The sequence below is a fragment of the Sorex fumeus genome, unplaced genomic scaffold (assembly GCF_029834395.1).
Source record: "Sorex fumeus unplaced genomic scaffold, SorFum_2.1 ptg000075l, whole genome shotgun sequence".
Lineage (NCBI taxonomy): Eukaryota > Metazoa > Chordata > Mammalia > Eulipotyphla > Soricidae > Sorex > Sorex fumeus.
Window position 1 is genome coordinate 6,724,128 of NW_026606132.1, and position 60,948 is coordinate 6,785,075.

Here is a 60,948-nt window from a genome sequence, read left to right on the forward strand (position 1 = left end):
TTTTCCTTTCACCCATCTGAAAGTAGAATTTTATTCCTTTTTGGTGTTGTTTGGGGGCACACCTGACTGTGCTCAGGGTTCATTCCTGACTTGTTACTCAGGAAACACTCCTAGTGAGGCTTGGGGGACCCTATATAGTGCTGCGGATCAAATCCAGACTGGTTATGTGCAAAGCCAGCATCCTATCCACAGTACTATTTCTCCAGCCCTGAAAGTAGACTCTTCCCATTTGGTGATTTGGTAGGTTATTTTGGGAAATCTAGAGTCATTATTACCATTATTTTTATGGGAAAGATAATTGAGCATTCCCATACCCTTTGTCCAACATCTCTCTTTATACCCTTTGTCCAACATCTCCCTTTTCCAGTAATTTCCAAATACAGATTGCAAGTCAACCTTTGCACTCCCATTTCCCTCTTGCCTTCAAAGCTGACTTCTGACCTTGGGGCAGCATCCAAACAGAGACTGCTTCAGCCCATTCCATGTAACAGAAGTGGGAGTCTTTATTACATGTTAGCACTTAAAACTAGCTTATACAAACATTAAGTCACCTGTTCTATTTCTCTGGTTAAGATTTTTTTTCTGAGAGGCCAGAGCGATAGCGGGTAGGGTGTTTGCCTTGCACGCAGCCGACCCGGGTTCGATTCCTCTGCCCCTCTCAGAGAGCCCAGCAAGCTACCGAGAATATCCTGCCTGCACAGCAAAGCCTGGCAAGCTCCCCATGACGTATTCGATATGCCAAACACAGTAACAAGTCTCACAATGGAGACGTTACTGGTGCCCACTCGAGCAAATCGATGAACAAGTGGAAGAACAATGCTACAATCTCACAGATATTCATTAAAAAAAAGTAATGTGAAGTTCATGCCCAATTCAATCAGCTTAATCAATGGCTGAATAAATAGCAGTGTTCCTATATTAAAAAAAAATTTGCTGAGTAGGCCCAATGGAACCAAGTCTTATACATTCTCTTAATTTGTTCCCAGTTTTCTGGAATATGCCTTTAATCTGATTCCATTGAAAGACTTTAGTGATCTTGCTTCAGTGGTAAACTTGGCACTCTAAGACCACAGCAACAAGTGGCAAAAGAGCTCCTCGTATTTTTGTATTTAGATACCTGTCATCAAATGGAATTACTGAAGAAGTCTCTTGAGTTGGAGAGATTGTACAGGGGTCAGGTGTTTGCCTTGCACACAGCTGACCCTGGTTTGATTCCTAGCACCACAGGAATGGCCATTGAGCACAGGGCCAAGAGTAGCTGCTGAGCCCCACAAGCTATACCCCCTCCTCACAACAAAAGAAAAGAAATAAATGTACTGAAGCCAAGGATGTGGTTCAAACAGTAAAGGCCCTGGGTTCAGTCCCTGAGTATTGCATGGGGCCCCGAACGCTGCCTGGCTTAGATCCGATGGTTCCTCACCTACCACTTGAGGTGATCCTGGTGGCCCTGGTCGCCCCAAGTGCCACCTAGTCTGGCCTCCACAACTAAAAAAAAGGGAAAAGGACTGGAGAGATAGTACAGAAGATAGGATGCATGCCTGGCATGTGGCTGACCTGGGTTCAATCCCAAGCACAGCACACAATCTATGAGCATCGTCAGAGTGATCTGTGAGTACAGGATAAGCAAAAAAAATCAAGAAAGAAAGAATGTATATGATCCAAGTTTTATATTATAGTAAAAAAGATGCTATTGGAAGGGGATGTGGAAGTAAATGATTTTTGCTTATACTCACTCTGAGGCTTGAAGCGTGATAACACTCTTTTCTCTTATTTACTACTATTTCAATATTGTTCTGTTGCTGACTCATTCTGTTTACACACATTCTTTTATCATATGATTCATACAAGAATCCAATCTCTTCAATGCCCTTCAGACATGTTTACACCATTTAACATCAACAACAAGTTCTTGTCATTAATTTTAATTAACTATTGACATTTCTTGTCAATAATGTTTTCAACTCAAGAGGTTGATATTTTATCACGGTGCCTACTTAATAAACTGATAGATACCTCCAGAAAAACAATGTGGCCTCTGTCTCACTCCTGCAGTCAGCCTGTATTTTTCTAGAGCTTAATTGAATGCAGAGATACTTTCTGTAATGAAGGTGACTGTAACTGGGACTGGACTCTTCCATATTTTAATTTGTGGATGACAAATAGGGGTGCTTTGGGGGATATTCCTGAAGTGACCCAGGGGTGCTTGGAGACTATGAATGCTGTGCCATGGGATCAAACCTTGATATTCTGCATGCACAGCCTTTTAAGCTGCCTCTCCTACCCTTGACTCTTCACTATTTGTCACTTGGCTTCCAAAGTTCTAAAAACATGGATTCCAGTATTTAGAAAAATGTTGAAAAAAACTTATGTGATATATAGGGCTAGAGAGACAGTATAGCGGGTAAGGTGCCAGGTTTGATCCCTGACTCACATATGGTCCCCAGAGCACCACCAGGATCGATTATTCCTGAGCAGAGATCCAGGAATAATCCCTGAGTATAGCCGGGTGTGATCTCAAAACCTAAAAATCCAAAACTTTCTGTGACTTTTCATGCTGAAGACTGCTATAGACCACAAGAAAATCAGTAGGTCATCTATCCAGACTGTCCAAATTGAGTCACTCAAATAATAATACACAATACATGTTTCTAAAAACATTAAATGTCAGTGAGTCGTCTACTATGGCAGCTACTTCCTCCACCAAGAAAAAGAGAAATGGAAGCTATCCAGGACCATGTACTCTGTATAAGCCATTATGGATGACAGGGAAAGCCAGCATTGATAAAATAAATGTGTCAATTATTTATGTATTTATTTATAGCACAGTGGTAGGGTGTTCGCCTTACAAGCCTCCAACATGGCCGCCCCGAGTTCGATTCCTCCGCCCCTCTCGGAGAGCCCGGCAAGCTACCGAGAGTATTCGATATGCCAGACACAGTAACAACAAAGTCTCCAATGGAGACGTTACTGGGCCCGCTCGAGCAAAATCGACGATCAACGGGAGGGCCTTTACTTTACTTACTTTACTTTATTTATTTATTTGTGTTTAGTGATGAGCGATAGCACAGCGGTAGGGCGTTTGCCTTGCACGCAGCCAACATGGCCGACCCGAGTTTGATTCCTCCACCCCTCTCGGAGAGCCCGGCAAGCTACCGAGAGTATCTCGCCCTCACGGCAGAGCCTGGCAAGCTCCCCGTGACATATTCGATATGCCAAACACAGTAACAACAAAGTCTCCAATGGAGACGTTACTGGGCCCGCTCGAGCAAATCGATGATCAACGGGAGGGCCTTTTTACTTTTAGTGATGCTCTGGGGTTACTCCTGATTCTGTGACTCAGAAATGACTCCTGGTGGTTCTCGGGGAAACCATATAGGATTCCGAGGATTGAACATGGGTCAGCACCATGCAAGGCAAGTGCCCTCCCTACTGTACTATGTCCCCAGCCCCATATTTATTTTTGGCATGTTTTCAGTCAGGGTACACTGTTGAATAACAAAGTTTAGGAACTGGTTTCTGCTTTGATACAAAAAATTTTGTAAAAGATACCCTAATTTTTTTTTGCTTTTTGGGTCACACCCAGCATTGCACAGGGGTTCCTCCTGGCTCTGCGCTCAGGAATTACACCTGGCGGTGCTCAGGGGACCATATGGGATGCTGGGAATCGAACCCGGGTTGGCCGTATGAAAGGCAAACGCCCTACCCGCTGTGCTATCGCTCCAGCCCCAGCCCAAAAACTTTAAAAAGAAAAAAAATAGAATGTCCTTAGGGCTGGAGCGATAGCACAGCGGGTAGGGCGTTTGCCTTGCACGCAGCCAACATGGCCAACCCGAGTTCGATTCCTCCGCCCCTCTCAGAGAGCCTGGCAAGCTATCGAGAGTATTCGATATGCCAAACACAGTAACAACAAAGTCTCCAATGGAGACGTTACTGGGCCCGCTCGAGCAAATCGATGATCAACGGGAGGGGCCCTTTACCCTAATATAGTGACTATGTCCTTCCTATTATATCTGATCACAATATAAAAGTCTTGCTTTCACTGGGGAGGTTGTATTTTACAATTCAACCCCTTGTATCACTTGTTATCCCGTTGATCATCGATTTGCTCAAGCGGCGCCAGTAATGTCTCCATCCGTCCCTGTCGCATGCTAGTGTAGTCCAATGGTCTGCTCACTCCAGGAACACAAAGAGCCTCAAACCATTTGTTCAGAGTTTTGACGAAGAAGTCTGACCATCTCGTAGGTGGGTGACCACGCGTTCTTTTGACATCCTGTGGAATCCAGTTGGTAATAGCTCTAGTCCAGCGGTTGTCTGTAAATCGCATTATGTGTCTGGCCCATCTGATTTTCGACACCTTGGCAAACAAGACAGTGTCCCTAATTCTTGACCGTCGACGGATGTCGGAGTTCTGGATTCCTTTTCTCACTTGAGTGAAACGTGATAGTAATCCAAACTCTATCTGCCAAATAATTGTTAATAGATAAGAATAAGCAAAAACAATATTTTTTGCATCTTTTGGGTCAGAGAGATAGTGCTGGAGGTAAGATGCTTGCAGTGCATCCAGCTGGCCATGGTTGGATCCCCAACACTGCATATGGTCCAATGAGTACTGCCAACAGTAATCCCTGAGCACAGAGCCAGAAGTAATCCCTGATCAGCTCCAGCTGTGGCCCCCAAACCAAAATTAATTAACTACATCTTTTCTATTGTTGTTTTTGGTCATCACATCCAAGAGTGCTTGGGTGTACTTCTAGTGCATTGCTCAGGAGCTGGTCTTGGTGATGTTTGGGAGACTATGTGATGTCAGACTATGGGGTCTTCGTCGTGTACTCCAAGCCTTTGACCTGGCTTCCCAATCCCTAATTTGCACCTATTTGTAATTTTATCCGAAACTTTGTGCTTGTTTACTTTCAAAACTTAAATACAATAAAATTTAAAATTGTCATAGCAGAGGCTGGAGCAATAGCACAGCGGGTAGGGCATTTGCCTTGCATGCAGCTGACCTGGGTTCGATTCCCAGCATCCTATATGGTCCCCTGAGCACCGCCAGGAGTAATTCCTGAGTGAATGAGCCAGGAGTAGCCCCTGTGCATTGCCGGTGTGACCCAAAAACCAAAAAAAAAATTGTCATAGCAGTATAAATAGTATTACAATGAAATTGTCAGAGTATTAATGGAACCAGCAATTTAATTTTCTTTTTCTTTTGGAGGTGTGTCACACCTGGCAATGCTCAGGGGTTACTCCTGATTCTGCACTCAGGAATCACTCCTAGAAGTGCTAGGGGAGCATATCGGATTCCAACGTCAAATCCAGGTCGGCCACGTGCAAGGTAAACGCCCTCCCCACTGTGCTCTTGATCCAGTCCTGCCATTTCATTTCAACAGTTATTTGGAAAATATCGTTTCACTACTTTTATAACCCAGAGAACATGTTTGCTAAACACTCTGCCAGAAGAAACTTCTTGTCAGTATTGCAGATTCCACACTAACAGTGTTAATATCTGCCTGTGTTTTGGAACCATTCTTAAAACATACTCCTCTGTTCTGTCATTTGGGGGAAAATGATAAAACTTGAGATGATTATGCTAAATGAAATTTTCATGGTATCACGGTCATCCTGTTGTTCATCAATTTCCTCAAGCAGGCACCAGTAACGTCTCCTTCGTCCTAGCCCTGAGATTTTAGAAAATGTCATATTCGAGGCTCTTTCAGGGTCAGGAGAATGAGACCCATCATTGTTACTGGTTTTTGGCATATTGAGTACGACACGGGGAGTTTGCCAGACTTTTGGTTGCCTGCCGGGTTCTTCAGAGTAAGAACTAGATAATAAGATGTTGATGGGATTACATGGCGCCGGGGCAGTTGGTGGGTGTGACGCCTACCTACTGGAAGATGGGGGATCTGGGTGGAGGAGGCCCGGTCCCGATCCGAGCAGGCTTGGAGATTTCAGCCCCGGGACCCGCATGCCTGGTTTTTTCTGCTGGTTCCTTCATGCATGAGGCTTGTCCAAATGTGGATAGTGGTCTCAGCATGGCTGTGGCTGGTTCCAGAGGTCTTCGGCTGCCGGGGCTCTGCTCGGGGTGAGGAGGGAAACTCAACCCACCCCCCTTCAAGGGGCCCTGGTGAGGACAGCCGCGCGTGGGGGCAGGAGACTCTGCGCTGTTTTTAAAATGAAATTTTAAAAAGTGAAAAACAACTACTGGTTTCACTCATATATGGAATATGAATAAGTAAAGCTAAACAAACTGCCCCCCTCCAATGAACTCAGTGAAAGTTGGTAATTACCCCAGGGAAGGTGGGATTGAGAGGGAAGAATCGATAGAGGGATTTTGGGGGTGGTAGAATGACAATGGACTTTGGTGTGTGGGTGCAGTGAATCCTATAGAAACTTGGAGGTGCTAAGATATGCTCCTGAAATTCTATAATATTGTAAACTAGTAAGTCATAAAAAACACAGCAATGTGAATGAACTATGCATTGAACTGTGGTGCTGTGCTCCCCTGGGAGGGAAAGGGTGTCTTGCTGAGGCGAGTTGCCTCCCCCCCCCATGAGCAGCTCTCTGGCATGGCCATGGCCCCAGAGGCACATGGACCTAATTCGGAGCCCAGCAGCTTTCAGAAGAAATGTGAATGGACTATGCATTGAACTATGGTGCTGTGCTCCCCTGGGAGGGAAAGGGTTTCTGTCTCTTCCGCCTCCCCCCCCCAACCCCGCCGGTAGCATGATGGCCACCACCTCAGAGCTTATTAGACAGCCAGGTATGAGCCAGCGGTGACGGGGCAACTGTGGCCTCATGGGATGGAGGGGCGGAACCAGCACGTCCTTTCCGCCTCACCGAGGGCAAGAGTTGCCCCCCACAAGCGGCTCTCCGGCACGGCCATGGCCCCAGAGGCACACAAACCAATCTCGTAACTATATGGCTTTTGGCAGAAATCTCTCCAGACTTAATGAGTAAAATATCAGAAATCCAAAATCATACGGTCTTCATAACCAGCAATAGAAAACAAATTATTTCACAATGACTTTTCAGCAGGTCTGATTGTTGGGGGGAAATTCCAAATAATAATAGTGCGTCTTTTGTCGAAATAATGAATGTAATCAAAGTAGAGAGAGAGTTAAGTGGAAATCATCTGCCTCACAGGCATCGGGAAAGGTGGGATGGGGTGTATTTGGGGGTTCTTGGTGGTGGAAAATATGCACTGGTGAAAGGATAGTGAAAGGATCATTGTATGACCGAGACTTAAACCTGAAAGCTTTGTAACTTTTCTCACTGTGATTCAATAAATAAATTAATTTAAAAAAAAACAGGGGCACAAACACATACTTTATTAATGGGAGATGGCTTTGCATGTAGGAGCCCCATGTTCGATCCCTGTCACCTTATGGTTCTGAGCACCACCAGGAATGACCCCCTGATCAAAACAACAACAAAGTCATACTTCTGCTTGAAGTAAATTTGATTGATTAAAAATGTAAACATTGTTTCACCTCAATGTTAAAATACCAATTTTGAACATTTTTCTTTTCCATTTTTGGCTTTAGGGCCAAGTCCAGCAGATGTGGGGCCCTCAAGGGATACACCTAGTTCTTATGCTTAGAGGCCTCTCCTGGAAGTGTTCAGGGGAACAAATGCAGTGCCAGGATTCAAGCCAGGGGACTTCAGCTTCATGTAGGCAAGCACCTTAACCTTTGTATTGTCTCTCCAGCCCATATTTTTTCTTTTAATACTATAAAAATTATATATGACAGCAGTAATATATTAATGTTTGACTAACCAGAATACTGGACTATTAGTGGCAGCACACTTTGTTGTTCTTTCTTCTTGGAGGAGAGATGGACTGAGGCACAAATAAATATTTTTGCTCAAGTCCAGTTAATTAGCTGAGTGGTCATGGTCTTCTAGGATAAATGAAAATTTTAACAAGCAGTTCTGTGAAGAGGTATGTACATATCTGCCCAAATGGACATCTTATGTAGGGGAGCAGACTTTAACATACTGAATTTGATGCTGCAATTTGTGTTAAATAAGACACATCCAAGTGTGAGCCAGAAGTGGTACACATCATTATCAATGTGTTAAATAATCCTCTTGAGTGGGATTGTTTGTACCATATCCAGATGTGTGCAGGGGATGTCCCAGGCTCTGTGTTAGGAGTGACCCTCCCCTGGCAATGCTTGAAGAACTATATGAAGAGCACATTTGAAAAAATATCTCATGTACCATCATGGTATTTCAAACAGAGTCACTCACTTCTAAAGAGCTGTGCAACTATGCTTATGGAATTCACTCATCTTATTGCTTCCCCCTCATTCTGAAGTGAAATGACTTTGAAAACTCACTTAGGCTTCCAAATAGGTATCACTAACTTGAGGGCCACAGCCTCTAGGAGATAAAATGTTTTATCAAAGCATTTATATGCATAGATAATTGGTGCTAATTGGTCCCATAATAGTATACCTAATGAATCACACCTAGAAAAAAAATTGCTTCTCATCGTCACAGTTTTATGTACTTCTGGACTAGAGTTCCAAAGAAAAGGTTTTTCACTAGAGATACAACAGTGACACAATTGAATAGGAACTTGAAACTTGCAGTTGGCCACTTTAGTTTCCCCATCATTGTCAATCAGTGGGCAAAGAAAGAGAATACTATAAAGGCAGGAAAGATAGTACAGTGGGTAAGGTTCTTGCCTTGCATGCAGCAAACCCAGGTTAGATCCCTGACACCACATATGCTCCCCTGAGCCTGCCAGGAATAATCCCTGGGTGCAGAGCCAGCAGTAAACCCTGAGCAATGCTGGTTATGCCCCCCCACCACAAAAAAAGAGTGTGCTGTACTGGCTGGGGTAAGTGAACCTGACCATCAATGGAAAAATGAGTTCCTACTGCAAAAGGGATCATGGAGGAATGTTTCTGCTATATCTATAGTACTCTATGTCTTGTGATTTAGGTCAATCTTGTCCATATATTCAATTATCACACCATAAACTTTAAGCATTTTACAATTTGTCAATTATGTATCAATAAAGCTGAAGTACAATTAATGACTAATTGTGATAATAATCTTAAGGTAGACTATCTAAAGCCAAAGCACAAAATAATTAAGATTTGAAAACCAGAGAGATAGGACTGGGGTAAAGCCACTTTCCTGTCATGCGATTAGCCCCATTTCATCACTGCAAATGGTACCCCAAGCATCACTAGGAGTGATTCCTGAGCACAGAGCTAGGAGTAGGCCTTAAATAAAGCTATGTATATCCCAAACGGAAAAAGGAAAGACATATTGAGTCCTTCCTCCAAGCAAAGAAGCATGAACAGCTGAGGTGCTAGCTGGAGACAAAAGGAGTGGAAAAAAAGAAAGTTATGACTGTAAGATCACGATCATGACCATCCTGTTGTTTGTTGATTGCCTCGAGCAGGCCCCAGTAACGTCTCTTTTGTCCTAGCCCTGAGATTTTTTAAAAAGTGCCATATTCAAGGCTCTTTCAAGGTTAGGAGAATGAGACCCATTATTGTTACTGGTATTTGGCATATTGGGTACGCCACGAGGAGTTTGCCAGACTCTGCCGTGTGGGCAGGTTACATTCGGTAGCCTGCCAGTTTGTCCAAAGTAGGAATGAGATAATAAGATGTCATGCGGCCGCGAATGCAGCAGCGCGCTTCCAGGAGCTGGGTTTTATAGTCTCTGAGTCTTGGCCGTTGATGGAATTACACGGAGCCAGGGATCCAGTTGGTGGGTGTGACCCCTGCCTACTGGAACTTGGAGGATCTGGGTGGAGGATGCTCAGCCCCGATCCAGGCAGGCTTGGAGATCTCAGCCCCGGGACCCACATGCCTTTGTTCCTCTGCCGGTACCTTCATGCGTGTGGAGAGTGGTCTCAGCATGGTGGTGGCTGGATCTGGAGGTCTTCAGCTGCCGGAGCCCAGGTCGGGTCGGGGAGGGAAACTCAAGCCGCTCCCCTCCAAGGGGCCCCGGCGAGGACAGCCAGGCGTGGGGGCAGGAGACTTTGCACTGTTCTCTTCCGGGATCTGGGTTTTATAGTCTCTGAGTCTTGTCCGTTGATGGGATTATACGGCGCCAGGGAGCCAGTTGGTGGGTGTGACCCCTGCTACTGGAATTTGGAGGATCTGGGTGGAGGATGCTCAGCCCCGATCCAGGCAGGCTTGGAGATCTCAGCCCCGGGACCCGCATGCCTTTGTTCCTCTGCCGGTACATTCATGCGTGTGGAGAGTGGTCTCAGCATGGTGGTGGCTGGATCTGGAGGTGTTCTGGGCTCCAGCAGCTGAAGATCTCCAGATGACTGTAAGAGTAACTGAAAATCAAGAAACAAAGAAAATCTCCAACACAAGGGGAGAACAACGAAAACAATCTAGACCATTCTGTCAATACAGCTCACCTAAGGGACCTCTCTGACATAGAATTCAGGTACGAAGTCATCAAGATGTTCAATCAACTCAATGAAACAGTCAGACAGACAGCCAGTAACACCACAGAAAAAATCGACAAATTACGAGAAGAAATGAGGGCAGAAATGTCACGATTAAAAGATTCCATAGATGAAATGAGAAATTCAGTTTCTTCTCTTAAAAATAGAATGACCGCAGCTGAAGAGAGAATCAGTGACCTGGAAGATCAGCTGCAACAAGCCAACACGCAACAACAAACACTGGCAAGGGACCTCAAAATGGCTCTACAGAGAATCAGAGTCCTAGCAGATGACTCCAAGAGGAACAATATTAGAATCATGGGACTACCTGAACCTCAGGGAAACAATCCCAATGAAAAAAACACCGTCAAACAAATCATTGCTGAAAACTTCCCAGAGCTGCACAATGCAGACATTCAGGTTCAAGGAGCCCGAAGGGTGCCAGCTAAAAGAGACCCCAACAAAAACACTCCAAGACATATCATACTTAGAATGATTGATACTGCCGATAGAGACACAATACTGCAAGCAGCAAGAGCAAAGAAGGAAATCACATACAAAGGAGCATCCCTTAGATTCACAGCAGACCTATCAGAGGAAACCCTACAAGCCCGAAGGCAGTGGCGAGATATAGTCAAAAAACTCATGGAAATGAATGCTTCCCCAAGAATACTCTACCCGGCTAAACTCTCCCTCAAAATCGAAGGAACAGTACATTATTTTATAGATAAACAGCAGCTCAGGAACTTCATAGACTCAAAACCAAACCTAAAGCAAGGCCTAAAGGGGCTACTATAAGAAAAGACAAACCCTACAACCACAACACACCTGCACAGAAACATGACACAAAACCCCATAACCATTCTCTCTCTCAATGTCAACGGTCTAAATTCACCAGTTAAGAGACACAAAGTGGCAAAATGGATACAGAGACAGAACCCAACATTCTGCTGCCTACAAGAAACTCACCTCAACAGCCAGAGCAAACACAGACTCAAAGTCAAAGGATGGAATACAATCCTGCAAGCAAACAACTCCCTCAAAAAAGCTGGGGTGGCCATACTAGTATCTGACAACATTAATTTCACCTTGAAAAAGATTAGAAGGGACAGTGAAGGCTATTTTCTCTTCATCAAGGGATACGTACAACAGGAAGAAATCACACTCTTAAATGTATACGCACCTAATGAGGGAACAGCTAAATATTTAAAACAACTGCTAACAGATTTTAAGGAGGACATCACTACCAACACAATAGTACTTGGAGACTTCAACATCGCCTTATCACCTCTGGATAGATCAGCACGAACAAAACCCAGCAAGGAATTATTGGCTTTGAAAGAAGTAATAGAAGAGAAAGGGCTTATGGACTTATACAGGGCTTTACACCCCAAAAAGAAAGAATACACATTCTTCTCCAGTGCGCACGGAACATTTTCCAAAATAGACCATGTGCTAGGACACAAAACATACCTCAACAGAATCAAGAAGATAGAAATAGTATCAGCCATCTTTTCAGACCATGATGCACTGAGGATAGAAGTGAATCACACACAGACACGGAGAACCAAATCAAACACCTGGAAATTAAACAACTCGATGCTGAACAATGAGTGGGTCAGGAACGAAGTCAAGGATGAAATCAAAAGATACCTGGAAACAAATGAGAATGAAGACACAAACTACCAGAACTTATGGGATGCAGCGAAAGCTGTATTAAGGGGAAAATTTATAGCTCTGCAAGCCTATCTTAAGTCGATAGAAACGATGCACATAAACAATTTGACCTCACAGCTCAAGACCTTAGAAAAGGATCAACAGAAAGAGCCTAAATCAGGCAGAAGGAAAGAGATCATAAAACTTAGAGCAGAAATCAACGACATGGAAAACAAAGAAACAATCCGAAAGATCAATGAAACCAAGAGCTGGTTCTTCGAGAAAATAAATAAGATAGATAAACCACTAGCAACACTCACAAAGAAACAGAGAGAGAGAACCCTAATAAATCGAATCAGAAATAAGAATGGGGATATCACAACAGAAACTAAAGAAATTCAAGAGATCATCAGAGACTACTTTGAAAGTCTCTATGCCACGAAACACGAGAACCTAGAAGAAATGGATAAATTCCTGGATCTCTACTATCTCCCAAAGCTGAATCAAGAAGATATAGAGTACCTGAATAGACCCATTCACATCAAGGAAATTGAAACTGTAATCAAAAGTCTTCCCAAAAACAAAAGCCCAGGCCCAGACGGATTTACTAGCGAATTTTTCCAAACATTTAAAGAGGACCTATTGCCAATTCTTCTCAAGCTTTTCCAGGAAATTGAAAAAACAGAAACTCTCCCAAACAGCTTCTATGAAGCCCATATCTCTCTAATACCAAAAGGAAACAAAGACACCACAAGAAAAGAAAACTACAGGCCAATATCCCTGATGAACACGGATGCGAAGATTCTCAACAAAATACTAGCCAATAGAATACAACAACTCATCAAAAAGATCATACATCATGACCAAGTAGGATTCATCCCAGGGATGCAAGGATGGTTCAACATTCGGAAATCAATCAACATAATCCATCATATCAACAAAAGAAAAGATAAAAATCATATGATCATATCAATAGACGCAGAGAAAGCTTTTGACAAGATCCAGCACCCATTCATGATGAAAACCCTTGCCAAAATGGGGATAGAGGGGACTTTCCTCAATATAGTTAAAGCCATCTACCACAAACCTACAGCAAACATCATCCTCAATGGGGAAAAACTGAGACCCTTCCCCCTAAGGTCAGGGACGAGACAAGGATGCCCACTCTCTCCACTACTGTTCAATATAGTACTGGAAGTACTTGCAATAGCGATTAGGCAAGAAAAAGATATTAAGGGCATCCAGATAGGGAAAGAAGAAATTAAGCTCTCACTATTCGCAGATGACATGATACTATACTTAGAGAACCCTAAAACCTCTACCAAGAAACTCCTAGAAACAATAGGCTTGTATAGTAAAGTGGCAGGCTATAAAATCAATACCCAAAAATCCATGGCATTCCTATACGCAAATAGTGAAAGAGAAGCAAGTGACATCAAGAAAACAATCCCATTCACAATTGTGCCCCAGAAAATCAAGTATCTAGGAATCAGCTTAACTAAGGAAGTAAAGGACCTGTACAAGGAAAACTACAAAACGCTACTTCAGGAAATAAAAGAGGACACGAGGAAATGGAAAAATATCCCCTGTTCATGGATGGGGAGAATCAACATCATCAAAATGGCAATACTTCCCAAAGCACTATACAAATTCAATGCAATCCCTATAAGGATACCCATGACATTCTTCAAAGAAATGGAGCAAACACTCCTGAAATTTATATGGAACAATAAGCCCCCACGAATAGCTAAAGCAATTCTTGGGAAAAAGAAAATGGGAGGAATCAACCTCCCTAACTTCAAACTCTACTACAAGGCAGTAATAATTAAAACAGCATGGTACTGGAACAAAAGCAGAGCTGCAGACCAATGGAACAGAGTTGAATATACTGACATTTCCTCCCAAACATATAATCATCTAATTTTTGATAAGGGGGCAAGAAAAGTGAAATGGAGCAGGGAAAGCCTCTTCAACAAACTGTGCTGGCAAAATTGGACGGCTACATGCAAAAAAGTGGGCTCAGATCTCTGCCTAACACCATGCACAAAAGTAAGATCAAAATGGATTTATGACCTCAACATCAGACCAGAATCCATAATGTTTATTGAAGACAAAGTCGGCAAAACTCTCCATGATATTGAAGCTAATGGTATCTTCAAAGATGTCACGCCACTGGCCGAGCAAGTGAAAACAGAGATAGACAAATGGGACTATCTTAAACTAAGAAGCTTCTGCACCTCCAAAGAAACAGTGACCAAAATACAAAGACAGCCTACAGAATGGGAAAGGATATTCACCAAGTACACATCCGACAAGGGGTTGATATCAAGGATATACAAGGTACTGGTTAAACTCCACAAGAAGAAATCTCCCAACCCCATCAAAAAATGGGGTGAGGAAATGAACAGAAACTTTCGCAAAGAAGAAATTCGAATGGCAAAAAGGCACATGAGAAAATGCTCTACATCACTAATCATCAGAGAGATGCAGATCAAAACAACAATGAGATATAATTTCACACCACAGAGACTGGCCCACATCCACAAGAACAAAAGCAACCGGTGCTGGCGCGGATGTGGCGAGAAAGGGACCCTCCTTCACTGCTGGTGGGAATGCCGGCTGGTCCAACCCTTTTGGAAAACAGTATGGACGACTCTCAAAAAATTAGAATTTGATCTCCCATTTGACCCAGCTATAGCACTCCTGGGAATATATCCCAGAGAGGCAAAAAGGTATAGTCGAAGTGACATCTGCAATTGTTTGTTCATTGCAGCACTCTTTACAATAGCCAGAATCTGGAAAAAACCTGAGTGCCCAAGAACAGATGACTGGTTAAAGAAACTTTGGTACATTTACACAATGGAGTACTATGTAGCTGTTAGAAAAGATGAAGTTATGAAATTTACATACAAGTGGTACTACATGGAAAGTATCATGTTAAGCGAAATGAGTCAGAAAGAGCGGGATAGACACAGAAAGATTGCATTCATCTGGGGAACATAAAGCAACAAAAAGGGAGAGTGACACACAGGAATGGCTGAGATTAGTACCAGGAATTTTGCTCCATGAATGGAAGGCCAGCCACAGGCTCTAGGTGAAAAGGAATCTCAGATAGAGAAGAGAGTACCAAATGAAGGGTGTTGTGAGGGCCCTCCCAGGGTGGGAGAAGCATGCTAAAAGTAGTCGATAGACCAAACATGATTGCCACTCAAAGCCTCTCTTGCAAAACACAGTACCCAAAAGAAGAGAGAGAGAACAAGGGGGAATACCCTGCCACAGAGGCAGGATGGGACGGGGGGGGGGGATGAGGGTGGGGGGGATGCTGGGACCCATTGGGATGGATGACGGGCACTGGTGGAGGTATGGGGACTTGATCATTGTATAACTGAAACCCAAGCACAAAATTTGTAAGCCTATAACTGTACCTCATGGTTTTTCACTAATAAAAAAAAGAAAAAAAAAAGAAGGAAAAAAAAAAAAAACCAAAAAAATAAATAAATAAATAAAATTGAAAAAAAAAAAGAGTAACTGAAAATCTTAGTAAGCTGTTATTCCTATTTTTTTGTTTTTATATGCCGACCCAGTGGTATTCAGTGCATACAACTGTCTCTGCACTCAAGGATCACTCCTAGAGAGACTTGAGGGACCATATGTGATGCCAATAACTGAACCTGGGTCAGACACGTGCAAGGTAAGCGTTTTACCCACTTTGAACGCTTTAAGCTGTTATTCTTAATGAATACTTGCTTTATTTATACCTGGTGAATGTCAAGATAAGTCAATGTTTGAAAGATTTTACTTTTATAATTCACTATTTTAATAGGCAAAATAAAATGCATATTTTTGTTTTTGACAAAAGTCCAGATTCATTCCAGAGCTTGAAAAATTAATGACATGTGGTAGACACAAAGTTACTATATTAAAGTTGATTACTTTCCTAAAATATCAGTAACAAATGGAATTTGAAATATAAAGAACGAAACCATTTATAATAGTACCAAAATGATGAAGGACACGTAAATTTTAAAAAATATTTAGGCACTGGAGAGAGCTCAATGAGCTGAGTACAGGCAGGAGGCCCCACACCTCATATGGTTCTCAAATATCACTGGGTGAGAACTCTTCCAAGAGCAGAGCCAGGAACATTTCCTGAGTTTTTCTGGGTGTGGCATCAAAACCAAAAACCTAAAGTAAAAATATTTGTAGAATACTTATGTATAAGAATGAAGAAATCCATTACAAGTTCACAGATTGGAGTGTTCAACATTATTAAAATGTCAATTCATCCCAGTGTAATCCATAGAATCAGACTCGAATCAATCCCAACCAAAACCCCCAACACCCTCTCCTCCAAATAATACACCATGCGAAAAAGTGTCTCAGAGATAGCTCAGTGGTTTTCCAAGCGATCACCCAGCTCTGAGCCAGAAGCATTCCCTGAGTACTGTTGACTGCATGCCCCTTCCACCAAAACGTAACCCAAAGTCCTATAAAGTTATTCTATAGAGGTCAGCAAACTGAAGCCATTTTTGTAAGGGAAGGGAAGTCATCACTTGAACCCAAGCATCACACTTGTGAAACATATGCATTACCACTGAGCTACATTGGAGGAAGGTGAAAGACTGAATATGATGCCTTAGTCATGGTGCCTCAAATAACATTTTTTTTTGCTTTTTGGGTCACACCCGGCCATTCTCAGGGGTTACTCCTGGCTTTGCACTCAGAAATTACTCCTGGTGGTGCTCGGGGGGCCATATGGGATGCTGGGAATCGAACCCGGGTCAGTCATGTGCAAGGCAAAAGCCCTACCCGCTGTGCTATCAGTCCAGCCCCCTCAAATAACATTTTAAGACTTAAAAAAGAAATTCAAAGTGGAACACAGATATACATGCAAAATTCAAAACAATAAAACTTCTATACGAAAACACAGGAGAGGGGCCAGGTAGACAGCTCATAGCATTGGAGCTCGTGCTTTGTGTTTGCTTGTGTGTGTTTCTCTTTTTTTTTATATCAGAGCACCATGATTTACAGTACAGCTAATGATAGGATTTCATGTTTACAATGTTCAAACATCACACCTTCCACCACAGTGTCCACTTCTTCTCCACCTGTATTTCAGGGTCCCCTCTCAACTTCTTCCTCCTTCCCACACCCCACCTTTGGTAAGCCCAGTTCTATAAACCAGTTCCCAGTTTCTCTTATCTATGGCCACTTTTTTTTGCTTTTTGAGTCACACCCAGCGATGCTCTGGGGTCACTCCTGGCTCTTCACTCAGGAATCACTCCTGGCGGTGCTTGGGAGACCATATGGGATGCTGGGGATCGAACCTAGGTCGGCCATGTGCAAGGCAAATGCCCTACCCATTTTGCTATCACTCTGGCCCCTGGCCACTTTTTATTCCCATGCTATGCTTTTTTATATCCCATGAGATAAATGGTTCTGTATTTATCCTTCTGTCTGACTTCACTCAACATGATACACTCCAGTTTCATCTATGTAAACTCAGGCTTTGTACGTGGGAACCCCAGGCTCAACTTCTAGTGCCACAGGGGCCCCTAAGTACTGTGCTAGGAGTGCTAGGAGCATCCCCTCAGCACCACTGAGAATTGCTCAAAAAATGGGAAAACAGAAAGAGCAGATAGGAGAAAATTTTGATGATTTCATATTAGTATATGAGCCCTTGAATTCAATAGTTAGCATGATCCATAAAAAAGAAAAAGGACTTTACCTAAACTCTAAATCTTTTCTGTTATATAAACATTGTTATAAGAACAAGAAAAAAACCTCAGATTAGGAGAAAGTGTATACATACCACGCATCTGTGAAGACCTTGTATTTAAAATGCACAAAGAACTCTTTTTGCAGTGAGACTAGCTTTCATATTCATGTTGTTGAGTCACAAAAAAATCATTCTGCACTCCTAGGTTCTTTAGAGGTTGGATAAATAAACAAGCATCAGACAGATGAATAAGTGAGAAGAAAAGGAGAAATTTATTAATAATATACCTCCTATATACATGGGAGAGACCCACAAAAGACCCTGGAAGCCATCATTTGGTAAGTTGATTGGAAGAAAAGATACTGGGAAGAAGACAAAGGTCAGTGAGAAAGATTGATCAAAGAATGCAAAGAAAAACAAGAGAATAAAGATTTAAACCCCAGTGAGGAATTTCAGTCTCCAGGGACAATCTCTTAAAACCCAATAATAAGGAATGGAGAGAGAATGCAGTGGACTAAGCCTACATTTTGTTTACAAACTCAGGTTTGAAACTAGCGTATGTTCCTCCTGCACCTCTAAAAGCAACTTCCAAGCAGAGAGTGGGGTGTAGTGCTGAGCACAAGCAGGTGTGGACCAAAGAACAAAAACAAGGCTGAGAAAATTGAACAGGAGGTTCAGTTTGCACTTGACCTTTGCAGGTTCACCTTGCATGTGACTGATCTTGTTTTGAATCCTTTTAACTATATATCTCCCACCCCCAGTACCACCATGAGTGATCCCTCTGTAGAGAGCCAGAAGTAAACCCTGAGAATAACTGAGTGTGGACGTCAAAACAAACAAGAGCCAAAAAGCAAAGAAAAAAGAAAAGAAAAGAAACAATCCAATTTGCAAATGGGCAAAACAGATCTGAACGGATACTTCACCAAAAGTTAAAACCAGATGGTAGGGATTGAGATGTGCCTAAGTGATAAAGTATCTATTTGACATTTACGAGATCCCAGGCTTGACACTGGTATTTTTTAATATCAATTTTAAAAAGAAAAGCAATGGAAAAGAAAATACAGGTGACAGATAAACCCGTGTTGGGTTGCTTAAATATCATTTGTCACTAGGAAACTGCAAATTATGGACCTGGGGATGTGGCTCAAGGATTAGAGTGGGAACATTGAATGATTAGAGTGGGAACATTGAATGATTAGTGTGGGAACATTGAATGTCTTAAACTCTGTTATCAGCAGCTTTGTATATCATGGTGTGAAAAAATTTTTTAAAAAGATCAGAGCACATGCCTTGTATGTTCGAGGCCCTAGGTTTGATTCCTGGCACCACCTCAACCACCAGAGTACCACCAGGTGAGACCTCTGACAACAGCAAAATTTTTAAAAGCTAAATTAAAGATACGATTTTTATGATCACAATAGTCATATATTTAAAGACATTACATCTTTATATTACAAATATTTTATTAAATATTGAAATCAAAATTTTCCAGTAGGTAGGCATTACACCCACCAACTGCCCCCGGCGCCGTGTTATCCCATCAATGGCCAAGACCCAGAGATTATAAAACCCAGCTCCTGGAAGCGCGTGGCCGCGACATCTTATTACCTAGTTCTTACTCTTGGAGAACCCAGCAGGCTACTGAGAGTATCCTGCCCGCACAGCAGAGTCTGGCAAACTCCCTGTGGCATATTCGATATGCCAAAACCCAGTAACAAAGATGGGTCCACATCCACAAAAATAAAAGCAACTGGTGCTGGCATGGATGTGGCGAGAAAGGAACCCTCCTTCACTGCTGGTGGGAATGCCAACTGGTTCAGCCCTTTTGGAAAACAGTATGGACGATTCTCAAAAAATTAGAAATTGAACTCCCATTTGACCCAGCAATACCACTCCTGGGAATATATCCCAGAGAGTCAAAAAAGTATAGTAGAAGTGACATCTGCACTTGTTTGTTCATTGCAGCACTCTTTACAATAGCCAGAATTTGGAAAAAAAAACCTGAGTGCCCAAGAACAGATGACTGGTTAAAGAAACTTTGGTACATCTACACAATGTAGCTGTTAGAAGGATGAAGTCATGAAATTCACATACAAGTGGTACTACATGGAATGTATCATGCTAAGGGAAATGAGTCAGAAAGAGAGGGACAGACATAAAAAGATTGCATTCATCTGGGGGACATAAAGTAACAAAATAGGAGATTAATATCCAAGAATAGCTGAGATAAGTACCAGGAGGATTACTCCATGGCTTAGAGGCCAGCCGGGCATGCTAGGGGGAAAGGCAGCTCAGATAGAGAAGGGAGCACCAAATAGAGGGTGTTGGGAGGATCCTCCCAGGATGGGAGATGCGTGTTGAAAGTAGACTATAGACCGAACATGATTGCCACTCATGCCTCTTTTGCAGACCACAACACCCAAAAGGAGAGAGAGAACAAAAGGTAATGTCCTGCCACAGAGGCAGGGTGGGATGGGGGGATGGGGATGGGAGGGATACTGGGATCCGTGGTGATGGAAAATGGGCATTGGTGGAGAGATGGGTATTTGATCATTGTATAATCGAAACTCAAGCACAAAAATTTGTAAGTCTACAACTGTACCTCATGGTGTTTCACAAATAAAATTTTTTTTAAAAAAGTAGACTATAGACCAATCATGATGTCCATTCAATACTTAGATTGCAGTCCACAACACCCTAAAGGAGAAAGAAAGTAAAAGATAATTCACCTGCCACAGAAGCAGCAGGGATTAAGGGAATGGGGGATGGGAGGGATACTGAGAACATTGGTGGTGGAGAATGGCCACTGGCAGAGGGATGGGTACTCGATCATTGTATGACTGAAACGTAAGCACGAAAGTTCATAAGTCTGTAACTGTACCTCACGGTGATTCATTAAAAAATAAAAAAAAAACCTAAAAAATAAATAAACAGGCTAGGAGCCAGACATTAGGGTAAAAATGAAGGCAATCCAAATAGTATAACTGCAGTTGCGCCTGTGTCTATATGGTTTCACTGAGTGTGTCGAATGTCTTATCAGTCATGTTTATGTACCAATAATATGGGAAACTGAGGAGGATATGTAGGAACTCTGTAATAACATTCCAGTCTTACTAGAGAACCAAATATTTCTGTAGCAGAGACTACTCAATGGGCTGAGTGCATGCAAAGCATTTGAACACAGGGGCCCCAGATTTGATTCCCAGCACTGCAAGGTCCCAGAGCATCAACCAAGAACCCCCTTATGCAGAGGTGGGAATAGCCTCAGCATCACAGGGTATGACCTCCAAATAAAAAAGAAACATAATTCTTTAAAAAAAAAAAAAGGGCTGGAGCAGTAGCACAGTGGGCAGGGCATTTGCCTTGCACACGGCCGACCTGGGTTCGATTCCCAGCATCCCATATGGTCCCCTGAGCACCGCCAGGGGTAATTCCTGAGTGCAGAGACAGGAGTAACCCCTGTGTATCACTGGGTGTGACCAGCGATAGCACAGCAGGTAGGGCATTTGCCTTGCATGCTGCCGACCCGGGTTCAATTACCAGCATCCCATGAGCACTACCAGCGATAATTCCTGAGTGAAGAGCCAGGAATAACCCCTGAGCATCGCCGGGTGTGACTCAAAAAAAGCAAAAAAAAAAAAAAGAATATAAATAAATAAATAAATTTCAAAGCTTAGGACATATTTGTTATTTGTGTGGGGAGCTTGACTCTGCATTCAGAGATCACTCCTGGTGGGCTCAAGGGACTGCATAGGGTACCTGTAATCAAACCTGGGTCAGCCACTTGCAAGGAAAAGACCCCACATACTGGCTATGCTGTACTATAGGTCTGGCCCAAGGACAATTTTTAAAAATTTTCAATTGAAGAACCATGATTTACAAAGCCAAGTTTTAGGCATATTATATTTCAATACCAATCCCATCACTAATGTCAAATTCCTTCTGTGAGGGTTCCCATACTCCATGAACCCTGCCAAGCCCACACCTGCCACGATGACAGGAACATTACAAAGTTCAGTGTTTGTAGCTTACATCTCATGTTTTCAGTCCAAGAACATTTTTTTACTTTTTGGGTCACACCCTGCGATGCACAGAGGTTACTCCTGGCTCTGCACTCAGAAATCACCCCTGGTGGTGCTCAGGGGACCATATGGGATGCTGGGAATTGAACCCGCGTTGGCTGCATGCAAGGCAAACACCCTACCCGCTGTCCTATTGCTCTAGCCAAGAACATCTTTTTAAAGAGGTACAGAAGTGCAGCCTTGAAGCCTAGCATGGTCTCTAACCCATGAAGCATGGTGTGCAGTGGCTGAAAATAGCAAACAGACTCCAGGTAGTATCCGAAGCCCATTACTTGAGACATGCCATTTTTACTAGAGAGGCATGTTGACATATTTAAGGATGCCACAAAGTGTGCACAAGCTATTCAGGAGTGGGGAAATCACTTTTGGGGAGAACAAAAGCCAATGTGGCAACCTATTAGAAACCGTGAACCAGGATGCAGATTGTACGGGTGTAGGCTGGAGAGATAGTACAGGAGTTAAGGCACTTGCTTTGTATGCAGCTGACCCAGGTTCAAGCCACAACAAACATGTTCCCTGAGTGCTGACAATGATCATTCCTAAGCAGAGTCAGGAATAGTCCCTGATTGCTGCCAGGTGTGATCCCCCCAAATAAAAAATGAATAAATAAATAAGAGAATACTGGTGTTACCAAGCCAATATCACCCGGGCACCCCAGATTAAGCAGGTGCAGTCTCCCCACCTACTCCAGATGGAATCCCAGTGAACCAAGAGCTTCCACAAGCAAGGCCCTTGGTATGCAGGATCTAGGACTAAATCTCCAGGCCGCATGGCGGCTGAGGACCCAGGCTGTCCCTTCCCGGGTTTCTTTCCGCCCAGAAGACTAGCTGTCATATCCACAATTTGCCCCCGGACACCATCTTAGCGCACCAACAACCCTGGCCCAGAGGGAATTGAATTGAATTGAATCCCAAAATGGATTAGTGCCATACAGAGATGTCTCTGGAACCCAACCATTTACAATCTAGAAATTTACATTTACAATGGCGGCCTCGCGAGGTCTCATGATATTCAAAATGAGCTATGGAAAATGTATTATCTAGCGTCTGCCCCTGGCAGGTAGGCTTGAATGGTGGTGGGAAAATTCGAGCAAAACATAATGCCCAAAATGAGAGAGTATTGAGGAAACTGTCTGCCATAGAGGCAGGGTGAGGATTGGGATGGTGCGGGGGGGGGACACTTGGGACATTGGTGGTGGAAAATGTGCACTAGTAGAGGGATGAGTGTTCATCATTGTATGGCTGATTATCAAATATTAAAGCTTTGTAACTTTCACAGTGATACAATAAAATAAAAAAAAGTAATGTGGAGTTCATGCCCAATTAAATCAGCTTAATCAATGGTTGAACAAATAGCATTACTCCTACATTATTTTTCTTTAAAAAAAGAGTATACTATTGTTTTTTTAATACTTTTTCTCACATTTTCTGAAATATGAAATTTCTCAAAATAAAATCTTTCTGTGGATGAATGAAGCCCTGAGTTCAGTCCCTGGCACTTAAAAGAAGGTTCAAGGACAGTATCAACAGCATTTTAGATATGGACAAAATGATGCTCAAGTTCAGTTGGAAAAACAAACATTCAAAAATAACTAAGTAAAGGGATCCTAAACATGAATGAAGCATGAGTAAGCAGAGCCAAATATGAAAATGTTTAGTGATGACATAATTAAGACTGGTGATGTTTGCAGTAAAATGAAACCTCAATCTCAATTGCAGTAAAATGAAACCTGGATAGACAATCCAGATATTAGTGCTTGCCTTGTATGTGTCTGACTCCAGTTTGATTCACAGCAGTGCATATGGTCTCCTGTACAATGCCAGAAGTGATCCATCAGTACAGAGCCAGGAGTAAGCCCTGAGCACAGCAGGGTGTGGCCCCCAAACAAGACCCCTCCCCCCCAAAAAAGAACACCAAATCAGAAACATCTCCAAATATACATCGACATTAAATGTGTGAATGTGGCTATTCTTTTGAATCAGTGTGGAAAGAATAAACTGGGTTGGAATAACCAGATTGCCATTTAGGGGAGAAAATGTTGAATCCTTACCCTATATCTTTTACGTAAATTCCAAATGAATCAAAGGCTTAAAGGTTAAAAAGAAACTTAAAAAGTCCTAGAAAAATATATAAAATTTATTCTTAAATGTGAAAAGGGCCTTTCGAGGCAAGGTACAAACCCCAGAAGCCATAAAGACTGATAAATTTGACTGTATAAATAATAAAATTTATGAAAATATTATTACACATGACAATGGACCAATTTTCTTAGCTTACAAAGAGCTCATACAAAGCAATAAAAAATAAACCATCTAATAGATACATGACCATACAGTTCACAGAGAATGAAGTCTGAGTAGGCAGTAACATTAAAATATGCTTAATTTCCTCCATTATTTCCCCAAATGATGCAAGATGGCATATACCTTAAGACTCGTTTGTTTTTAAGTTTAGCACCCTTTATTGGCATAAGTCTGGTAAATAATCATTGTCATACATATGAGAAAATATAACTGGACTTTCTGAAGAACAATTTGGCAGTAACTACTGAACTGAAAATGAAAATTACCCTTTCTAAAAAAAACCCAGAAATACAATTGCTAGGAATTGTCCCTTTACGTATAATCCTATTATATGTACAAACATGTTTACTGAAATGTGGTTTATCAATTAAATATTGGAAACCAATGTTTGGGCATTTGTAAAACAGTCATATATTGGAATATTAAATATTGGAAACCAATGTCTGGACATTTGTAAGACATTCATATATTAGAATACCATGCAGTTGTGAAAAAGGACAAAGTATTTCAGTATATATTGACATATAAAACTCGTATGAGACACAGGCAGCAAAAGGAAGCAAGATACAGAGTGTATACATTCTGATTAACATGAGACTTGTCTAAGTATATATTTTCTGATAATTTTTTGCCTGAAAGAATATACAAGACATCTTAAGCTGGTTATCATTGGAGAGGGATATTGGGAAGGGAGCAAATTATAATTTCTGCCTTTCCATGCCATATGACTTTTTTTGCCACGTGCATATTCTTTCTGTTTTTCTTAGAGAATACTTGTTTTGTAAGTTAGTTTGAGCTGTTCCTAGATATATCTGAATGTTGACAGAGCTACTTTTTCAAAGGCATAAGTGCAATGCTTTGCAACCCAAGCCCTTGGATTTTTTTTGACGGGGTTAGGAACACCCAGCCAGTAATTCCTGGCTCTGCACTCAGGAATTACTCCCAGCAGTCAAGCTCTTGGATTTTTATTGAACCTTAGATTTTCCCCGATGCTTTAATCTCAATGATTCCTTGCTAAGTATGTAGTGACATTTTTTAATGGCAGTTTGGTTTGGCTGGATAACAAATTTGTGATGGAATGATTAGCCATTACTGTTAAAGAGCTGAAATTCTTGTACTCTGAAGGGCATTTGATACTTTATAAATATTAATATAAATGAGATTACACATTTAATTTAGACTGAGAAGCTGGAGAGATGGTACAGGAACTTGCCTTGCACGGGCCGACCTGGATTTGTTCCCCAGCATCCCATATGCTCCCTCCTCCATCCCCTCCAGGGAATTCCAGGTGTGATTCCTGAGTGCAGAGCCAGGAGTAAGTCCTGAGCTTTACTGGATGTGGCCCCAAAACCAAAACCAATATAATTTAGACTGAAAACATAAAAATGCAAGAAGACTTTACATGTATATTAAAAAGAATCCATTGAGCTGAGTAAAACAGCTTTGCAGTTATAAAATTAGCTGTTACATTTTTCCTGGGACAGAGAAGCAAAAGAAAATGTGATTCTTTCAAAATCAAAAAACAAAAACCCAAAAACCACCACCACCAAAACAGGCTGAGACAATCATTTATTTATTGGACAGGGCAAGGTCATTTAAAGAGAAGAAACATATCCAAAATAATGTGTTTAGCTTGGTGTTACAGGCATCGATGTTTACAACAAACAACATTACATCATGGAAACAGGCCACATACAACCAAGACGGCGCTGTCATGCCACTCAAAAATAAGCCACAATGCTTAGGAAACAATCATTATGGAATTGCAAGAATATTGGCCTCCCGTTTGTCACTCTGCATTTTCTGCAGCTATGCCATTAACACAGAGCGTTTGGCTTAGATCCCTGGTTATGGAAAAAAGTGAGTCCTACATTCATTAGAACCTCCAATAATACATATTTCTGAATGTAACTGAAATAAGTTATAACCAACTGCAGGCGTAATTAACTAGCTCACATCACATTTTTGGACTGCCCGCAATAGTGATAGACTGTCTCAGTTTATAAATAAAATTCTGTCCTTAATCCATTTAGCATTGTTACGATGCACCCAAATCACCATTAGTCCTATGGTACTTATTTAGAAAAGACAGCAGAAACGCACTGGAGGAAATTTCATACGGTACTTGAGAAGCTCACCTGGCCCGAGGTATACAAACTGCTAGCAAAGTCAGACATACTTAGAGAGTGCTATGTCATTTAGTTGCCAAATTATTTGGCATTACTGTTAGCAGGATTTTCCTGACTGAGCAGAGTTCAATATCCATTCTAGAGACTAGTCAAGATATTCTAAGTAGTAGTATATCATGAATGCCTGATTGGAAGGAGAATGTCTTCGGCATATCAGCTTGACAGAGAAACCTGTTTGGTGTCTTGTCATCACTCTTCTGTCTCCTAATTTTAGGAACCACTTCCCTTCACAGCAACCACAGTTCTTAGTCCACACTGAACAAAATCTTATTTGGGGAGCCGGTCACCTGAATACCAGATACTGTACAGATTCATTTACAATAAACGACAAGAATAGGCAACTTGACGGGGTAGAAAAATTAGTGGTTGCCCTAGGCTGTGAGGCTTTGGGGGAGAATGAGAGGTTACTGCTGAAGGCTGTGAGGTTCTGGAGAATTTTAATTTTGTGGGGTGTCTGGTGGGGGAAGAGACATATGGAGTGAGAGTCAGGACCTGCATAGGCAAAGTACGAGCTCCACCACTTGAGTCACATCCCCAATGGCCCTCCTCCCCAGGTTGCTTTCGGGGGTGATCACAAATGTACTGCAATTGATTGGATTATACCCATTAAGTGGGTAAACTGTTAAGTGGGTCCATTTTATCTCAAGATTTCTTAAGTTATGAACAGAGTTCAAGGAAGGAATACAGCCCCAAAGTGAAGAAACCAAGAAGAAGCTCTTGCAAATCAAGACGTTGAAGAAATAGAAAGGCGAATGGAAAGAGCTTATTTCTTGCATGTCATTTGATTGAATCATTACCACTTTAATCTCCAACTTCACATTTTAATTCCTTTTACAAATTATTTTAGACTATCAGCAAATTTCTTATACTTCTTAAAAAAATTCAGAGTCCTTCACAGACCAGACGGAGAAAAGGTGAAAAAAGAACAACAAAAATCCCAGTGGCCAAGTAATTCAGGCCATGGGCTGTGCCTTACCAGACAGAATAAAACACATGAAATTCGTTTAAGGAGGAAACAGCATCAAGTGTAAGGACATTTTATGACTCTTGTGTGAGCATATTTTCTTTTCATATCTGCCTAGCTATTCCCTTTACACCTACAGTTTCACAAAAGCGAAGTTTTCATATCCCTACCATTCAGAAAAAAACAATGTCCTCTACAAATAAATCTTAAACTGCCTGCCTAGCAAAGAACCAGCCATATTTCGTACAACTAAAATTACTGTTTCTAAACGTGTCCTATTCTGTAGCCTCGTCCTCACCTTTAGCAACATACAACAAAAAATGGAAAAGTTTAAGCCTGCTACAAATCAGAAGCTACAAGTCCATTTTTAAATGACCTTCATTATTAAAAAGCTATTAGTTCCAAATATTTAAAACATATTTGGCCCAGTTCCTTTGAGGTTTACCTTTGAATGAGAAGTGCCCTTTATTTTTTACTAATTCACTAGTTTAATATGCAATAAAAGAAGAAACTTTGAATAAGTTAAAACTGGCTAAGGGTAAGTAATCAGTTTTCTCATAGTGATTATTATTCTTTTACACAGGCAGGATCATTATATCATTACAGTCCTTTTGGTCTATCTCCAACTATTCTTATACTACATAATCATTTAAGGAACATTTTACATACAAATGAAGAAAGCACGGTCGCTTTATAACAAGTTGAATTCATTCATTACATTTGTTATGACAAAGAATCTCTTGACTCAAAAATTGCTCACTGCACACAGAACCCCAGAAGTGATGACACAAGACAGCCAATGTTAGAAGGGCTATGACCTCAGGGTCGAGAGAAAGGTCATGAATAATTAATAACTGGCAAACATCTGCTGAAGCAGAGCCAGAGCTCTTTTGAGGGCGCATAGGAAAAACTGGCAAGTCACCATTTGGGCCCCTTTAGAGAAGTCCGTTTGCAGTTAAAAACTGAAGACCATGTTCACTGTCATTCATGCTGCAAAATGCAGTAGTCATATCATTTCCCAAAGGACCCTAAAACCCGAAGTGCAAAAGATCTAAGAAAATAAATAGTCATGAAAATCATTAACATTTTTCAAAGAAACATGTTCAAAACAGTGACTTTTACAAAAGATATGACTTTTGATTTTCCTTTATATATTTATAAGAACCATACCCAGCAGTGCTCAGAAGGGCCATGCAGTACCGGGGGGAGGGGGGGAGAGGCGAGTACTGGGGATCGAACTCAGGTCCTTAGCACATACTCGACCGCGTAAGTCTCTCCCCAGCCCCAAACAAGCTGTGGCTTTATTTTAAAGAAAATAAGAATTCCCTCAGAAAGATCAGATTCATTTCACAGATAACTTACATTGTGTTAATGGTTTGATTAACAGTGTACAAACAAGGGCCCTGGACTTTTTTTAACTTAGTTCTGAAATTTCATTATAAATACTGATGTGGGGAGTGTTTGATACCCCAAACTCCAATATTCCAGCTCTGTGTCCTGTCCTGTTACCATAATTTGTAAAAATCTTAGCGACGCAGTGATTCAAGTTTTCGTAACTTCAATGATGTATTAGAGGACAATGCATCTTGATTTGAAGAGTTCACTGCGTCCGAAGGCCGGAATAGTACTCGACCACGATGATTAAATACGTAAAATGATGGGTGATTCCTTAACGTGTCAAATGTCCTTAAAAGAAAACAAAGCATTAATTTTATACAAGCCTGTCTGACATTAAGCAGTCGTCTAATAAATTACAAATTTGCTATGGGTTCTGGTCTTTTTTAATTGGGTTTTTAGCCACACCCGGCAGTGCTCAGGGGTTACTCCTGGCTTTGTGCTCAGGGATCACTCCTCACAGTGCTCAGGGAACCATATGGGATGCCGCAGATCAGACCCAGGTCAGTCATGTACAAGGCAGACACCTATCCGCTGTACTATCACTTCAACCCCCTGCTATGGGTTCTGTTAACTATGTTTAAATAATGAAATCAGGCTATAAATGGCAATTATACTATATCTCCTATCCCCCCCACATACAAATAGGAAACCTGAAAAAAAACTTTAAAGTCATCAAGATTTTAATGCAGCCATTCCTTGCAGGACATGAACAAAAATATAAATAATAATTCAAATTAAGCCCAAAAAATAGCCATTACCAAACAGTCTTTTTAAGAAAACTAAAACACATGCTCCACTTTCACTTATTCTCACTTTGCCCTCATTATTCAAGCCGTATTATCTTTTCACTGATGTTTTCCAGGAATCTTTCAAGTATAACGAAAAATTCCATTTGGCTATTCAATAACAGTCATTGTCCAAACACATATATTTTGCTATGATCTACGTTTTTGTTTGTTTGGGGGTACATCTGGCTATGTTCTGTGTTCAGGAATCACTCCTGGCAGGAGTCAAGGAACCATATTCTGTACAAGGATCAAATCCAGGTCAGCTGCATGCAAAGCAAGTACATTATCCACTGTTCTGTCTCCCCGGTCCTGTTATCAACCTACTTAATGCCATCCTGTTTCCATTCTAGGTCATTTCTTTGTAAGAACTGTAGTGGGTAGTGAAAATGGAGTATCTTTTCTTTATTCGGCAGTTTTGGGGGCCACACCCAATGGAGCTTTGGAGCTATTCAGGGCTCTGTGCCCCAGATGGTTACAGAGAACAATACTATGTGATGCCAGGAATTCAAATCAGTGTTGGTTCATGCAAGGTAAGTGCCTTAACCCTTGGACTATTTCTCCAGCCCACAGTCCTCCTTTTCTAGTGAGAGAGTGAGAGACAGTTGTTGTTTTTCTTTCTTTTTTTGGGGGGGGGGTCACACCCAGCGATGCTCAGGGGTTATTCCTGACTCTGCACTCAGGAATCACTCCTGGCAGTGCTGGGGAGCCATATGGGATGGCGGGGATCGAACTCAGGTCGGCCACGTGCAAGGCAAATGCCCTACCCAATGTACTATCGCTCCGGCCCCAAGAGACAGTTTTTTAAATGTTCATAAATACCTAAGTGTATTGGTACAGTTGTGTTTTGAAGTATTATCTTTTAGGGCTGGAGATACGGCTCAATGAGCTGAGTGCGTGTGGAAGCTGCAAGTTTGATCTCCAGTCCTGCATGGTTCCCCAGTTCTGACCCCACCCCAGGACAGAGCTGGAAGCAGCCCTCCAAGTACTACCTGGAGTGCCCCCCAAATCATAAAATATATTTTCCCAGGGAAAAATAATTGCTCTTCTTCAAATGTCAAAGGCAGCACACCTAAAAGTCTCAACACATCTTCACACAAAACAGGAAGCCTGAGATGCAACTCCTTTAAGTGTAAATTACAAAGTCAAAAATGGGGTCCAGAGAGATAGCACAGTAGGTAGGGCACGTGCCTTGCATGCGGCTGACCCGGGTTGGACCAGGCACCCTATCTGGTCCCCCAAACCTGCCAGGAGTGATTTCTGTGTGCAGAGCCTGGAGTAAACCTTATGCGCTGCTGTGTGTAGTTCAGGCCCCCTCCCCGCAAAAGAAAAGTTTGAAAAAAAGGGTTATTTTTCTCTGTCACGTGAATGTTTACGGTGAATCCTTCCAATGAAATATTGTAAAGTATTACCAGTTCTAAGGTCAAAAAGGTGGATCAAGTCCAAAGATAGAATTACAGAATTACCAAGAGAGAAAGAAATAAGGAGAAGAAAAATGAATAGAGCTTATAAACATAACTTAGAAGTGGTACAAGAGAATAAAACAAGCATAAAAAGAGCAGAATAACAAGTGTATTATAACCCACAGATTAAAAAAGGGGGGTCTTGAGTACAGAGTTTATGTCATAGGTGAGGTTCAAATGATTAAGGAAACAGAAAAAAACACTTTAATTTTTCAAATACTAAGCAAATCCAGGAGGTTAAAAAGAAGAGAAAAGGAGAGCGAGAAAACTACTGAGGGGATTGTCTAATATTATCTATTTCCATTCATCCATCCAACCAACAGATAATTTTAAGCACCCTAATAACACATCTTATTCTACTGTCTATAAACTGTCATTTGACTTCCATTTTTCCTATCACATGAAATTCTGCCCCCAGATTTTACCCTCATTGCTCTACCAGCTACTGAGTAAAAAGTTTTAAAACACAAAACAAACTTTTATGCACCAGAAAACAAACATTACATAAAAGAACCAAAAACTGCTACGAAATTCCATTCTATGAAAAGGAAAAAAACTTACTTATTTTTTAGTTCTGAAGTGGCATCCATGTCTTTAAATTCCCCTGCAATATGAACTATACCATAACAGGTAACTGCAAAGGCCAGAAGTGTCTGAAGAACTATCTGTGAATGAGTACAAAGATGGAGATTGCTAAGTAACATACAAATACTATTATTATTCATGTGCAATTTTTCTCTTCACCTCTTTATAACCTCTAACAGTTACATCTCCCAGAGCTTATCAAGGTAGAAGTTCCACTTTAAAAGACCTGAACCCAACTATTATTGTCATGCTGGTCTCTTCTCCATCTCACCTACCCTCTGCCCGGCATACTTGTGGAGGATTCCAACCATTGATTCAATTTAAAAAAAGACCTGAACCCAGACATAATATAATATACAATTTGTATAGATCAACTATTTAAAAAAAACAAAGCGATTTCTCGGGTTTGCTCAGACAGCTATTAAAAACTCACTTATCGGGTACTTGATCATTGTATAACTGAAACCCAAGCACAAAAATTTATAAGTCTATAACTGTACCTCATGGTGTTTCACTAATAAAAAAAAAGATGGAAAAAACCCCTCACTTATCAACTTTTTTCACATATTTTTGTTAAATATTACAGCATGTAGAAAGAACACTGTGGGCCAGAGACAGTACAACAGGTAGTGTTTGCCTTGCACGTGCCTGACCTGGGCTTGATCCCTGGCACTGCATATGATCCCTCAAGCACTGCCAAGGTTTGACCCCTGAGCACAGAGCTAGGAGTAAGTCCTGAGCACAGTTTGGGGAGCCCCCAAACCAAAAATACCCCTTAGCCACCACATCCCTAACACATGGACACTAGCACTGCAATTTGTGTTAATGAAGCCATATTATAGTGTGAGCTACTGGTGGTACACACCAGCGTTAGTGTGTCAAGAAATAGGGCGTTTCCAGTCCCTTTTGGGTTCTGTGTGTCTCTGATTATATCCCTCACCTTCCCACTCAAAAATCATTGTCCTGAATTGTATATGAATCACTTACTTGATTTTCACTCTAATTTTGCCAGCTATGTAGAGGTCTTTAAAGCATGGCCTGGAGAGAGACATAAGGCGTTTACCTTGCTGTCTGGCTGACCCTGGTTCAAATCCCCGGGACTGCATCTGGTCCCTTGAGCACCACCAGGTGGGATGCCTAAGCACAGCCTGGTGTGGCCCCCAAAGAGGGAAAAATATTTATATGCAATGTTGCTTACTTTTTCCTATTTTTAACTTTGGGGGGAGATTCAGCCGTGGTGTGGCAAAGGATTGTAGTGTTTTCACCATTTGTCTTGTACTTCGTTATTAAAAAGTATCACCGTTTACTTGTGCCAACTGCTGATAATTCTGTGGAGTGTTGGTGGTATGTAGCTTTCACAATGCCGTGATGGCACTCCTCATGTATGTTTCCTGGGGAGCAGGAGGAGGAGAACTGCTCATGCACAGGACACAATTTATTAGGCAAGTGCTAACTGCTTTCCAAAGAAGTTGTGCAAGCAAAACTTGCAGCATTGGGTATTAACCAACATGGAATTACAAGCATGTTTCCTTTTCTGGACTGCGACTCTGTCTTTTCCACAATTGACAGTTTGTGAATCGAAGCGACTGTACGTGGATACCAACTGACCTGGGATGTGTATCTCTACACAAGGCAAAGGTGTCATATGCTTATCAAATTTGACTACAGTCAAAATTTGCCAGAAGATATTAGTCTTTCTCAGTTAAATCCTAAAGTCATGTGACACCAATCTATGTCCCCACTACTGGTGCGTCCAGAGAGCCGGGTTCATACATAAGCCGTGTTCCATACATGAGCACTAAGAACTGCAATGTGGGAAATTTCCAAGTTGCCATGAAACTGTGTTCAAGATAAATGGTTATTTTCAACTGTCATTGTCACAGACATATTTCATTATCATAGAAATGATCACTCTGGACAAGAAATGAGTGCTGAAAGTAGGTAAAGGGAGATAAATTATCTCTATTGCAAATTATAATGCCCAGAGAGAGAGAGAGGGAGAGAAGAAAAGAGCCTGCCACAGAGAGGTGGGGAGCAGAAGAAGGGGAAACTGGGGACATTGGTGATGAGAAAGGTACACTGGTGAAGGGATGGATGTTGGAACATTTTATGACTGTAACCAAAAAAAAAAACCAAGTCATGGACCACTTTGTAACTGTTTATCTCATAGTGATTTAATTAAAAAAATTAAAAATTAAAAATAGTTAAGTAATCAAAAGCAAATTATAAAATTTTACATAGATCACAAGAAAAAACTTTTGATTCAGTAAAATTACTAAAAATGTCTTTTATACATGAGAAGAAAATAGAATGATAGACATACTCCACACCATTGGGAATGGCTGAGTAATGAGGTCAGGTTTTTTTTTTGGTATGGGGTTCATTTTACTTCTTACACTTACTGTTTGGATTTGTTAAAAAGAACTTACTGCTTTTGTGATTTAAAATTTTAAAATAACAAAACACAATGTTCACTCTATTATGAGTGAAGCTCTGATATCATTTGGTTTAAAGATATATACACACACACAAACACACACACACATACACACGCTAAACAGTTTGGCTTGATTATACTTTATATAAAGAAACCTTTCTAAAATATAAACAATTTTCAAATCCATCTCAGACCATGAACAGAGCAGTTTCTATATATCTAAGCTATTTTTAAACTATATTTAAATTATAGTTTTAGGAATGAAACAGAGAAATCTTGTTTCCAAATCTCTGGGTTTTATGATGAGCGACAAGAAGTAGAAAACAGATGTCATTTCGAGTTTGGAATTTGTAAGAGAATAAAACAGAAAAAGAAATCACAATAAGAAATGCAGCTATACTTTTAACATATATTTAATGGAATATAAATGACCAACTTACATCTATTGGCAGTGATTCGTCTTCCTTTTCTGTTAATCGCATATAAGAACGATCTATAAATCAGAAGCATACCATTAAGGAAATTGTAGCCCTTTTCTTTCTCAAATTGCAAGCAAATCAATATACCAAAGAATCAGCTGACGTATATGCTACAAAAAGTAACGCTAATTCCACATTCCTCAAAAACCTATCTTCTAAGCCACTGGGACTGATCTGAACTAGTTTATTCTTTTTGAAACAAAAGGTGAGCAAGTAAGGGGAAGAAGACACAATGATAATATTTTTTTATCTTCATTACTACAGGAAAATTAGACTGCTCTGAAAACTAACCATTTTCTCAAGGATGGGGCAAAGGAACCATATTTATTTTAAAGTTACCAAAGGCCTAACACGCATCTCATTTAATTCTTACGGCAATTTTTGATTTTAAATTGTAAATCGTAAAACAGACGAAGAGCACTTCCTTTGCACATGTGAGGCCCTGGGCTCTATCTCTGACAATGGAAAAAGTTAAATCAATGACTACTGAATAAATCGTATAAATCTCAACTCTGGAATAACATCACCATCGCCTAGTTTGGACAAAATAACATTAGTGTGGAAATGTTTTTCCTGAAAGAATGCCCTGGGGGCAGTGGTGGAAGACAAATTCCAGGAGATCAATTTCTGTGCCCCTGATTTAATTATCACTTATGCTGCTGCCTCAGGAGGGAGCAAACCATGCCGACAAAGGATCAGCATTTGGATGCTCAGAGAGCCGGGATCATAATATCAGCTCTCCAACTTACTATGATCGATACTATCTCAGTCCATTTAAGACATCCTCCATGGAGACTGCAGAGGCAGCTCAGTGGTGTTTACCTTGCATCTGTGAAACCCTGGGTTGGATCCCAAGCATCGGGGGATAAAAAGAAGAAAAGAAAAAGATATTTTGACGGATTGGAACCTGTATCTCAGGTTCAGAATTAAAACAAAAGTGAGGACTGAGAATGTGGCAGTGTCCACTTGGCAGGTATGAAGCCTTGGGTTCCCTACCTGGATCCCCTCCTTCCCCCCAAGTTTTATTTATTTATTTTTAAAAATCATTATTTTTGTTTTTTGGGTCACACCCGGCATTGCCCAGGGGTTACTCCTGGCTCATGCACTCAGGACTTACTTCTGGCAGTGCCCGGGGGACCATAGGGGATGCTGGAAATTGAACCCAGGTCGGTTGCGTGCAAGACAAACACCCTACTCGTGGGGCTGGAGTGATAGCACTGCGGGTAGGGCATTTGCCTTGCACGCGGTCAACCCGGGTTCGATTCCCAGCATCCCGTATGGTCCCCTGAGCACCACCAGGAGTAACTCCTGAGTGCAGAGCCAGGAGTAACCCCTGTGTAACCCCTGTGCATCGCCGGGTGTGACCCAAAAAAAAGCAAAAAAAATAAAAAACCCAAAAACCCTACTCGCTGTGTTATTGCTCTAGCCCCCCCCCACCCCCCGCCCAATGTAGCGCTGGGGGTGTAGTTCAGTGGGAGAATACATGCCTCGTGTGTTCAATGTTCAATTCCAGGCACTACCCAAACAAAATGAAGCCCACTTATAAAACCCCGAAGTGGAAGATGGACTGTTTTGAAATAAAAGACTGTTACTCTCTTTCCACTTAAAACAGAAAACTGGGAATGATGTGAGAATTACGAGATGCATGTTAGGCCCTCCGAATAACCAAGTTCATTACAACCTCGCTGTGAAAACTAGGGGTCACTTAACTGAAGTGGTGAGGGGGAGGCCTGTATAGGGTCACTTAACTGAAAATAGGGGACACAAAATATTTGTTCGAAAATAAACATATAGGGTGGAGAAATGGTACAATGGGTGAGGTGCTTGCCTTGCGCACTGGGTTCTATCAACGGCACCACACAGGGGTCCCTGGCTCCATCAAGAGTGGTCCCTGGGTGCAGAGTCAGGAGTAAGCCCTGAGCACTGTCACGTGCGGCCCTCAAACAAAAAAAAATTGAGCAGAATAAAACCAATATATGGGGTTGGGGAACTAGCTCTAAGGACTGGTGTGCATGCTTTTCACGGCACGTGGGTCCCCAAAAACCATGCTAGGAGTAACCCCTCAGCACTATTGGGTGTGGAGCCCCCAAACCAAAACTAAACTATTAAAATAAATGTAAGACTGCTTTACGAGTAAATGCTTGAGTAAATGCTGCTTACTTTATATACCCAGGGCCCTGTAAGACTTTCTTCGGCAAGGGGTGGAGAGACACTCCAGCAAGTAAAGTGCTTGCCTTTGCATTTAGCTGACCTGGTCTGGTCCCCAACACTGCATATGGTCCCCCAAGCACTGCCAAGAGTGATCTCTGAGCACAGAGCCAGGAGTAAGCCCTGAGCACTGCCAGTTATGGCTCAAAAGCAAAAACAAAAACAAATTACTGGGACTGGAGCAACAGCACAGTGGGTAGGGCGTTTGCCTTGCACGTAGCCGACCCAGGTTCGATTCCCAGCATCCCATATGGTCCCCCGAGCACTGCGAGGAGTAATTCCTGAGTATAGAGCCAGGAGTAAACCCTTGTGCATCGCTGGGTGTGAACCCAAGAAGAAAATAAAATTACTAGGCAAAAAGGGGTCATAACCCTCCCAGGGTGGGAGAAGCATGCTAAAAGTAGTCTATAGACCAAACATGATTGCCACTCAATGCCTCTCTTGCAAAACACAGTACCCAAAAGAAGAGAGAGAGAACAAGGTGGAATGCCCTGCCACAGAGGCAGGGTGGGACGGGGGTGGGGGGTGGGGGGTGGGAGGGATGCTGGGACCCGTGGTGGTGGAGGATGGGCACTGGTCGAGGGATGGGTACTTGATCATTGTATAACTGAAACCCAAGCACAAAAATTTATAAGTCTATAACTGTACCTCATGGTGTTTCACTAATAAAAAAATTAAATAATAAAAAAGAAAAATAAAAGACTTGGGCTGGGGTGATAGCACAGCGGTAGGGCGTTTGCCTTGTGTGCAGCCAGCCCGGCCGAGCCAAGTTCAATTCCTCCTCCCCTCTCAGAGAGCCCGGTAAGCTACCAAGAGTATTCAATATGCCAAACACAGTAACAAGAAGTCTCACAATGGAGACGTTACTGGGCCCGCTCAAGCAAATTGATGAACAACGGGAGGACAAGTGACAGTGACAGATTTCTAACTCTAGGCAATCAACATGAAATTAAAAATCAAATGTGGAGTTCGAGAAAGGGGAACTAGAGAGAGCATCCTTTTCTAGCCTGTTGGCTCCAGTGGAAGAGCAGGAAATGGCATCCTGGAAACTCTCCCTCTAAATGCCTTTCAATGGGGGGGATGGGGGGTGAGAGGGATACTGGGACCCGTGGTGGTGGGAAATGGGCACTGGTGAAGAGATGGGTATTTGATCATTGTATAATTGAAACCCAAGCACAAAAATTTGTAAGTCTACAACTGTACCTCATGGTGTCTCACTAACAAAAATTTTAAAAAAAGGGGGTCATAAATGGGAAAATGTTAAGAAGCACTGCTGTTAAGAACAGCAAAGATGAGTCTGTATAGTACCAGCATATGTGAGCTGCTGCCACATTTGAGAGTAAATTATTAGCTTCAGGTAAAAACTAGTCTCTGCCGTATGAGCATTATAAATAGGTCCCAGTGCAGTAGCCAATCCACCAAGCATTGTAATCTCACTCGAAACACAAAAATCTTTTAATTCTAGCACAGACAGATTAACACAATCTCTTAATATTGCACTGTAGATTTCAAAAGCTAAGTTTCTTTTGTTTTGTTTGGGCCATGCCGGTAGTAGCCTCTAAGCACGGCTTGGCAGAGCTGGGGGACCATGCAGTGCCCGACAATGAACCCAGGCTTCCAGAAACATGCAAAGCATGTGCTCCAGCTCTTTATGCTCTCTCCCCAGGTCCCCCAGCACCCCAAAAATTGCGAATTGTTTTTTAAGTGCTACTCTCAAAAGAGAACATGTTCAGAGATTTTTCTGAAGTTTAGTCGCAGAAAAGAAAAAAAAAAATCAAACTCGTGCCCAAAATAGCTTTTGTCTGACTTCCTAATCTGTTCGACTCGCTAGTTTTCTTCTTGGAAATCTAATCTTACTCTGACGCTCACTTTAACCTAGTTTTGTAAAACGAAAGAGGTGGACCTCAGAGATCTCTTTGCTCTAGGGGGACTGTCCTCAAACATCCCAGCAAAAAAAAAAATACTGGAGAAGCTTCATAAATTGTACACGGTATCCAGCATATCTGAGTTAGAGAAGAGTTCCAGTATGGGTTGAATCACACTTCTCGAAGACTTAGTTCCTTTCCCCTCATATCCATGAATTCTTGGATACTTTTAGCATATCTATTACAGTCTAATTATTTTTTGGTTCTATCGTTTCTCCCCTAGACTTGGAATTCCCCCAGGGAATCACTGTACCTCTAGCACCTACACAAGACAATTTCAACCAATTACCCAAGAGTGTTTTTGTAAGATGTAACATGTTACGGCTTATCTTTGAATCCTGCCTCCACCATTTTCCATTTCTATAATTTTGTGCGAGTTTCGTCGCTGCCTGTCCGTCTTCATTTTTCATTTCTCAAAAGAATACCAAGAATAGCTACCTCACAAGACTTTTGGGTAGGACTGAATTATACAAGACACGTGATGTGCTTAGCTCAACGCCTGGCACGTGGCAAACACTAACTGTGAGCTACTGTCGCTACCATGAAAGGCAGGAGTTATGGAGAAACTGAACAGAACACTGGAGCCTGGGAAAAGCAACTCAATCTAAATACCCAAGAGACTGATTCCTGCAAAAGATGTAGACATTAACAAGAAAATTGGTGAAATTCAAATAAAGGCTAGGCTTACCTTTTGTTTGTTTGTTTTGGCAGTGGGGGTGCACACCTGCCAGGGATCACTCCAGTTGGTACCCAGGGGACCCACCGTGTGTGGTGTCGAAGATCGAACCAAGTCAGCCACACACGAGGCAAGCACCTTACCCGCTGAAATCTCTCTCATAAAATTTGTTTGGGGGGGGCTCTGTGCTAAGAACAAGTGGTGTAGGGGTCTAACCCAGGCCTCCTACATGCAAAGCATGTGCTCAGTCCACAGAACTATCTCTCTGCACCTGTACTTTGTTTAATAGTGACATACTAAGATCAATTGCAGTGAAACAGTAGACCGTGGTAATGTAAGATGTAAAGGGGGAGGGTAAAGTGTATACGGTAATTCTCTGTACCATCTCTACAACTTTTCTATAAGAAGATTTTAAATTTAAAAAATTTTAAAGTACTGCGGATGGAGTGATAGCACAGCGGGTAGCACATTTGCCTTGCATGCAGTCCACCTGGGTTCGATTCCCAGGATCCCATATGGTCCTCTGAGCACCACCAGGAGTAATTCCTGAGTGCAAAGCCAGGAGTAACCCCTTAGCATGGCCGGATATGACCCAAAAAGCCAAAAAAAAATTTTTTTTAAAGCTGAATTTTTATTAGCCAAATATAACATATGTATCTAAAAAGTAGTTAAAATGATTGTAACATGTTATACTGTATATTTAATAATTTAATATTAATAACAGGACAGTGTTATCTAGGGAAAAATACGTTTTGAAGAAATCCATACTTTAATTTTTTCACTCCTTATTATGAAAGTGATTTGAAAAGTAAATTAGCAGGATTTACTAAAGTAAATGTAAGATGTAAGGGAGGAGGGTAAAGTGCATACAATAATTCTCTGGACCATCTCTACAACTTTTCTGAGTTTAAATTAAAAAAAATTTAAATAAAGCTGAATTTTTATTAGCTATATGTATCTAAATGATCCATATCACTATGAAAGTGATTTGAAAAGTAAATTAGCAGGCCAGTGAGAGAGTACAGCGTGCAAAGGTGCTTGCCCTGCATGTAGCATGCTGGGACTCCATCCCCAGCCTCACATATATGAACCTCTAAGCACCTCCAGGAGTGATCCCTGAGTGCAGAGCCAAGAGTAAGCCCTGAGGACCACCTGGTGTGACCCCAAAAGCGGTCCAGGCACATAGCACAGCCTCCATACAGTTCCCCAAATATGCCAGGAGGGATCCCTGAGCACAGTGCTAGTAATAAACCTGAGCCCCCATGGGTGTGGCCCCAAAACCAATTTTCAAAAGAAAAGTAATTTAGGGCTGGAGCAATAGCACAGCGGGTAGGGCGTTTGTCTTGCACGTGGCCGACCCGGGTTCTATTCCTAGCATCCCATATGGTCCCCCAAGCACTGCCAGGAATGATTCCTGAATGCAGAGCCAGGAGTAACCCCTGAGCATCAGCTGGGTGTGACCCAAAAAGCAAAAAAAAAAAAGAAAGACTTAATTTATCAAACAAAGAACAAAGTTCAAATTTGAATTCATTTCTTTCAACAAAGTCACTGAGTAGCTATTGTGGAATGACATCAATGAGCAGGGCACTGAGCTCCACTGGGTCTTGTCCCCCATTATTTTGTTAATCAAAATAACAGCCATGAACAAACGGATGCTGGGCTCTAAAGACTAATCAGGGGTCAGCAAACTTAGCCTGTAAAGTTCCAGATAGTTCGGACATACTGTCTTGTCAAAGCACTAGGTCCCTGCCCTTAGAAAGTAATCCTAGGCTACCTAATTGAATGGGCGTGGTGGCCAGGGGCCAATAAAACTTTATTGTTGTACACTGGATTTAACATAACTGACAGACAAAATGCTATTCTTTTCCCCAGCCCCTCCAATCTGATACAAAATGGCAAAGTATTCAACACATTATTGCTAGTAATGCATTTGCAAAGAGCTGACGCTGATTGAATCTGGAACATGGCTCACTGTCCTCCCTTGTCCTCTGAGCACTGACAGGAGTGATCCCTGAGCACAGAGCCAGGAGTAAGCCAGGTGTGGCCCCCGATTTTTTTTCAAGGCAAAGCCTTTTTTTTGTGTCACATCTGGTGATGCTTGGGATTTACTTCTGACTTGACCCTCAGGGATCACTGCTGGTGGGGCTTCAGGACCCTAAGACAAGTGCCATTGTACTATATCTCTCTGGCCCCTGTTGAAACATTCAAAATATTCTCAACTCGTGACAGAAACAGGAGGGAAGCTGCGTTAACACCACCTGCCAGAGTTTGCTAACTCTTGGTCGAGAGAAGGAAGATCTAAAAAGGGGGCCACCTGTCTCAAGACAAAGCTGCACTTTTCTGTAGGACTTAGCATAATCTTGCAGCTACTATCATACACACGGTTGTACTTTCGCGTTATCTTCAGTTGAAACTTCCCCATCACTCTATAACACAGAGCGGCTAGGAATTAAAATCTGTTTCAACGTGGCCTCCCAGGAAGCCCATGCCTTGCTCAAGGTCATAGCGAATTAACAGTAAAGCGCGTTTTTAAGGCTCTACCGATCCGACTCCCGGTACAGTGCTCTTTCCTCCGGACCACAGTGCCTGCCCAGGACGAATGACCACTTCGCCTCTCTACGTCTCTTCGAAACAGCCCAGCAGTGCCCAAGTTGCTGTCCACCTACTTGTCATGGGACTCTCAGCATCCGAGGTCCTCAATCTGACACTTTGCCTGATCTGACATTTCTCGCCTCAATTTCCGGCCAGATCCCTCTCCCACTCAAGCCCACTCCGAGTCACCCCTTTCCCCCCCATCCTGCCAGGATCTGTTACCCCACTTCCTCAAACTCCCCCATGCAAGCCTTACAACCGCGAGCCTTCCAACTCTCAGGTCTCAGGGACCGTTCCCGGGACACCGGGTCCAAGGGTCTGACACTCGGGTGCACCCACACGCTGCCCCCGTGTCCTGTACCCGGGCACTTACGCTGCGCGGCGGAGAAGGCCGCGTGGGCTAGGGCGAAGAGGCCGATGCCCACCAGCCCCTTCCATAGAGACGGCGCCATGATCCGGAGAAGCAGTAAGAGCCCAACAAAGGCAGCGAAGGGCGGCTGAGCCGTTCCTTCCTCCACCGGCGGGTGGCCGTACAGCGCAGAGAGATGACGTCACCGAGCCCGGGACGCGCGAAATGCTTCGGAGGTGGAAAAACCAAAGCGCCGGGAGAAAGCGGAAACAGGGATGACGGGAAGAAGGGGGAAGCGGCACGGAGCAAGGTCTGCGAGAGCGACTTGCCGAGCGTGCGCCTCAGGGCCGCGGAGCCCGGCGCGGCGCGGGCGGAGCTTAGGGCGAACTGATCAATGGGGATGGCGGGGCGCCGGCCAATGAGCGCGGGCCTCGGGGAGAGGGGCGGGGCCAACCGGAGGAGGCGCCGGAGGTGGGGGCCGCCGGAGGAGGTTAAAGGGCAGCCCGGACTCGGTGCGTTCCCTGGGCTGCTGCTGTTCTGGGCTGCTGCTGTTGGTCGTTTGGTCTGGCCTGTGTGGCCCCTTGCTAACGTCCTGTGTTTGGGGGAGCCCCCTCCAGTGTTTGCAGCCGTGAGAGGAGGCGAGGATGTGAAAGCATGGAGGTGGGGGGGCTTCGGGGGAAGAGTTCTGGGGGCGTTTGGAGCTCACGCTCGGGCATGTTAATGTCTTCTGCTTGACCTCCCGAAGAGTTTGGTATTTATTTATTTATTTATTTATTTTGTGCTTTTTGGGTCACACCCGGGGGATGCACAGGGGTTACTCCTGACTCTGCGCTCAGGAATTACCCCTGGAGGTGCTCAGGGGACCATATGGGATGCTGGGAATCGAACCCGGGTCAGCCGCGTGCAAGGCAAACGCCCTACCCGCTGTGCCGTTGCTCCAGCCGGTTTTTTTTTTTTTTGTTATTTTTTAACAGTCACCACGAGATACAATTATAGACTTACAAACTTTTGTGATTACGTTTCAGTTATATAATGATTGAGTACCCATTCCCCTACCAGTGCCCATTCACCACCAATGTTGCCAGTATCCCTCCCACTACCCCTACCCCTTCCCCCCCAACCCAACCCAATCCCCTCTGTGGCAGGCATATTCACTTTTTTTTTTTTGATTTTTGGGTCACACCTGGCAATGCACAGGGGTTACTCCTGGCTCTGCACTCAGGAGTTACTCCTGGCGGTGCTCAGGGGACCATATGGGATGCTGGGAATCGAACCCGGGTCGGCCACGTGCAAGGCGAACGCCCTACCCGCTGTGCTATCTCTCCAGCCCGGCATATTCACTTTTACGCTTTCTCCTTTTGGGTGTTATGGTTTGCAATACAGGTAGTAAGTGGCCATCATGTTTGGTCTATAGTCTGAAGGGATTTTTTTGGGGTGAGGGGGAGTCACACCCAGCGATGCTCACGGGTTACTCTTGGCTCTACACTTAGGAATTACTCCTGGAGGTGCTTGGGGGAATCATATGGGTGTCGGGAGTTGAACCCAGGTTGCGCTTGTGCAAGACGAACACCCTACCCTATGTACTATCGCTCCAGCCCCAGTGTGAAGGTTTTAATAAAGATTCACACCCTGAGGGAGGCAGCATGAAGGATACATTTAGTCCTGAAGACCTAAAGTTCACATGAAATGGAAGGGATGAGGGATCTAACACAAGTGCCGAGCCTGTCTGTGTTGAACCCGATCTCTGCTGAGAATGAAATATCCCAGCCTTTCTCTTGTTTTCTTCATCTTTCGTCCCCTGAAATAAAGATATTCAATAGTGAGGTTCTCCCCTTCACTTCTTGCCTCTCTTCTCTCTTTTGATGCACTCACCTATTTATTTCCAGTCTTCAGCCATCCAAGATAGGTTCCGAATCAACATCTAAAACTCAGCTATCGAAACCCAAGCACAAAAATGTGTAAGTCTGCAACTGTACCTCATGATGTCTCACTATTAAAAAATTTTTTAATAAAAAAATAAAACTCAACTATCTATCCCTAAACTCCAGCATTTCCAACTGTCTGCCAGACCATTATTTATTTCTATCCTGTGGCACTTGAAACCTGCTGTGGCCAAAACGGAATTTGTCATTTTTTTTCTGCATCGGTGTCCCCTAACAGACACAGCATTGTAACATATCAACAAGATAAATGATAAACATAAAGTAGTATGTTCATCATTCCTTCCACTCAACCTTAGCAGCATTCTGAGTTTTTGCTGGGTCAGTTACACAGCATTCTTTCTTGCTCCATTGATACCTGTTCTGGCCACTAATGTTTATTGTTTAAGGGACGGAGAGTGATCTAGTGATTGAAACAAGAGCCTCGTGCACATATGTGCAAATCTCCACTTTTAAATTTAAACTCATATTCCTGATCTCCACATGAACTAACATAATTTCTATTTTACCGGTTTATTATGTTTTTGCATGACTGTTTTCTGTCTTTCTCCACTTAGAATATAACTTCCAAGGATGCAAAAATATATACCTAGGATTGGGGATTTATGTCAGCAATGGACGCTTCCTTTGGATGAATGAGACATTGCCTGCATTTGACCTCAGCACTATAAAATATTAAAAATATATGCCTAGAGGGGTCGGGAGGGATATAGTACAGTGATTGGGGAGCTTACCTTGCACTTGGCTGACCCAGGTTTGATCCTGGGCATCACTTATGTTCTCCTGAGCACTACTGGGAGTAATTCATGAATGAAGCAACCCCCGAGCATTGCCAGGTGTGTCCCAAAACGAAAAATTTATGCTAAGAGCTTTTGCCACTTGCATGACAGTTGTTCAACAAGAGCTGAATAATGCTGTCCCTTGAATGAACAAATGAACTATCAAAAAGAATGGAGGAAAGAATGTATCTTTTTAAAAATTATCACTGAAAAGAACCTTTCCAGGGTCTGGAACAATAACAACGGGTAGAGCATTTCCCTTGCACATGACTGATATGGGTTCGATCCCCAGCATCCCATATGGTCTCCCTAGCTCCACCATAGTAATTCCTGAGTGCAGAACCAGGAGTAACCCCTGAGCATTGCAAGGTATGACCCCAAAAGCAAAAAAAGGGAAGCTTTCCATTATTTTAAATAATTCAAATAGCTGAAGCATATGTTTTACATGGAAGAGGCTCAGGTTTCATCCCCCAAACTGCATGACTCCCCAGACACTGCCAGGAGTGACCCCTGAGATCCAAGCCTGAACACTGCAGATGGTGGTTCCCCTTCCCCATCAAAACCTAGTAGTGTGAGAGAGGTAGCTCAGTGGTAAGAGTCCTATGTTTCATGCGTATGTGGGTCTTGGATTTGATCTACTGTACCACACACAAAAAATCCTCTTGGGGTTGAAGCTATAGTACAGCGGGTAGGGCATTTGCCTTGCATGCAGTAGACCCAGATTCGATCCCCAGGGGCTGGAGAGATAGCACAGCGGGTAGGGCGTTTGCCTTGCACGCGGCTGACCCGGGTTTGATTCCCAGCATCCCATATGGTCCCCTGAGCACCGCCAGGAGTAACTCCTGAGTGCAGAGCCAGGAGTAATCCCTGTGCATCGCCAGGTGTGACCCAAAAAGCAAAAAAAAAAAACAGATTTGATCCCCAACATCCCATATGGTCCCCGAGCACCGCCAGGAGTAATTCCTGAGTACAGAGCCAGGAGTAACCCATGTGCATTGCTGGGTGTGACCCCAAAAAAAGCAAAAATAAAAATCCTCTTGGACTTATATGCCCTCCCATATACAGATAAGCCTTTCATTGAAGATAAATGTTTTCTGATACACTTCAGCTTCCTCAGAGATGAAAAAAAAACCTAGAAATTAAAGAAGGTATCGAAGAGTCATCAGATTTAATTATGGGTTTTTTGGGGGGGAGGTCACACCTGGCAATATACAGGGGTTGCTCCTGGCACTGTACTCAGGAATTATTCCTGGCGGTGCTCGGGAACCATATGAGATGCTGGGGATTGAACCCGAGTCGGCCAAGTGCAAGGCAAATGCACTACCCACTGTACTATCACACTAGCCCCTCAGATTTAGTTCTGATCACTATTATTCTCTGGGCCTGCTCCAATTTCTTCATCTCTAAGCCAAGATTGATAGAGTACTATACACTACTTGATCAAAGTAAAGTGTATTGTGATCTTTATAAAGGTAGATTTAGTTACAGGCCCGAGGCATGGCTCAAACAGGCTGTACTGCATGCTTTGCAAATCTAGTCCTATTTTTGTGTTTTTTTTGGGGGGGGGTGGGCCACCCCAGGCAGTGCTCGGGGCCTAGTTCGGGCTCTGTGCTCAGGAGTGACTGACTCTGGTGCTGCTCAGACGTGGTGCTGGCGATTCAAACCTGGGGCAACTGCATGAAAGGCCTTGCCTGCTGTTTATCTCTCTGGCCCTGTAGTGGACTCTTAAGCCCAGTAAACAGATAGGAACTGGGAGACAATCTCTATCCTTGGTAGGAAAACACTCCCTTCTCCACCCTGAAAAGATAGGAACACATAGCTGACCCTCCTTATATCTTAAAATAGTTTTAGCTTTGAAAATGGGCAATTTGAAATTAGCCTTTCCAATGGTCTTTGAAATAACCTCTGCCAATATTAATTTATATGGTGCACAAAATGATTAGGAGGCTTCTTAAAAGTGCTGAGCTCTCGGGGCTGGAGTGATAGTACAGTGGGTAGGGTGTTTGCCTTGCATGCAGCCAACCTGAGTTCAATCCCCGGCATCCCATATGGTCCCCGAAGCACCGCCAGGAGTAATTCCTGAGTGCAAAGCCAGGAGTAAACCTGAGCATCTCTGGGTGTAACCCAAAGCAAATAAAAAAGCGATGAGCTCTGGTACTTTTTCCTTTAAAAGATGAACTTATGGGAGGTAGGGGACAAAAGATTCTGGGCCATAGAGATGATTCAAAGAGTTGAACATGGACTGGAGAGATTGCTTAATGGACTGAATACATGCCTTGCATGCAGGGGGCCTAGGTTTGATCCCTGGCACCATATGGTCCCAAAATACCACAATCCTACTGGGAATGATCCCTCAGCCCCACAACAAAATAAAGGGCTGAGTTCATGCTTTGCATGCAGGAAGCCCAGGTTCGACCCAGTAGCACCCCAGGATCTCTTGACTACAGCTGAAGGAACATCCTGAGCATTGAGAAGGAATTAACCCCTGAGCTCCACAACATGTGAGCTTATAACAAAATAAAAGAAACAAGAAAGAAAAAGGAAAGAGCTAATAATGAGTCTGATATTTGTATAAGTCACCTACACATTATTCTAGTCTTTAGAGAAGTGACCTAAGCCCATACATTGAATTCTGTCTCCATTATCCTCTTCAAATGCATTCCCCGCTCTTGTTTTGCAATCTCTTCCCGCATGCACTGAGTACAGAAGAAACTCACCTAGGTCCAGATACTCTCAAACTAAGTGATTAACTCATGGTCACAGAGTGGAATTTTGTCTTATCTTTCTTTAGATTCTACGCTGAAGAAGCCAAGGAATGTGTCCACCACCAATGACTGGATCAATCAGTTAAGTACCTTGGGGGGCAGGATTGTGGCTCAGGCAGAGAGTGCATGTCTTGCATGTGGGAGACCCTGTGTTTGAACCCCAACACTTCAGGAAAAAAAACAAAAACAAAAAGACACATGAACCGGGGCTGGAGTGATAGCACAGCGAGTAGGACATTTGCCTTGCACGCGGCCGACCCAGGTTCGATTCCCAGCATCACATATGATCCCCCTAAGCACTGCCAGGAGTAATTCCTGAGTGCATGAGCCAGGAGTAATCCCTGTGCATTGCTGGGTGTGACCCAAAAAGCAAAAAAAAAAAAAAAAACCAAACCAAAGACACATGAATGAACATCTTGGGCCCACTGACACAGGTTCTCTAGGTTGGAGTTTATCCCGCGGTGCAAGCTATAGTGAGTGCCCGCACTGATTTCATGAGCTTCTGGAACAAATAAAACAAAACAAACAAACAAACAAACAAATGAGCTCCTAGTTCACCCTCCTGGCATGTAGGTTGCCACAGGGCACTAGAAGTGCCTTCAACTTCTCCCAAGAAGCTTGTCCTATCACAATGAGTTGGTGATGTGGAAGGCAGATCTCTAGAGCATTTCCTACTGAGGTGTGGTTGTGAAAACACATCCCATACTCCCCCCCCCCCAAAAAAAATAGTCCATCTTTTCCTTTTTGTGTGCTTGTCCTTTTCTCCTGTAGTGCTGACCGAGGGCTGCATATTTGGTTGCAGCGCTTGTACACACACTTTCCGGGGATCCTGCTCACCTCACTGTGATGCTTGCACATGTTCTGGGTGCAGCACTCATGGGTACTCCTGGCTGAGATGCTCTCACATCTTTCGTTTGGGTGTTCACCAGGGACCCCTGACAATAGAAGCTCTGAGGCGGTACTCAGAACATGTGGACAGCCCCAGCGATCAGACTTGCGGTCTTAACCTTGCAAGGTACCACATTTGCCCCCAATCACTGAAGATCTTGACAATGGAATGCAATGTGATGTACAGAAGCTTTTTTTAAAAAAAATATAATTGTTCTGGCACAGAGGCTAGAGAAGCAGTACAGTGGGTAGGGCGCTTGCTGTGCACACTGGGTTTGATCCCAGCACCCTGTATGTTTCCCCGAAACCTGCCAGGAGTGACCCCTGAGTACAGCCTTGACAACCACCAGGTATGGCCCCAAAACAAAAAAAATTCTACCAGTATTACTAAAAACTAACAAATGGGGTATGTGGATTGTGCTGTGGTAGTGATTATGACGTATTGGTAACTAAGCCAAACACCCTCAGCTTCCACACACACACACACACACACACACACACACACATAGAGTCCATTGACTAGAAAAGGAAAGTTATCCAGAATTGTGTCCTAATTAGTTAAAATTGTTTTCTGCTAACCAGCTCCACGAAGAAATTAATACCTCGATCCGGATTCGATTCCTCCACCCCTCTTGCAGAGCTCGGCAAGCTACTGAGAGTATCCCGCCCGCACGGCAAAGCCTGGCAAGCTCCCCGTGACGTATTCGATATGCCAAAAACATTAACAAGTTTCACAATGGAGACGTTACTGGGGCCCGCTCGAGCAAATCAATGAAGAACAGGAGGACAGTGCTACAGTGCTCATCCTGCCTATTTCCCATGCAGATTCTGTCACAACTTTTGGGTTTTGTTTCTTGAGTGTCACCCAGCAGTACTCAGGCATTACTCCCACTCTGTGCTCAGGGGTTACTCCTGATGATACTTGGGGAACCATGTGGTACAGGGGTTGAACCAAGGCGGGCTGAGTACAGGGCAAGTACCTTAACCCACATACTATCTCTCTGGCCTCACATTATGTTTTTGCTACCTATGTTCCAGACCATTTTATGTCTTTATAAAAGGTGTACATTTATTAGTGACACTGTTTCTCCACACTGCTTATTGCAACCTCTCTGGATAACAAATTCTAGATGTTTGCTACTTGTTGCATAAGCTAGTATTTTCAATATTTATATTAAAACTGGATGCTCAGGGCTGGAGTGATAGCATAGCCGGAAGGGTATTTGCCTTGAATGCGGCTGACCCAGGTTCAATTCCCAGAATCCCATATGGTCCCTGAGGACCGCCAGGAGTAATTCCTGAGTGCATGAGCCAGGAGTAACCCCTGTGCATCGCCGGGTGTGACCCAAAAAACAAGCAAAAATTGCATGCTCTTTTCTCTCTCTCTCTCTCTTTCTCTCTCTCTCTCTCTCTCTCTCTTCTCTTTTTCTCTCTCTCTCTCTCCACAAGTGATGTGCGGTCAGTGTAGGAAGTTTAGACAGGAACCAGTGATCAGTGAGGTACTTGCCTTGCACACAGCCTCATTGGGTTCTATCGCCAAATAGTCCTCTGAGCCCCACCAGGGATGTGATTTCTGAGCACAGAGCTAGGAGTAAGCCCTGTGCACAACCAGGTCTGACCACAATCCGATCCCTCCACACACAGTTCAAGCAACAAAATAATGTATTTCTTTGAAAGCATCAAGTAGTACCTTAGCATTTCAAATTTCAAATAGTAAAGAAGATTGTGGTTATGTGATTCCAGTCTTCAGGATTTGTTTTCCAGCTAAACGCATAGGCTCCAGGGTTTGGAGACATAGTACAGAAGGTAGAGTGCTTGGCTTGCATGTGGCAGACCCAGGTTCAATTCCTGGCACTGCACATGGACCCCAAGCACCACCAGGAGTGATCTCTGAATACAGAGCCAGCTGTGAGTCTTGAGCACCTCCAGGTGTGCCTCCCCTACCCAAATCAAACAAAAGCATGTTCTCTAAGAATCAGATTGGGATTGATTTCTGGCTTGCCATTACCATCTCTGAGAGATCAGACAGAACACTTTACTGTGCCTCAATTTGCTCATCTGTAAAGTGGGGCTGATAACTGAGACACTTGTATAGGGAATTGAATTCAAATAAACACACCGAATGAGCACTCAATAAATATTAGCCATAATTATTACCGTTATTGTCTTGACTCTTTTAGCTATTTCTGCCATGTAAAGAGCTTCTCTATTCCTTGAGTCTTTCCTAAAACAGTGGTTGCTTTTCTCTTTTAATTATTTTAATTGCTCTTCTCTGGCCCATTTCCAGATTTATTAGTCTCCCTCATGGGGTTTCATTACCACAGCTGTACAGAACCTCCTAGGTTACCTTCTGAGGTTATTACAAGTTATTCTTTCAAAAAGCCTCAGCACCAAAACTGATAGAAAAATATTTGTGTGTGTGGTTAGAGCACACAGAGGATACTGCTTTACCCACACAGAGGATACTGCTGCCTCTGAGCTCAGGAGTTGCTCCTTGCTATTCTCAGGGGAACGTATGCAGAGATAGAACTGGGCCTCCTGCATGCAAATCATATGCTAAGCCCACTGAAGTATCTCTCCAACCCCAACACAAAGTCTTACTTCTTAGATAAAGAGAGTGAGAGAAGAGAGGTGTCTACCATAGAGGCAGGCTGGGGTGGGGCGGGGGGAATGGCTTGAAGGGGTGGGAGGGAAACTGGGGACACTGGTGCTGGGAAATTACACTGGTGGAAAGATGGGTGTTGGAAGATTGTATGACTGAAACTCAATCATGAACAGCTTTGTAATTTTTTAAAAAATTTAAATAAATAAATAAAATAATCTGATATCGAATACACCATATCAAATATGCTATATTCAATATCAGATCATTTTATTTATTTATTTAAAATGTTTAAAAATTACAAAGCTGTTTATGTTTGGGTTTCCGTCATACAATGAGCCTGGCAAGCTACCTGTGATGTATTCAGTATGCCAAAAACAGTAACAATAATGGGTTTCATTCCCCTGGAAGAGCCTCTAATACAGCAGCATTGGGAAGGATGAGTAAGGAGAGGCTGCTAAAATCTCAGGGCTGGGACGAATGGAGACGTTACTGGCGCCCGCTTGAGCAAATCAATGAACAACGGGATGACAGTGATAACAGTGATACATCTGATAAAAAAAAGTCTTCTTTGTCCCCCCCCCACCATGCATTGGTTTGTTATGTTCAGGAAACCAATGGAATATTTCAGCATAAACCTATGAGGTTCTAACTAATGGCTGTGACCTTTTCCTTGAATTGGTGTTCGCTTTACTGCTGCATTAAGGCTGCTTCTCTTACTACTCTCTCTTCTTTGAGCAACTCATAGGTTTTCCCAGCTTCAAATACCATCCATACCATTTATCTTTTTTAAAAAAACAACTGTATTTTTATTAAAACACCATGATTTTAAAGGTTATTCATAATACAGTTGTTTTAGGCCTACAGTGTCCCAATACCAATCTCACCACCAGTGTGACCTTCCCTTCACCAATTTCCCCAGATTCCCTCCGACCTACCCCCCCCACCTACCTGTCCCCTTTGCAAGCACATAACAAATTTACTTCATATTGCTTGCTCCAGTGATGGCACTGTCACTGTCACTGTCCTCCCGTTGTTCATCGATTTGCTCGAGCAGGCCCAGGAATGTCTCCATTGTGACAATTGTTACTGTGTTTGGCATATCGAATACATCACAGGGAGCTTACCAGGCTTTGCCATGCGGGCGAGATACTCTCGGTAGATTGCCGGGCTCTCCGAGAGGGGCAGAGGAATCGAACCTGGGTTGGCCCGGCCGGCCACGTGCAAAAACGCCCTACAGCTGTGCTATCGCTCCAGCCTTATATGATATTTAAATGAAATTATTAGAGAGTAAATCAATAAGAGACAATTTGTGATGATTTATTGCTATATGATTTTAGCCTATGTAAGGTAAAAAGGTAAAGGCCCTCCCGTTGATCATCGATTTGCTCGAGCGGGCCCAGTAACGTCTCCATTGGAGACTTTGTTGTTACTATGTTTGGCATATCGAATACGTCACGGGGAGCTTGCCAGGCTATGTAAATAAAGAAATTCAAATCTTTTAATATAAATATAATGTACCTAGTCTCATTTACATAAGTAAGCTTTCAACTCTGTCTTCTAAAATGCACTGTAGCACTGTCCTCCCGTTGTTCATTGATTTGCTCGAGCGGGCACCAGGAACGTCTCCATTGTGAGACTTGTTGTTACTGTTTTTGGCATATCGAATACGACACGGGGAGCTTGCCAGGCTCTGCTGTGCGGGTGGAATACTCTCGGTAGCTTGCTGGGCTCTCTGAGAGGGACAGAGGAATCGAACCCGGGTTGGCCACGTGCAAGGCAAACACCCAACCCGCTGTGCTTTTGCTTCAGCCTAGCTTCTAAAATATATTGCATAAATAGCAGTACTCCTACATTTAAAAATATAAAATGTATTATGTTCAATTTTATTTTGTACTTGGATCTTATTGTGGTAATTATCATGTCTTTTCTATCAATAAAACTTTTTAAAATTCTGTGCTAATATTTTTTAGAATTTCCACGATATAGATGCAAACTACAAGTGTAAAATTTAGTCAGAATTAAGAGAATTAAGAAAATTTAAAGGGAAAACCTGAATAGGCCTATAAAAGTAAAAATATTATGTCCTAAGATAGGGAATAGCACTGTAGCACTGTCCTCCCGTTGTTCATCGATTTGCTCGAGCGGGCACCAGGAATGTCTCCATTGTGAGACTTGTTGTTATTGTTTTTGGCATATTGAATACGCCACGAGGAGCTTGCCAGGCTCTGCTGTGCAGGCGGGATACTCTCAATACCTTGCCAGGCTTTCTGAGAGGGATGGAGAAATCGAACCTGGGTCGGCCGCATGCAAGGCAAATGCCCCACCTGCTGTGCTATTCACTCCAGCCCTCTAAATACACTATTTAGAAAAAAGAAAAAGGTAACAAGGACAGAGGGGGAGCTCGGCCTGAGCGTGTCAGGAATGACCTAAGCAAGGGTCAAACCCTCAGGAGAGCCCAGGGGCCATGGTCCTCAGCCCTGTCGTGCCTCCTCCAGACCTGCAGAGCTGACAGGCTGTGCATGCAGGAGCTGGCTGTCTGGGTCCATGTCGCCATCATGCCCCTGACCCTGCTCTGACCCTCACGCTCCTGAGCGTCCTCTAGTCTGGGCCATGAGCCATGGGCATTGCAGACCTGAAGACGTTCCCACCACAGGGGCCAGCACCGGGGAAGATAGGGAATATTGGCTTTATATTAAAAAAATATTATATCATAGATGGGCTGGAGTGATAGCACAGTGGTAGGGTGTTTGCCTTGCACGCAGCTGACCCAGCCGAGAGCTGGGTTCAATTTCTCCACCCCTCTCGGCGAGCCCAGCAAGCTACCGAGAGTATCTTCCTCCTATGCCAAACACAGTAACAAGTCTCATGATGGAGAGACGTTACTGGGCCCGCTCGAGCAAATCGATGAACAATGGGAGGACAGTGACAGTGACAGTGATATCATAGATATTGCTTAAGTGTCTGCATTAATAAGTAAATTATTGCAGTAAATTTCTCTATGGGTGTAAAAACTGATAAGACATATAACACTCCATACAAATGAGACTCTCAGAGAGCCCGGCAAGCTACTGAGAGTATCTCGCCCGCACAGCAAAGCCTGGCAAGCTCGCCGTGATGTATTTGATATGCCAAACACAGTAACAACAAGTCTCACAATGGAGACGTTACTGGTGCCCGCTCGAGCAAATTGATGAACAACGGCAGGACAGTGCTACAGTGCTACAAATGAGACATTAATTCATTATTGAAAATGTGTAAAATTCCTTAACAAACACCTTTCTTAATCCAGTAAAGGGGCAACCATATGCATCATCCTTTTATTTTTTACTGAACTCCACTTCATTTTTAATCCTTGGCCACTGTTCTTTTGGTGCTGGGGATTGAACTCACAGTGTGAGGTATGCACTCCTTTTTACCATTAAGCCACATCCCCAGAGCCAGCTGTACTTCACTTGATTGCACTTTGAAGATACTGATTTTTGTCCTCTTTGGGTTTCCAGCCACATGTGGCCATGCTCAGGGAACTGTGTTGCACCAGGAATCCAACCTGGGCTTCCTGCTTCAAAACCTGTGCTCCTGTTCATTGAGCTAGCTTTCTTGCCTTAAATATGACATTTTTGTTTTACAGATAAGAGGCTTGTGGATTTGTGCTGACATCCTGGGAGAGGTGTTGAGCAAGAGAGGTGGGTGGAGAAGAGAGGGAGGGCTACAAGTCCCACCGACTCCTTGGGGCATGCCTGGGAACATGCTGGGATGGGTAAAATCTGCCAGGAGCACCTGCACAGAGTGGACACTAGTGTCCCACTGGCCCCCACTCAGCAGCCATCAGTGATGCAGCCATCATTGAGGTCCACTTGGTCAAAAAGGCACAGGACTTGATTCCCAGCTCCCAATTTTCAGGGAGCTCTGTCTTTTTTTTATTTTTTGCTTTTTGAGTCACACCTCATGATGCCTAGGAATACTCCTGGCTCTGCACTCAGGAATTACTCCTAGAGGTGGTGCTCAGGGGACCATATAGGATGCTGGGGATCAAACCCGGGTCAGCGGAGTGAAAGGCAAATGCCCTACCTGCTGTGCTATCGCTTCAACCCCAACAGCAATGCCTCAGTTCTCCCCCCACCCCCCCGCCGTCTTAGCCTGGACTGAGGCATTGCTCTTTGCGGGGCAGGGTGGGGGGAAGGAAGGAAATGGGTCCTGATCTCCACCTAGGTATCCTTGCAGAAAAGATTTTCAGGATGCTACTAGGGAAGTGAAATGTAGGAGGAGGAGATGAAGGAGGAGGGGGGGGGTGTGAGGATGAGGAGAAAGACCAGTTCACGAGAGCCACAGCACAGCATGAGATTCACAGTTGCAAAATTGTTCATAATTGGGTATCAGTCACAATGTCCCAACACCTGTCCCTTTACCAGTGTACATTTCCCACCACCAATGTCCCCAGTGTCCTTCTGGCCCTACTCTTCCCCAGCCTGCCTCTGAGAAAGACTCTTCTTCTTCCTCCCACCCTCCTTCCTGCTCCCTCCCTCCCCTTTTAGGCTCTGTGGTTTGCAGTACTGTTACTGAAGTGATCATGCATATCACTTTACCTCCTTTCAGCACTCAGTTCCTGTCCAGAATGATCATTGCCAGTTGTCATTGTCATAGTGGTCCCTTCTCTGTCCTAACTACAGTCCCCACTACTTGCGGCAAGCTTCTTGCCATGGACCAGTCCTCTGGTCCTCGTTTCTACTGTCTCTGGGTACTATTCTCATACTATGATTTTTTATATCCCACAAATAAATGAATGCGATCATTTTATGTCTCTCTCCCTCAGACTCATTTCATGTCTAGATTTTCTTTTTAATGAGTGGTTTTATTTTTCTTTAATTGAGGGAATAGTGGTCCACACCCAGCTGTGCTCAGGAGCTTTTGCTGACTCTGTGCTCAGGATGACCCTGGGCTGGTGCCAAAGGGATCGTATATGATGCCCATCTCTCAAACTGGGTTATGCTGCATGCAAGATTAGCATCTTACCCCCTGCAGTGACTGTCCTGTCCGACCTTGAACTTCTTTCATTGTGATGTTTGGTCACCGGCTCCTGGAGGTGGCGGTTCACACCCTCTAGTTGTGGGATGATGCACATTCTGGTAGTAGTGCTCTCTGGGGATTGCTGCAGTGCTCAGAAATGTTCTCTGCAGGAGTCACATTTCCTGGCCCTTGGGGTCAAACTTCTTTTTTCAGTATTTCTCATCATAGGTTGTGAAGTCCGTGGGGCCCCCAATGGTGACTTATGTGAGGCAGGGAGAAGCGAGATGCTCACTTTCTCCCCATCCACCTCTGCCACCCCAGGACCAGCTGAGAAGACTAGGACTGATAAAGTCTGTGATGAGCCCCTGCATGGCATGGACCGGAACCCCGCCAACCCCACCAGGTGGCCGTCTAGCCACACCTGACATCTGCCTGGCCTTCTAGGTAAGGGAGTTGATCCTCACAACCCGATGTCTCGGGGAGCCACGGACTCTGGTTGGAGTGAGGATTTTCTCTTTGCAGGAAAGGAGGGTCAGTCCTAGGCCTTACCCAGGGTTTTAGGGTTCTTGTCTTGCCTTGCAGAAAAGAATTTCAGTAATAAATGAGCAGTGAAGTAAAAGCAGATTTTATTTGGAAGTTTTTTTAAGGAAGGGGAAGGAGGGAGAGAAAGTGAGAGACAATAACGCTATCAAGAGAGAACAGGGACGGGGCTGGAGTGATAGCCCAGCGGGTAGGACTTTTGTCTTGCATGCGGCCAACCCGGGTTCAATTCCCAGCATCCCATATGGTTCCCCAAGCACCCAAAGGCAGAGAGAGTGCCTGCACACATACCAGCATTAGATATGTGAGTATGAAAGCACACATCTCACAAGGGAAGATGCGGGCAGCAATGTGTCCACATGTGCTCAGCCACGTGGGCACAAGCAGCACATGAGCTTGGGCAGCATATGCGTGCTTCCTTTGTTCAAGATGGCTTTTTTTTTGCTTTTTGGGTCACACCCAGCGATGCACAGGGGTTACTCCTGGCTCTGCATTCAGGAATTACTCCTGGTAGTGCTTGGGGGACCATATGGGATGCTGGGAATTGAACCTGGGTCAGCCACATGCAAGGCAAACGCCCTACCCACAGTGCTATTGCTCCAGCTCCACAAGGTGGCTTTTATAGGGTTTTTCCCAAGGTACCCCATGTGGAGCTTCTACTGGAGCGATAGCATAGCGGTAAAGCGTTTGCCTTGCACGCAGCCAACATGGCCGACCTGAGTTCGATTCCTCCGCCCCTCTCGGAGAGCCCGTCAAGCTACCGAGAGTATCTCGCCCGCACGGCAGAGCCTGGCAAGCTCCCCGTGACGTATTCAATATGCCAGACACAGTAACAGCAAAGTCTCCAATGGAGACGTTACTGGGCCCACTCGAGCAAATTGATGATCAACGGGAGGGCCTTTACTTTACTTTACTTTACCCCATGTGGAGCTTCTACCTAGGTAAAAGTCCATTGCTAGGGTGGTTGCCAAGCGGATCGAGTTGGGAGTTGTCTATTCAGCATGGGCCCTCTTGGTTTTATTACTTTCTAGGAATTCCATTGCCATGGGCCCTTGCCCGTCTACTTGCCTACATCGTTGCATCCTGTTAGCTGTGGTAATCATGCACCCTTGCTTGTGGCATGCTTGGCCCACAGACAGCAGAGCTGCCAGACTCAAAAGAGCAGAAGCCAGGATTGAGCTCCGTACACATGTTGGCCCTGGGAATTGTACTGGCAACCCAAGACATGCAAAGCAGGTATTCTGAGCCACTGAACTATCTCCCTAGGACTGCACTAACCTTTCTCTGCACTGAGAAACCAGAACCTTTGTGAGAGTTACTTTATTATGATTATAATTATTTGCTGTCAGCTGGAAGCAAATTTGCAATATCTTTGAGGTAGGTGTGTGTGTGTTTGTGTGTGTGTCCAGCTCCCATAGCTATTTTGGGGTGGGGATGAGTATCAAGAGGCAGTACAGGGGTTGAAGGTGCTTGCTTTGCATGCACCAGACTCTGGTTTTGACCCCCAGCACCTCATGGTCCCTTAAGCACCACCAGGAGTGACTCCGGAACACAGAGGCAGGAGTCGCTCCTGAGTGGTCCAAACTCCCATCCCCTTGAAAAAAATCTGTCACTGGTCCTGATGTACTCCTAGACTCCAGACTCTCAAGTGACCTACTTCCTGTTTTGGTAACTGCAAGAAACTCTTCCACCAGTCCACGAAGTTCAAGCTGGTTATCACCAAGCTTGACCTGCTGCTTTCCACTTGATTCCTGACTCCAACTGGCTTAGACTTAGTTTCTGCTGACCCATGTTCAAAACCCTCAAGTCACCTTAGATTCCTGGTTCCTCAGATGTTCCCTATTTTCACACCCTGTCACTCCCCAAAACAGGTTCAGGCTACCTTTGCATTGGCTTATTATTTTTTTTGCAAAGGTACAGAGGAGCAGTACTCAAGGGCTACTCATGACTCTGTGCTCAGGAGTGACTGCTGGTGCTTGGGGGCCCGTAAACGCTCATGGGGAAAGGCTACGTTGAAGTCATACTCTTAAAGATCACCATATTCCCTATTTTTGTTTATTTCTGTTTGGGAACTACAGCTGGTGGCGATTAGGAGTTACTCCAGACTTTTTGCTCTGGGGGGGGGGGGAGCATTCCTGGCATGGCTTGGTGGCAGGGATGGGGTACTATGGAGTGCTGGGATCAAACCCAGGCCTCTTGCATGCAAAACCTGTGCTCCTTCCCATTGAGCTATGTCTCTGGTCATACCGGGGTTGGCTATCTGGAAGGTCAGCATCCTAACCCCTGTACTGTCTCTCCAGCCTCTGCACTGGCTCTTGTATCCATCTTCTCATTTCTATTTCTACTGCTGAAGCTATAACACAGCAGGTAGGGCACTTGCCTTGCATGAAACTGACCCGGGCAGACTCCGGTTCGATTCCTCCACCCCTCTAGGAGAGTATCTCGGCAAGCTACCAAGAGTATCGCGCCCACACAGCAAAGCCTGGCAAGCTACCTGTGACATATTCAATATGCCAAAAACAGTAACAAGTCTCACAATGGAGACGTTACTGGTGCCTGCTCGAGCAAATCGATGAACAACGGGAGGACAATGCTATACAGGACAGTGCAGTGCTATACTGTGGCCAGTACTTTATGTAGTCCCATTATTTGCTACCATGATTACTTTTTCCTTTTTTTTAAAATTAAAAGGTCTAATTTTTATTCTAACCTTGCTAGGGTATGTTTTCTTGGAGGGTGATGTGTAAGAGGTTATTTGCATGGTTCATCTTTTTCATTCTTTTATATGTATATATGTGGGTTTTGGACCACATCCAGCAGGGATGCTTAGAGATTACTCCTGGCTCTGTGCTCAGAGATCACTCCTAGTGGTGCTTAGAACCATGTAGAGGGGTAGCGATCAAACACAGGTCGTTTGTGTGCGAGGCAAGTGCCTTCACCCTGTCCTATCACTCTGGACCCTCATTCTTGTATTTAAGATATTCCATACATTTGAAAATGTTTTATTTATTTTTAAAAGTCTCTGACTTTTATTTTATTTATTTATTTATTTATGTATTTAATTTTTGCTTTTTGAGTCACACCTGGAAATGCACAGAGGTTATTCCTGACTCTGCACTCAGGAATCACTCCTGGCGGTGCTCAGGGGACCCTATGGGATGTTGGGAATCGAACCCAGGTTGGCTGCGTGCAAGGCAAACGCCCTACCCGCTGTGCTATTGCTCCAGCCCCTGAAAATGTTTTAGTTTAGGATCACACCTGGCGATGCTTGGGCTTAGTCCTGGCTCTGCTCTCAGGGATCATTCCTGGCGATGCTGGGAGACTGTTATGAGTACCAGGGATAGAACAAGCATCTTGTTCCTGCTGTACTCTTTCTCCAGCCTGCTTGATCATGTTTTTAGTAGTGGTGCCAAAGGCTGCATTACTCGCACACTTGGCAAAGGTGCTCCCTGGAAGTGGCACTCTTTAGTTGCAGTGCTCAGGCACAATCTAGCTGTACCACGCAGCAGACTTGCTGTAGTGTTCACACATGTGTTTGCCAAGGGTCACACCTCCAGGCTGTGTTACTCACACAGCTCTTTTTAGTTGTGTTTGTTGGGGTTTACACACCGTTGTTGGGGTGTTTACGCACAGCTGGCTGGGGTGCCTCCAGAAATCACTTGAGATATTATAGAAATTCCCAACAAAAGTCAATGAAAAAAGCAGGCAGCACGTTGCTGAGAAACAGGCGACTCAATTGATTTCATCAGCAGACCCAGTAGAGCTTGTGCTCCAAAAGGGAGCCAGAGAGATAATACAGGAGGTAAAGGACTTGCTTTGCAAGTGATCAAACGCCCCCCCCCCCCGAGCCTGCCAACAGTGATTTTTGAGGATAGAGCCATGAATGACCCCTGAGCACCGCTGCGTATGACCCCCCTCCCCAAGGAAAAAAAAACCTGGGTCCAGAACAGAGGCAAGAGCTCTGTTTCCTAGAATATGTGATGGGGGGTGGGGCGTTTGCAGGCAGGAGAGCACAGAAGCAGAAATTCCCAAGTGAGCTATTTCAGGAAACAGGGACTAGACCACCTCAAGGACGTGAGAACATTTGGACGGATGGTCCCAGGTTACCAAGGTTACAGTGCAAGCTTGTGGCCATCTCAAGGACGTTCTGAATGTATTCCAAGGTTATGCCATATTGCGCAGGTTCAACCT

General features: G+C 43.6%; 1 protein-coding gene across 1 annotated transcript; it reads right to left on the reverse strand.

Moving 5' to 3' along the window:
- Nucleotides 1–25,737: 25,737 nt before the first annotated feature.
- Nucleotides 25,738–42,519, reverse strand: MMGT1 (membrane magnesium transporter 1). Its single transcript, XM_056130282.1, has 4 exons — nt 42,261–42,519; nt 34,448–34,500; nt 31,547–31,650; nt 25,738–29,025 (listed from the first exon to the last, which is right to left on the reverse strand). The coding sequence occupies exons 1-4, from the start codon at nt 42,337–42,339 to the stop codon at nt 28,866–28,868; spliced, it is 396 nt and encodes a 131-aa protein (XP_055986257.1). The 5' UTR covers nt 42,340–42,519; the 3' UTR covers nt 25,738–28,865.
- Between the last annotated feature and the right edge of the window lie 18,429 nt (nt 42,520–60,948).

Coding starts and splice junctions, on each gene's coding strand:
- MMGT1 (XM_056130282.1), bottom strand. CDS start 42,339: ATGGCGCCGTCTCTATGGAAGGGGCTGGTGGGCATCGGCCTCTTCGCC. Junction 34,501..42,260: donor GGCCTTCTCCGCCGCGCAGC/GTAAGTGCCCGG, acceptor TCTGATTTATAG/ATCGTTCTTATATGCGATTA. Junction 31,651..34,447: donor ACGAATCACTGCCAATAGAT/GTAAGTTGGTCA, acceptor ACTCATTCACAG/ATAGTTCTTCAGACACTTCT.